This window comes from Impatiens glandulifera, chromosome 2 (genome assembly GCF_907164915.1).
Source record: "Impatiens glandulifera chromosome 2, dImpGla2.1, whole genome shotgun sequence".
Classification (NCBI taxonomy): Eukaryota; Viridiplantae; Streptophyta; class Magnoliopsida; order Ericales; family Balsaminaceae; genus Impatiens; species Impatiens glandulifera.
Window position 1 is genome coordinate 24,732,118 of NC_061863.1, and position 72,089 is coordinate 24,804,206.

A 72,089-nucleotide genomic window follows, 5' to 3' on the forward strand; every position below is an offset into this window, starting at 1 on the left:
ATTTGTTTTGAGAGTGCATATTCGAATCCAGCTGATGAGATGATTTATTTTGTAGGAATCAGATGTGATAAAATGACATTTCTTTTATAGAAATCGAACATGATAAAATGACCATTCAAATTTTGATATTTCTTTTGTAGAAATCGGACGTGATAAAATGACCATTCAAATTTCTTGTATAGAAATTATTAGATGAATGGAGCCAATGATTTCTTTCATAGAAATCTGATTGTTATAAAATGACACTAGTCATTTATGTTAAAACCATTCCAATTTCTAATGTAGAAATTATGAGATTAATGCGGATAGTTAATGATTTCTTTACAGAAATCAGACTTGTTAAAATGACTCTAATCATTGATATTAAAACATTTTCAATTTTTTATATAGAAATTATGAGATGAATGGGTAGTCAATGATTTCTTGGTAGAAATCAGACTCCTTAAAATGACTCTATCCATTGATGTTGGAGATGAATGATGTAGTTAATGATTTCTTTATAGAAATCAGACTTGAGTCATTGATGTAAAAATCATTATAATTTCTTGTGAAAAAAATTATGAAATTAATGGGGTCGATAATGATTTTTATAAATATATATATGATTTGTCTAAATGACATTAATCATGAATGTTGAAATCATTATAATCTCTTATGTAGAAATTATGAAATGAATTGGGTATCCTAACTATTTCTGATGTAGAAATTTAATTTGTCAAAATAATGTTGTCATTAATATTTTGAGGCATTTTAATTTCTTGAGATTAAATAAGTTGTTTGTGTTAGAACTTATTCTAATTATGCATTTAAAGAGACACGACTATGAAAATTAGTCTCGGTGATAATAATCTACTCATATTTGTTTTGAGAGTGCATATTCGCTTCACGTCGATTATTGGTCAAAACCTTGCAATTGTAAGCATGAAAATTTGACTTACCATATTTGAAAAATAATATTATTATGTTTAGTAATATTAAAATAGTATTTTGGATTTTTATATTCAAAATAACTTCAAAGAAGAAATTAAAATCTAATTAACGATTAATTTTTCTCATAATTAAACCTTAATCAAGGAAACTTTCCAAAATTCTAAAATAATTTGAGTATAAAATATTTGTATATATTTTACCCAAATTAGACCAAGGAATGGGTTAAAAATATTTAATTAGGATTTATTCATTATTTATGTTTAATTCATAACTTAAACCAATTAAATAAAATACCCCAAAATTTCCAAAAAAATAAAACATGATCATAATTGTTATTATGAATCTAGAAATAGTTTTTGTGAAATTTTTGTTGAAAAAATGGATTTAAAAGGAATAAAATTCGATTTTAAATAACTTTTTAAATACAATTTAAAATTGCATAATCCTGTACGGATGAATTTATGTTTAAACTTTGCAGCAGGATCCTAAACCATCAGATGAGCGCCCAGATCTCATCCAATATCCCAGAGCGCGCCAGACACCCAGCTGCAGTAGAACCACGTGCGCGCGCCTACGCTGAATCAACTAACGGGACAGACTAACCCCGTTAGTCAACCAGCCTGACCGCTGACGGAACTAGACAAAACTCAGTGTTCCGTTACTCAAAACGATGCCATTTTGTCTGTCATCTTCGGCGATCAAAATCAAGTCGATTTGGCTTTCTACAGCCAACTTATCCACCCTATAAATACTCCCCTACCATCCTAATACCAATCCATCAAACAATAACTGAAAATTACACATCAAATTGCCCCAATCGAAGACCTGCAATTTCCAGTCAAGAATAGTTTTCTGTAAAACTTTCTCTGGTGAGCCAAGCTTCGATCTAGGCTTCTAGATCACTTCCAATACTGCCTAGGAATGTTTTCCATCTGTTGGTATGATTCCAGAAGCCTTGATTTTCGATTTTTAATTAAAAATTTTGAATGTTTTCAAATTTTCTTGTTTGATCGGTTTGATCTTGTTATGAATGTTGATTATGGAATTTCTTTGTTAAGAATAGTTCTATATATCATATATATGCTTTCTGTTGCAAGAAGATAGATCAAATCTCCATGAATCAAAAATTTCAGAAAATTAGCTTGAAAACTAGATTTTTTGAAATCCTGTGTTCTTGGGTTAAACTCGATTTTTTTTATTTAATAAGTTGTTATACTTGTTTGTATACATGTTTTAATAATTTCCATACAACTGTAATCAAGTTTTGATCATGTTTGATCAAACTGAAAATTGAGAAAAAAAGCTTGAAAATTTGAATTTTAAAATTCTGTGTTCTTGCTTTTAATCTGATTTTGTTGGTTCAATTAGTTGTATTACATGTTTTTATACATGATTGGATGATTTCTAAGTAACTGTAATCATGTTTTGATCATGTTTGATTAAATTGAAATTTTGGAAAAAAAAAGGTTAAAAAACTAGATTTTTGAAATTTCATGTTCTTGAATTTAAGTTCGATTTGTTGATTCAAGAAGTTGCTATACATGTTTGTACACGTGTATGAATGCTTTCCAAACAACTGTAATCAAGTTTTGATCATGTTTCATCAAACTGAAATTTGAGAAAAAAACTTAAAATTTTGGATTTTGAAAATTTTGTGTTCTTGCTTTTAATCTGATTTTGTTGGTTTAATTAGCTGTATTACAAGTTTATAAACATGTTGGGATGATTTTTATGTAACTGTAATCATGTTTTGATCATGTTTGATCAAATTAAAATTTTGAAAAAAAGTTTAAAAATTGGATTTTTTGAAATTTATTGTTCTTGTTTCTATGTTGGATTTGTTGATTCAATTAGTATCTATACATGATTCTTAACATGTATGGATGAATTCCAAGTGACTGTTTCACCCTTTTGAACATGTTTGATCAAATTTGGTTTTTAAAAAAATTATATTTTGATTCAATCTTCAAAAACCATTTTAATGATATAATGATGTTTCTTGTTTTGATATGGATTAACTATATTCATCATTTCAAAGCTAATGGAACAAAAATCAGGCCTTGAAATGGCCTAATTTAAAAGATCCCAAAATTTGACCTAGAAATGGTGTTTTGAAATTGACCCTCTTATGATCTTCAAAATTGTGATTTATGTTAATACTTTTGTTCTTCATTATAATATGAACCTACTGCAACTTACGAATTGTAATTTGAACATCCCAATCAAAAGTTATGGCCTTCTGAAGTTTCGGACCAAAACAAGAACATCGGTCCTGAAATTTTTCCTTAGGGCCGAGGAAATTAACCTAGGACCGAGGGAAACTGCCCAAGACCGTGAGCTTAGAACCGACAAAACTAACCTAGACCAAATTAACTTAGGACTGACCTTGCCACTTGACCTAGGACCAACAAAGCCAGGCCCTAGCCTATAATCAAACCCCCACTTAGCCTAAGACCGTTACGCCTAACCCTAACCCTAGGCCTAAGTTCGAACCCTCACTCAAGATTGAACCTCTCAAACCCTACTAAGCCCAGATTGACAAGATCGGACTCGAACCTAGGATTTAATCCTTAGGCCAGTTTGGTTCCAACTTTCAAAAATCCAAAACTATTCTAGAACTAAACCCCATTTTCTAAAAAATGGTATTCTCAATGTTAGAAAATAACTCTCAAGAATCTCTGGGATGTTTTCCAAAATAAATGTTTTTGCTAATGTCATGTTTGATTATACTCTCTAATATCTTTTTTTTGATATTTTTAGGTTTTGTTAAATCTGAACCTCAACGCAATAGGTACACACCTTCTTTAAATAATTTTGTACAATTATTTAAAGTCTATCCTCATTTAGGACCACTGAACTACTAATTAAAGACAATGAATTTTATAATAAGATTTATAGAAGTCAGACTTTGTTTATTTTAGAAGGATTTTGAAAACCGTCCTTAGGTGGGCGTAAAGGACATAGCGCGAAAGCCCTTTTTCGAGCGTAAACAGACAACGAACCACTTTTTTTCAGGAACTCTGGTATAAATACTTTTGTACACGTATCATTTTATTGATTTTCATAAAATCTCTTGGCGACTCAGATTTTCAAATGAATAATCTTTCAATTGATTATGTTTAATTAATTTAAATCGGGTCAGGTTAAATTGTTATTTAGCCTCCTAGATTATTAATGTTTGAACAAAAGATTAATTATTTTACATAATTAATTTCTTACCGCTCCAAGTATTTTCAAAATCTTTTATAAAATTAAATGTTTTATTTTAAAAGATGTCTGGCACGCAAACCAAGGTTAAAATCACCAAACCTCAAGTTGCCTTGCGGTAGTCCTTCCATATTGCTACGTGTCTCACAAACACGTAATAAGCTATGGAACGGGACATAGACCGGGGGATCAGTTTACAACAATGTAATTGTTTCGATTAAGATATGAAATATATTTATAAATATATTATATTTGATTATGTTGCTAAGTGATTATATATATATATGTATATATCATGCATATTAGCTAATAATACGATGATTCATGTTCATTCATAATAAGTATGATTATTTACCAATTTGTGTACATATATGAAAAGTTAAAGTCATCTAATTAATTAAAAACAGACGAATTGATGACATGAACAATTATTTATAATAATTATTTATTTATATTTGATTAAAGATAAATTGTCAATTATTGATGTATTTTAGAAAGATATTTGTTTAATGATATATGAAGTAATTATAATATATATAACTGTTAGGATCTAGGTCGCCGCTAGAGGACCGGGGTTGGACCGGTTAACGGTTCTCACTCGAAGGGTGGTGGTTAATCCGGTTAGAGATTAACACCGGGGTTTCAATACTACACAAACTGTCACAAACCCTTGAACTAGGTTCAAGCGCGGAAGAAGTTTGTTTCAGGTTGAAGCAGCACACTAGTGATAGGCAGAACCGGTTTCGGATGATGAAGGTATAAAAATTGATGGGTCGGTTTTTGTAACCTGGCGGTCCGGTTTAGGTAGAGTTAGGTAGATTAGAGAGGTGTCGGTAAGTTAGTATGGGTCGGCTAGAAAATGGAACCGGCAGAAAGTAAGTGACAAGACAGATTTTATGGATGTTCGGAGATAAAACTCTTACGTCACCCCTTCCTCTCGAAACCGCGAGAAGGATATTCACTAAGGAATACAAGTACAATCCGATTGAGACTTATTTCCTGCTCGATAACACTCTTAAATTTTACACCGAAATTGTAAAATACACACACTTCAACTTTAGCACTTAGGCTTTCTCTAGAGATAGAACACACTATTTTCACTTGTAAATTAAATGCTCTTAGAATCTCTTGTTGTCTCACTTGTCCCACATTTACTCTTCTTCAACTGCCCCTTTTATAGATGAAATATGCCAACGGTCATATTTCACTTCCTTGAATCTGATTGGCTGAGCAGAGGTGCAGAGGTTCAGTGATTCAGTGATTCAGACCCTGCGGTCATCTTTTCAGACCTGACGGTCAACCTCAGACCTGGCGGTCAATCTCACAGACTTGGCAGTCTGTTCTTCCGATGTGTAAGACAAACCTGCTAGGTTTGTCTTTTACTCAATGTGGACACTGTCTGTTAAACAGTTGTCTGTACTTGGAAGATCTCCTTTCTAACTTATCCCGAAGTGGAAAGATCCTATAGGACTGTCTTCTGCAACCTGCAGGCTTTCCTCAGACTTGTATGGATATGGAAGTGTTCAGTCTGTTCCTTTGGTATCATCTTCAACAGATACCCGAATTGTCTTCTTGTACTGGTCGGTCATTCGACTTAACCGGATGGCTTCCGGTGTGAGTGGTTTAACCGGACATCTTCCGGTTATTCCTCTGCCTTGTCGTTGATCGGCTGTCTAATGTTTCCGGTTTTAAGCTTTGGCCGATCCTTTCTTTGTGCGGTCATGTTCCAAGTGTTCCTGGTCGGTTTAGTGACTTGACCGGCTAGTTCTCTTAGCCGGTTTATTTGTTTGTCCGGTCCGGTTCCTTGTTCCTGCATGGAAGGTTTATTTAAGTTAGGTTATGTGAACCGGTCTAATTTTATCTAACAATAACATATCATTTGATTATGTTATTCGATTATATATTTGATATACATGTTTAATATCATCATAAAGAATTGTTTAATTTGATGTTTTTGAAATCTTATAACTACAAGAAAATTTGTGTTTGATTTGAGAAATAATGTGGCAAATGTGCCGATATTATGGGATGCAAACGTGCAACCATTATAAATGTTTAAGTGGTTTCGGCGAAAGATGCTTAAATATTATGATTTCTTTTGTAGAAATAATGTGACACGGTGAATATTTATTTGATTAAATATTCTAATTTATTTTATAGAAATAATGTGATTGAAATAAATATTTTAATTAATTAAATATTATAATATCTTATGTAGATATTATGTGAAGAATGATTTATGTATGAATAAATATTCTAATCTCTTGTACATAAATTATGTTTTATTCAATTAAATATTTATAATACAGTTATCTTATTCATTGTGTGATAAGTATAACAAAATAAATTTGTAAAAGAATTGTGTGACAATTTCTTGATTAGAAAATCATTGATTTAAATCATATATATGTGTGTGATTTAAAAAAAATGGTACCAACACGAATGTGGGGACAAATATTTTTATTGATAATTACACAAAAAGAGTTGTGAGTATATTATGTAAAAAGATAATTTATTGTTAGAGAAATATGATCTCTATAAAAGATAAAGTTGCGCAACTTTATAAAAAGAAATAAAATAACAAGAAAATGGCTCAAATTGATATTTTAAATTTGGGGATTTTGAAATCAAGAAACATGTCATATTTTGACATTACTTTCATAAAAAAAGGATTTTATGAAAAAAAATGAAAATGAAAGTTTATAAAGTCTTGATATGACTTATAACAAATTTCATAATAATGATATGAAACATTGATCATACTTTTATTAAAAAGTGGATGTGACAATTATATATATTATGAAGACAATGAAAATTATTTCATTACGCGTCTTTTGTACGATATTTTTATCGTTGAAAATTACGATAAAAATAATTAAATCCATTAAGGATGTGAGTTTCACTGCACGAAATATCATGTTGTTATCAAATTATATTTTAATATTATTAAATGAAAGACTTTATGTCTAAAAATGAATATGTTTACACTTAGAAGTGCAATCTACGTATGGAAATCTTCTAAGAAAATTATAATGTATAGATTAAACGTTATAATCTATGTTTTTGACTTATGTCGAAAAATAAAATATTTTTATGTAAAAGATATAATCGTTTACACGAAGGCAGAATAGTTCAAAGACATTTTGTCTACTAGTTAGCCAAGTAAATAATATTTTCATAAAAAAAATATTTAAATGGTAAGCATGTACGAATGACTATGTTTTTATTAGAAGATGTTCCAAGATTATCAGAAATGTCTAATTATTGTAATAATAATTTGAAATTAGATAAGCTTAGAGTCAATGACGAGTCTAGACATATATGTCTTAGACATAATGTCATTAGACTACACTCTCTAACGGAGTTATCAAATTTGACTATGTAAGTCAAAGATAATATTGTGGATCCACTAATAAAATTATTGAATATAGAATTTATTTGAAAGTCTTTTAAGACATCAGCCTACTATAAGTTGGTATGAAGGAAACCCCAACCTATGTAGACTAGAGATCCCAAGAACTAGGTTCAATGGGACAACCTAATTGTACTAACTTGGAATGTTATTGTTGAGGATTAATCCTATAATAAAACAATAAATATTTTGTCGAGGATAAGCATATCGCTTTTAATGATTCTTTGTGACCAAAGAGATCACCTATGTGAGGGACAAGTCGGGCCGCTTCGAAGGAATTGCACGGCTCAATTCTAGACCCTCTCACAGAACCAGGCGCGTGTTCCATGGCCAAAACGGACGCAATCATGAGACCTTGATATGTATCAGGGAGAATTCTATATGAAAGTGTGTAATCGTTTACACAAAAGACAGAATAGTTCAAGGAAATCGAGTCTACTAATCGGCTAGTAAAGTTATATACTTTCATAAGGGAAGGTTTAAAGGGTTTCACCTATCTATCCTATGTAGAATTCAACTGTTGAACCTTTCACCGAGTTAATCTTTCAATTTCCATTAATGTGGGGGATTGTTGGAATTTTAAACTAATTCATAAATTCTATTAATGAATGAAAATGAGAATTTGGATATATAAAATTAAATGAAATTCAAACGAAATTCAAATGAAATTTAAACGTGAATTAAAGTGAAATTTGATCCAAATAATTAAATTGTTATAATTAATTTGTTAATTTTGTAATTAATATTTAATGGCTTGAAGAACAATTATCAAATTAAATATATTTAATTTTGTTAATTGTCATTGTAACCTTCATGATATTATTTTTATCAATTTATTAACAATTTAGAAAATCATGTAACGTGTATTTTCTAATGAAGAGAAAATGCAAAGGCCAATGAAGAGGCAATCAAGGTCAGCCGTTGGATCAAAGATTAATGGTTGATTTTATTTTTATGAAAGTTTAACTTTTCAAAAATATAAAACCCCTCATCTCTAATCTCAAACATTAAATCATTTTATATTTTCTCACTCTAGAATTACAAACCCTCTTCTTGTTTTGTGAGTGTTCTTCGAAACCCGGTGATAGTTCAGGTACGCTGGTCAAGTTTGATAAGTAGTGATTTCAGTGCAGAATCACTACTGGATTCATTGTACCCTAGGAGACATCCATCTACGATAAGCTCCAGCACAAACGGGAGACGATGAAACTGTTTTAAGGGAAATGTGTCTAACACATGCCTCGAATCAACATCTCTAACGGTGATTTCGTTCTTCGTATATTTAATTTATTTATAACATCATATGTATATATATTTTATGTTATTCAAGACAAGATTTCTAACAAAATTAAGACTCAACTTCAGCCTTGATAACACCTGGAAGATCACTCATTCCAAAGGCAGAAAACATTTCTTCTAGAATATTTTGAAGAAAAATTGCTTTCCAGTTAGCAATTGTTTTCGTTTGAGGAGAGATTTTGTTTGGGATAGTTAAAACTTATAATGCAATCCAGACAGAAGAAGTCATAGGTTCTTAGAAGGTGTGTTAAAGAGATTATTTTCTCTTATAGCCATCCCAAACTAGAAATGGAGGTTTTGAAACATATGAACCATTTATTGAAGGCATCTTTATGTGTACATCCCAAAACATGACGTGTGTTCTTATTTACCCCATAATTATGAAAATTTTGATCCAACAACAGCTCTCATGCTTTCTTAGCTATTGGGGAAACTCAATAATATTGGTCATGATTGCAGATTCTTCTAAAACATAGTACCTGCGCCTCTAACGCTCCTTCTTGGAGCTTCAACGAGAGACCTCTAACTAGTCCTCTTTGAATCCTCTTCATCAGGTGAGCCGTGAAACCAACAATCTCATTCCTTAAACGCTTCAAAGAGATTATGGAAACCTCTTCCAATATCTTCTTGTTCGTATATAAATTCAACATCGAATAGTACCTCTTAATGATATTTCTAGAGGACTTCTTCACTGTCTTGGTGCGAATGTGACTCATCTTGGTAGAAAAAGTAGGAAGCCACTGTCAGTGGTGGTGTTGTGCGAAATAATTCCGAGAATCTTGATGTAAATCTAACACAAATTAAGGTAAGGAGCTCGACTTTTATTGATGTAAATATTTTTCTTTAATAATAAAGAATAACTCCATGTCTATCAAACTTGAAGAATTGATACCATGTTAAAATCTTGAAAAAAATGTATACTGAAATTGTATTATTTGAGTTGTTATTCAAACAATTATATCTCCTTATTTGAGATGTTTGATAGCAGGAAGTGATCTTTAGAGTTGGCCTTATTCCGATCCTAATATCTATGCACACGCGTATCTTTCTATATTTCTTCCGTACGAGAACTACGTTAGCTATCCAGGTAGGATAATCCACTATCTCGAGAAATCCAACTTCGAGTTGCTTTCGAACTTCTTCTCGAATTTTGTTCACTACTTCCTCTTTCATTTGTTTGAAATTTTGCTTTACTAGCTTAGCGGAAGGATATAAAGGAATGTGATGTCGTGTGATATTTGGATCAATGTCTCGCACATCTTTGTATGACCAAGCGAAAACGTCTTTGTTGACTTTCAATAGCTCAAATAACTCTAAACGCTCTCATGGTTTTAAACTTTGGCCGATTAGTACGATCTGAGGATCGTCGGCCGCATTTAGATTGATCTTGATTGTCTTTTTTGCTGCGGAGATAATCTCGTCCTCAATTTCTAAGAAGTGTTTAGTTTCGAAGTTTAAGTCATAGTAAAAGGAAAGATCATTTATACTCATAAATTCAAAATCTACTTCTTGTGTTACATCGAGAGGTTTATGACATGTAAGAAAAGATTATCTAACAAGATCATTGTCCTTAGGTTTCTTACAATGTACAATATTTAACATTTTTCTACACATGAAATGAGAAAGAGTTCTACTTTCTTCGATCACAATATCGATGGATGAAAGTGATTTGGCTCATTGAAGACCAAGAGAGCTAGATTCTTGAGTTGGATCAACTATCTTAGGAATCCGAGCCAAATTTTCCAGGGCATCGCGCCAATAGTTCGTTCTTTTCCTAATCACGAAAACATAATGGTTGGGATTATGAGGACAATCAGAAAAGATTCTGAGACTTGAAAAACGCCTTTGTAAATTTAGATTGGTAAAGGGTTTGGGGAAGTCAAAGCATAGGGTGCTTTATCCCTCGCGGATGAACTTTTCATTCAAGGTTGGTGGATTAGTTATGCATTGTTTGGATATTCTTTCCTTGTGGACTTCTTTGAATCTTGTAAGGATGTATCCTATACCGTGGTGATCCATGTTACAACATGGTTACGGAAATGATGACATGTCATTGGCATTCGGGCCGAAACCCATGCTAGGGAAATATCTCATCATACGCATCATTTTGATGGAGGGAGGCTAAACATACTAAAAACAGGGTGTTTGAATGAGTCTTTACCTTCTGAGAGGATTGGACATATCTCGAACTCGCTTAGTTCAACCTAAGGGGTGTCAATATGGGTAAACCCAATGACTAATGCGGTGTAAGTTGTGACATTGACTGTAATAACTTGGTCGTTGGCGATCAACATAAGCTTTTGGTGCAGGGTAGAAGCTAAGGTCTTGGCTTGATGTATCCATGGTCTTCATAAGAACAAATTATAGGAAGGCTACATGTTGATGACACAAAAGTCAACATGGAAAGATATGTAGGACACTCAGACGGTGCACTTGAGGCAACCCATTATCTCGCGGCGAGAGCTATCAAAACCTTTAACACATAGGTTATACGGTATGATCTTGTCTTGGGATACTCCAATATTCTCAAGAGACTTCCAAGGACATATGTTGAGAGCAAATCCATTGTCTATCAAGACCATTGGAATAGTCTTTCCCTCTATTTGCATAGAAATATAGAGGTCCTTATCATGGTTTGATTTGGTTGGTGGAAGATCATTGTCTTCAAAGTCGATCATGTTATGTTGCAAACTAGCGGATATGATCCCTACTAGTTCTTCATGGGTAGTGTTGGTAGGGATATTGGCCTTGCTTAACTCATTGAGGATTGCTTCTTGCGCTCGATAGTGTACATCAATATTTTTTAGATGGAAATGTTGGCATTTTTCATTTTCAGTTGATTTGGGAGGGTGTCTCATGGGTTAAGAGCTCTAAGTTTATTTTCCCTTATAGTTCCTATAGGAAGTTGGGAGGTGGATGGCACATTGGCTGGTGTGGTTTTCTTGAAACTGAGTTACAAATCTATTCCACCACGTGGTGATGCGATGTCTATCGTGTGTAGATGTGGGCGGTCGTTTTTTATGTCCACAATTTAGAAGTCTTCCTAGAATAGGTTTTGGACTTCATTTTGGGCCAGGGATAAATCATTTTGATCTCTGGTTCAACATCATGGATCATTTCTAGTAATGTGTAAGTGTCAAGGGATGCTTCGTTAGTGGTGAGCATGTTGACTTGATGATCTGGTAGTGGATTCTTTTCTATTTCTAACTTAGCAATCACGTTCTGATCGATCAAGTCTTGGAACAGATGTTTGAGCATGCTATAGTTGTCGGTGGCATGGCCCTTTGCTTGGTGGTAATCGTACGGAGTGTTCTCATACTTTCCCAAGAATGGTCTGTATGTTCTTGGGGAGAGAGGTTTGATAAGATTCTTTTCCTAGAGAATCTTCATCAGTTGACTTAAAGGCATTCCTAGGTCATCAAAGACTTTAAAATGTCTAGGTGCCTTTGGAGGTGTGGTTTTAGTAGGAGTAGTTGTATATACCTTAGGCAGTGGAGGCTTACTTAGGCTCATCTTTTGAGGTGATTGCTCCTGCCAAGCATTGGTTACCTAGTGTTCTTCGATCTTTTCCTTTCTTGGAAACGACTTGGAGGTGGGGTAGCTTTGACTAATGTTCCCTCTCTCCACTCTTTCTCAATGGCATCATCGAGGTTATTATCGGTTTTCAACAATTTCTTCATATTTTGGAAGGTCTTGATGACAAATCCCACATAATATCGTCCGTTAACGCTTTCTAAAATCATATTGATTTGTCAATGTTCGCTCAGGAGGGAATCGATTTCCTCAACGACAACTTTTCATCTTTCAATAAACATTGAGAATTTCTCGTTTTCTCCTTGTTTGATGTTCTTCAACCTCTTTTCTGGTCGTTCGAGGTTGAGATGCATTGAGAAGTGTTCTATGAACGATGTAGTCAATTCCTTTGTGCTTTATATATAGACTATCTTTTGTTGGTGATACCATCGTAGAGCAGCGTCATTAAGGTACTAAGGAAATAAGTGAAGAGCAGTTTGTTCTCCAAGTCGCAATGGGGTCATTGTAGAAGTGTACATATTGAAAAAGTCTAACACGTTTCTTTTTCTGATGTGCTTGGATAAGGCTGGAAGCTTGACACCTAATGGAATGAATGCTCGTTCGGAAATTTCCATAGCGTCTTTCTAGTCAAAGTGTTCTTTAGAGCTTTTTCCCTTACCTGTCTTGTTTGTGTTGGGCTTGCATCTCTACCTGCATGGCTTGAGCCTGAGCCATCTAGCCTTCATATTCTCTTAGAGGTGGTTGATCAACTGTTGGAATTTGTTTTTCTTGTAATTTCAGGGGTTGGTTACCTCCTCATGTTGTACCTATGTGGTTAGGTCAATATCCTCTCAGTAGTCTTTATAGAGAGAGACTTTCTCTTAATCTTGTTGACTAGTAGGACGAGGGTTAATGGGGTGAACATAACTGGGATAACCTGATTAGGAAATCGAGAAGAAGAAGATATGTTTTGGGATGTAGACGGGATTTGTTGATTAGTTAAAAAAAAGTTGTGACAATGCGAGTTGCTCTGTCACATGTTGCAAAAATGCCTTTATTTCACTAAATTCGGTCATAGAGACCATTTTAGGTATTGGGAATTCTTCGGCCATCTGGTGGCATATAAAACGTCCGATTTTTGGGTCTCTCTTTCTAAGGGGCGTGTCGGTTGTCGCAGTCGTGGACTGTTACGAAAAGAAATAGGTGAGGGTTTTGCAATTGTAACAAAGTACAATGCATATGCATATAAAATGTATCCTAGAGAGTGAGCATTTCCTTTATAATTCAATAAGCAAACATGGAGATGTTATATAAACATACTCGTTAAGTTTGTTAGACAGAGTTCTATGAGTTGTTATATAAACATACTCGTTAAGTTTGTTACAGACAGAGTTCTCTTGTTAATATTTTACAAAGAGAGTCTAAAAGGGAAAAAAGTGTTGACGGAGGTTACAGGCTTTAGGTCCAATTATAGCATGTTCCCACACTAGCAACTTCCTCCTCTTCAGTTTCCTAGACCAACTTGTATTCTTGGAGAATGACATTTAGGTACTTCCTTTGCTTTGTAGGATATTCATTTGGAAAACGTTGTACCATTGTTCCAGATATCCTACATAGTCTTTATAATTGATTAGTCTGTCTACGGTAAAGGCGGATTCTATGTAACTATAGCTGAATTGATTGAACATGCTATGGGTGTAATAACATGTAACCCATTCCAAGCCTAAAAGCATAATCATGGGTTTTTTGTCCATCATGAATGTCATTTTTTTGATGGGATACCATGAGAGTATTTCTATAATTTTGCCATTGCTCTATACAAGAGGTCCATGCAAAGCTTCATTCATTCTTCGATACTGAAGAGAAGGGGACATGATGCCTTAAGGAAGTACTTGTGGAAAACGTTTAAGCTTGTCGAGCATCCAGGTGTAGAGAATTAAGGGTGAGCCTCACTTTATCAAAGTGGAAGATAGTCATGAGTTGTTCACACCCATCAACATTTTTGCCAAAATTATACTTGAGGGGTCTTTCCCCTTCTCATAGGGTATCCTACCTCGAAGATTCTTGAGGAGAGTTTACCATTTCCTGGTATTAAGAAGAAGTGAGCTAGTAGGATCATCATTGTTATCGTGGATAATCCTAAATTCAAAGGAATTTCCCCATTCCGTATTTTCATCATGGTTCATGTTTGGAAATCGATATATGTCCTTACAAGGATGGTATCAGATGTTACCTTAGAGTATTTGTATTCCTCTTGCAAGAGCTTCCTTAGGGAATTTGATTCCATATATGGCTTCAAATGCAGAACATTCTTGTTTCCATCATGAGGATAGCTTGAAATTCTACTATGGCTGGGCACATATGCCTTTCTCCCATGAAGTAAGCATATTTTACCGGGTTCCACCTTCGTTGAATTTCCATTATGAAGGTGGAATTTATCTCAAATTTTATGAACCTCGTGATGGGAATGAGGCTATAGGATCAATAGTTCCACTCATTTGCGTGAAAATTATCAATCCATGGAATCAACGCAATATCCTTCAACTTGGACATCGTCTAAGATTGGAAATTCAAAGCATTTTACAAAAATATGTTTGCTTTGAAAAGGAGGAACATGTCTGAGATGCTCACTTAGACTATACATGCATACACATAATATATATATAGTAGTCACATAAGGGATGTAATGATTAGGTTTTGGTTGTCTGGGCACGACAAACAACCGACTTGGTGATAGTAACTAGTCTTTTTTGTTCTAAGGAGAATTATAAGATAGTATCATTCTTTGATAGTAGAGGGGGTAAAACCTATGTCATAAACCAGGGAATATCAACTCAATTAGGAATTCCCCCCACCTCCACAATGACTACGCCCATTGGACGGCTCATCGTTAAAGGGTGGGGTCGATCCAGTGCATTCTAGTTTTTTCTCACGCAACATCACTCATTTTGTAACAAATCATTTCTCATTGACAATCTTTGCAAATAAGTGTAGAAGTACTGATCTCAACCGTGTACTTCTTTGTAAATAATAAGAGGGTGATGTACAATTTACACATAAAGGTTTTTAAATAGGGTAAAACATATGTGTCTTTTAGGTGGTAAACCTTTTAAGACAATCCTATTAAGTTGAAAACGTGATACAAATGTTTCAAATATCAAGTTTATGTTTTCGAGTTAAACATTTGATCCCAGCAGAGTCGCCAGAAAATTGTAACCCCTAGAAAAACCATTTGTTTTGGTTTTGCGGAGCTCGAAGTTAGAAAATTTCAACTTCGATTTGCATGTAAGGAATTTTATTTTAAAATAAAATATTATTTTTAAAAGATTTTTGATGATTCCTAACAGCTTTTGAAATTAATTAAAAATAAATAATTTGGGGTTTAATTTTAAATAATCCAAAGATTTACGGTAATCAAATCACATTTTATTTTTTAGAAATCCTTTAGTTTAAATTAATCAAACATAATTAATTTAAAATATTATTTATTTTAAAACAGAGTCTCCAATTGATTTTTGAAAATCAATAAAAGTTGACATACGTGTACAAACGAATTGGCCAAAGTTTCTTTTAGTTCGTAATTTAATGATACTCGAGAAAAGGCTTTTGTGCTCCATCCTCTGTACATGTTTTAAAAACGGTCTCTACTTATAAAGTTAGCTTTTGAAAATCGGTTGTATTACGTTTCATTTTTACCAATTATTTTTCTCGTCATAGTTATGCTTCTAAATGTTAGCGTTATTTAAAATATTAAAACAACAATATTTAAATATTTGTATATGTTATTGATGATAAATAGGGAGGAGTATACCTGAAGAACATCAATCATTTTAAGGGTGTTAGGGTTTAGAAATAATCACCAAATAGGCCTTAGTAAAGATATTTTTGTGGAAACTTCCCAAAAATATGTTGAAAACATTTCCTAATCACTTGAATTTGTAGAAAATGGGTTGGGGTTCCAAAATTACAAAAATAATTTTGTATTTTAAAAAGTGAACCAAACTGACCTTAAGAACGGAGTCCTAAGCCTTGGGTTCGTTTTTATCGGTCGGGGTCTAAAATCCCTTTGTTTATGTCGAGGCTTAGGATCTTTGGTCGGAGTGCCGAAGTCCATCGGTCTAGGTGCTAAGGACTCTTGGTCCTTGGCTGAGATCATCGGTTTGGGTGTATAAACCGACCAGTCTTGGGTTAGCTATGGGTTAAGTTTATTGGTCCTAGGTCAAGGAATTCTAGGTTGAGGTCGAGAATCCTTGGTCCTAGATTTAAACTCTCAGTCTAGGTGGAGATTGTCAGTCCTAAGTTCGGGAGTCCTCGGTCCTAGGTTTGAATTATCGGTTGGATATAAAATACACAGTCGGACCTCTCAGCCCTAGCTCAAGAACATCGGTCGGACCTCTCGATCATGGGTTCGAATTTCTCGGTCAGGACCGATGATTTTGAGTTGGACCTCTCAGTCCTCAAGAACACAAAATTATAGATTTTGTAATTTTAATTTAAATTGGATTCTTTGATCCAATGGCTTTGATAGCTTCAGAAAGCTCCCAAGAACATGTTGATCATCATCTCAAGGTATCAATCAATATGGATGATGATTAAATTGTTTAAAACAATTTATGGTAAAAAAATTGTTTTAAAACTGTTTTAAAGACAAAGGAGATATCCAATAGGTTCCTTATTTCTCATATACATGATTGGTACCAAAACAAGAACACTAGTTATTCATTTGACCAAATCAAGAACTCAAAATTTTAAATTATTTAAAAAAAATGATTTTGATCAAACATGATCGAGATGGATCAAACATGATCCAAACAATTGCCAACATGATTACAATCATGTTGGAAATCTTTATGGGTTATGATTCAAGAGAAAGAGCCCAAAAAGAGCATATACGTTTTTTATTTTTTAAATTCAAATTTGGGTTTTTCTTTTTAAGGTTGATTGATTGTCTCTAACATATTCATAAATTCTATAAATGATCTTATGATTGATTTCTAACCATAAAATACCATTAACAGCAAGCATACAAGCTTATGCAATTTGAAATTTTCAAATTCAAACTGTAAATATAAATTAGAGGGTGATTGGAACCTTACCAAGGATTGGAGAACACTCCTAGATCCTTAGGGAAGCTTAGATCCAAGCTTTAGAGCCTTAAAAAGAAAATTCGAAAAATTTGATAGTTTGAAGCGTTAATGGTGGATTTCTGATTTTCTTTGATTTAGGGTTTGAGATGTTATATATTGCCTTCAAAATGATTCAGGGGTGTATAACATCCCTGAGTCGGTGGAGGCTCCAAGTTCATTGAATCAGCCAAAAACCATTAATGGTGTTTTGGTTGTTCTTGAGTCAACTGACGGAATATAGGTGATTCATCCCTATTCATGTATGAGAAATTATTACCATGGTAAGGTGATCATTTCACCATTCGAATCAACTGTTTTTTGTTGAATAACGGTTGTGTTCCAATTTTGTAAAATCAAAAGTAGCAATTGTTCTTATCTTTCTAGCGTCGCGTTGGAGAAGATAGTCGTATGAGTAAACGACGTTGTTTCAAGGGAAAACACAGTCACGTCTAGGCGTCGTTGCGTTTGGGGATTTTTGGCTAACAGTGTTGAGACGTGCGCTAGTCGATCTTATGCGGTGAAGGGGCTCGCTTACTTCGTTGCAGCAGGATATGGCATGTTCCTGGGCATTAGATGAGATTATAGTATCCAATCGATAGACGCGATACTGGATTTTGAAATGAATCTGTTTTTCGGCTATACCTAATTACATATTTATTTTATTTTAAAATTTTAAGGGTTTGTTTGAATTGGATTTTTCTTTTATCTTTTTGGCTTTAATTTTGATCTTTTTAAATACACCAAATATTAAAATAAATATGACAAATATTTTACCAATTTATTTTATTATTTTTTTATATTTTAGGGTTAAATAAATAATTTTAGGGGATGAAATGGGTACCTCATTTCATCCTAAATTATTTATTTTAATCCCCTTGATTTTTCTTAAAATTATTTTAAGATAAATGAATACAACATTTATCCCAAATAATTTTATTTTTTTTGTTTTGGCCATTTCCTTTAATTAAATAGATTTTAATTATTAAAATAATTAGTCTAATTAATTTCTTTAGTTGGTTTTTAGCCTTAAAAAATAAATCAAAATAATTATTTTAATTTTAAAATTAGTGTGTAGATTTTTAGTGCTTACAAATTTGAATCTAAAATACTAATTCGGATTTTATTTGAATTCGAAATGGATTGAATCTGAAATACTAATTCGGATTTGATTGAGTTTGGATTGGATTAAATTCAGATTTGATTAAAAATGAATTGGATTAAATTTATCCTTATACCAAAAAAAAATATTTTCCATATTTTTTTACTAATTTCATCACTTTAACCCCCGAAAATTCCCTTTGTCCCATAAAAGTTTGAGATTTGAGAAATTTCAATATCAGTTTGTGTGTCGAGATTCTTTTAAAAAAATATTATTGTAAAATAAATTAATTATAAAACTAATTAATTTTTTTTATCAAATTTTAAACAATCTCTTATATTTAAGTTAATTAAACCATAATTTGATTAAAAGAAACCTATATTAAAATTAATTAAAAGATTATTTATTTAATGAAAGAGTCGCAAATTAATTTTTAATTTAAAATCAATAAAATTATACATCTACAAACATATATTTGACTAGAGGTTATTTTGAATTCAGTGTTTCGTGATACTCGGGAAAAAGATTTTTGTACTATATCCTCCATACCCATTAAAGAACAGTTTTGTACTTTATAAATTCTCGACTTTTGAAAATTAATTTTATTACATTTTATTTAACCAATTTTTCTTCAGGTCCTAGACATGCATATATTTTTCTTGCTTTTAAAATATTAAAATAGAATTTAAATGTTGGTATATGCGATTCATGTCGACGATTGTTGATGAAAGTGCCTAAAAATATTCGTTTAAGGCATTAGGATCTAAAAATAAATCAAAACATACCCTTATCAAAATATTTTTATGAAAATATTCTAAAAATATTTTGATTTTTTTTTGTTTTTTTAGATTTTTAGAAAATAGTTTGGGGCTCCAAATTAAAAAAAAATTAAAATCACAACTAAATAGGCCCTAGGACCGGTCATTTTGGTATAGGGTGTTGTTTCCTCAGTCTTGAGCTAAGGATCCTTAAGCGGGTGCGAAGAGCTCTCGGTCAAGGTGTAGGGAGCTCAAAGTCTTAGGCTAAAGATTCTTAGTCGGGGTGCGAGGAGCTCAAAGTCCTAGGCTAAAGATCCTTAGTCGGGGTACGAGGAGGTCTTAGTTGAGGTGTATGGAGCTCTCGATCTTGGGCAAGAGATCCTTGGTCGGGTGCGATGGGCTCTTAGTCGTGGGCTAGGAATCCTTGGTCGGATGCGAGGGGCTCTCGGTCGGGGAACAATGAACTCTCAGCCCTAGGCTAGGAATCCTGAGTCGGGTGCGAGGAGCTCTCGGTCGGGATGCGAATTTTCTCGGTCTGGTGTAGGGGAGGATTCGATTTTTCGGTCCCAAATTGAACCCCATGTGTTAATGGTGTTTTGTCTGTTCTTCATCGAGTTGTTTAATGTAGGCAATGATGAAGCTTAAGATTGTAGGTGACATGATCACGGTAGTAGGGTGATCATTTCAACCTTTAAATTAGCCGATTTGGTTGAGAATTGACCGAGTTCCACTTTAGAAATATCAAAAGTTTCGGCTGATGATGATTATTGTTCGTCGCGAGGAAGAAGACAAACTAGAGAGAAAACGACGTCGTTTCAGGATAAAATACAAACACTTAAGGTGTTTTATCTACGTTTTGCGTATGGGCGTTTCGTTAGCCTTAGCACTCGGGCTAACGGCGTTAAAGCGCACATTAATCATGTCGCTGCTTTGCGAACGCGTGCTTCCTCCGTTGTAGGGGAGATACGGCTATTTGCTGGGCGTTGAAATATATTATAGTACTCCATCGATGATTATGAGATCTGATGCACTGATTTCTTTTGATTTTGGCTATAACAGATTTCTGCCCTTTTCCAGCCTTAGATCTTGTTTAAAATTGATTTTTTTTTCAATCACGTTTGGATCCATTTTTAACCTACAAAATATTTTTAATAAATATGACATTTATTTTACCTATTTATTTTATTTTATTTATTTTATATATTTTGGGGGTTTAAGAAATAATTTATTTGAGATAAATTGGATACAATATTTTCCTAAATTTATTATTTTAATTTTTTTCTCTTTTAAATTATTTTGAGATAAAATGAATGCAACATTTATCTCAAATTATTTTACCTATTTTTCTCAATCATTATCTTCATGAATTTGTGTTTAATTATTACAATAATTAATCCATACAATTTATTAAATCATGTTTTGGCCTTAAATTTTAATTATTTTGATTTTATTTATTCAAAATATATATTTTAAAATTTATAAATTGGGTAAGCAAAATTATAGTGTTTACACACGCAATGATTAGTTCTTATTGATGACTTTGGTGTTTGGTTACGTGTGTGAAATGTTAAAAGTGTTATGTCCCACAACGCCCATCAAAATGATGGACTTTACTACTATAATTTTGGCATTTTTAGAATATATTTTTACACTTTACATGTTATTCATTTTCTCTTTTTAACATGTTTAACCTAATGCTAAGGGTGTGATTATCAACATTTGTGCAGATCTTTTGGTTTTTTGTTTACAAGTAATACATACATACAAAGTATGAATAATTCAAGAACAAAGTATACAAATACAAATATATAAAATAAATATAAATTCTACAAAAAGGGAAAGGTTAGATAAAAACAACGTACACATGCATCATACATCATACATATCTCAAAAATTAACATTCATGAAACTTCTTCGAAATTTTTTTTGACAAATTCAAAGTGTTTAGAAGATTATGGAAATTAATATTTGGTTAGGAAATATTTTTGTGATCATATATTTTTGAATAAGTAGTTTAAGAGATATGACCATGCATAGTTGAGGAAATATTTAATTTTTAGTCAAACAAACCCTTGACGAAATCTTTTTATCATGTTTTGGTTAGAAACATCATTTAATGCATTTTATATATTTTTTGCATTTTAAGCAATTAATTAAAGCATAAAAATAAATGAAACACAAAAATAAACCAAACACACACAAAATAAAATAAAAACAAACAAGGCTCAAACAAAAATAAATTGGTCGGACTGGTCTAGACCACATCTATGTCAAAGACCAGACCGTAGCTCCAATTCTCAATCGAATACCAAAGAAGACCATGTTTTATCTATGACTAAGTTTCTCGGTCAAAAACATAGCTAGGTTGAGAAACTCAATCGACTCATAGAAAACATGATCGGATGAGGAGCCTCGTTAGGTTCTCCGTTGGCTGGCTGAAAATTTAGTCAGCGACCGAGTTTTCTCGGACGCTACCTTGATTTCTTTGTTGGCTGGCTAATAAGTTAGCTACAAACTGAGTTTTCTCGATCGTATGCACGCTGAAAGAATTTCTCGTTCGACAAGCTCTAAAATTGGTCAAAAAATTAGTAAAATGCTAACTTTTTCGGTCGGATGTTTTAGCCAAGAACACCAACTACACCAAGAACATACATTAACCAAAAACAACCTAAAATCGAATTTATTTTTGGCTCAAGCGTTAATTTTTAATGTAGTAAGAATAAATCCACAATCACAATATCATTCAACCATGGAAATCAAAGAAAACTATCAAAAATTTCTTCAATAATCTTTTTTTATTTTTTAATTTAATGAAAAATGTTTCTAAAGGATGCAATTTAGTTAATATACAACATTAGGCATCTTATAAAGCATTTCCCTTATATTTAAATCTTTTAGATCAACTTGGACGTTTTTGAATAAGTGTTAATTTTGAAATTCCATTAGTGTAGTAATGTTCTAATATACTGGGTAGCCCCCTAATTCAGGGATTTCACACCACCCATAAGGAAAGAAAGTTAAGCCCTGGGAAGCTTCTCCCATGAATTAACATGTAAGTTCAATTTGACAATCTAAGCACAAATAATACATCAAAATAATGAAAAGACAAAGTTGTAAAATGACGGACTATTAGCTAATGAAAATACTAAATAAAATAGATGGAGAATAATATTCAAACACAAACGCAATGTAGAAAGATTAAGAGGGAAAGTTGAGAGATCTGTATATTATTCATCATAGAAATCCTATCTATAAGGATGAAGGATTGTATGCATATTGTCATATATATGTTCATGTATTAAGAAGAATGTTCATGTATTAAGAAGAATTAGCATCCTCTTGTTAATATGTTATTTCATAACAACATACATAATTACACATTAGTATACACTTGTAAGATACATTAATATATGTCATAATTAAATAATCACACTTGTAAATATTATTAACATCTACATGTTGTTCTATTTATTTTATAACACTCCCCCTTTATGTTAATTTACACAAAGAATATGCCTCATTAAAACCTTACTAGAAAAAAATTTGTGGGAAAATATCCTAATGAAGGAAAAAGAGTACAATATTCTTGTGTTTATATTTGCCCCTAATTTGGGTATTACTTTAAATTTCGAAGTATACGCATCCCTATTCTCTTTACTAATTTTTTAAATGTAGAAGTCAACAATGTTTTGGTTAATAGATTCGCTAAGTTTTCATCTAATCTAATTTGTTACACATCAATTTCACCATTCTTTTAAAGATCACGAGTAAAGAAGAATTTTGGTGAAATGTGATTCATTCTATCTCCTTTAATATAACCCCCTTTCAGTTGAGCTATACAAGCTAAATTATTTTCAAACAAAACAGTTGGGAGAATTTTCTCTTTAGTCGCTAAACCACAATTTTTTAGACAGTGTTGTAACATTGATCTCAACTAAACAAATTTTCGGCTAGCCTCATGTATTGCTAATATTTCAGCATGATTTTCTGAAGTAGCGGTTAGAGTTTGCTTCATAGATTTCCATAAGATAATTGTTCCACACATAAAAACATATTCAGTCTGAGATTTAGCTTTGTGTGGATTAGATAAATATCCGGAATTAGTCTAGTCAATTAAATCTAACCGGGAATCTTTTGAATAAAATAACTCGAGGGCAATTGTCCCTTAGAGATAACGAATAATATGTTTTATGATGTTCCAATGTTGTCGAGTAGGGCAATAACTAAATCTTGCTAATAAATTTATAGAGAATGCGATATTTGGTCGCGTGTTATTTTTAAGATACATTAGTGCATCAATAGCACTTAAATAAGGCACTTCAGGACCAAGTTCTTCTTCATCTTCTTCTTTTGGCTTAAATGGATCTTTTACGAGATCAAGTGCTCGGACGACCATTGGAGTACTTAGTGGATGAGCAAAATCCATCCAAAAATGCTTCATTGCCTTTTGGGTATAAGCTAATTGATGGATGAATATGCCATTTTCTAAATGCTCAAGTTGTAATCCAACGCAAATTTTAGTTTTCCCAAAATCTCTAATTTCGATTTTTTTAAATATTCAACAGTTGTATACAACTCTTTAGGAGTTCTAATCAAATTTAAATCATCAACATATACTGCAATGATTACAAATTCAGACACATTTTTCTTTATGAAAATACATTGACAAATTGGGTCATTCACATAACATTCTTTAATCAAAATTTTACTAATGCGATTGTACCACATTCGACTAGATTGCTTAAGCCCATACAATAATTTTTGTAATTTAATAGAGTAAACTCTTTGGATTTGATTTGCATTAATTAGACATCTTAAATCCTTCTAGGATTTTCATATAGATATCATTTTCTAAAGAGCCATAAAGATAAGAAGTTACAACATCCATTAATCTTATTTCGAGTTTTTCTCGTACTTCTAGGCTCACAAGATACATGAATTGTATCCCATCCATGAATGGGGAATATGTTTCCACAAAATTAATTCATGGTCTATAGGGAAAAACTTAGGCTACAAGTCATGCTTGGTATCTAAGAATTTCATTTGTTTTCATCGGTAAGGATCTTCTAAATCCAAAGAGGTCTATAAAAGTACTCAAAGTACCAGGGATAAGAGTCCTAAAGAACCGATCGGACTAGAGAGGTCAATTCAAGTCAATTCTCACCATGTTCAACCTATCCGAGCTATTCCTCTTGGATCCCATATGTCCACTCAATCCAATTCCGAAGAGGAGACACGAAAATCGGTGGTTATCCGACAAATCGTCATGGAGGTTATGGCTCCCTATCAAGAAATTCTCCACTCTTTCAAGACTCGTCTAGACAGAATAGAGGTCTCGCAAGCATCATCTTCAAACTCTCATAGACAAAAGCTAAATGAAATACGACAAGAGCTCAACAAGGTGGAACCTTTCTTCAACAAATCTTTCAATCTTCACAACAAATCATTCCACTTCCAGAATGAAACCAAGTCCTCCATTGAAGTTCTCACGTCACTAATAATGGAAATGACAAAGTCTCGCAATATTGTTGATGTTGAAAGACTGAGAGAACAAGAGGCAGTAGCTCAACGGTTTCAAGATGAAGAAAATGCGGCCCTTGAGGCTACTAAACTAACTGAGGCCGATGAAGACAACCCTAACATTAAACAGATGGAACAACAACTAGAAATTTCATGCAACGCTCGCTCCACACGTAGGCTACGTTGAGGCGATGGCTCTGCTATTGACGATGTCCCTACTACATCAACATCAGGAGGAAGGAGTCGCAGACGTAACATCGGAGGCCAACCTAGTGGTACTTTTATGGTCGGACTGAGAAAAGACATAATCAAGAGAACTTGAAGAGGAAGACGCTAAACATCTCTTCTCATTTATGTCTTTCAATTATGAACTCAATTACAATGCTTTTGCTGAACTCTTTATTTTTGACTAACTACATTCCATATTTCAGTTATCAAATAGGAAATTCAAATGATGAATGTTAACAACGCTTTGTTAAATTGCTAGTTTTTTATAGTTTAAGGTAGAACAATCAAAAAGGGAGAAATTGCTAAAAAAAATAGATAACCGACTTTGATAATTTATTCTAAACAATCAAAGAGGGATAAATTGTTAGATTAAAGTATCCAACGATTATAAAATTACCACGTTTTGAATATTTAGTTAAATAATTAAAAAGGGAGAAATTGTTAAGTTAAAATAGTTAAATTACTATTAATAATAATTAACTATTAGCATAAGAATTTAATTGTGTCAATTTAATTCATGCAAATTAAAGAAAACTGGAAAGAAAAAGATTTCCAACATTTTATCAAAATCAGTCTTTAATCAAAGTCCGATATTATGCAAAAAGACACTCTCGATTTTATTTGCAAATCGATATTTTACAAGATCGGCAATTTGAGATGACGTATCTAGTTATTTAGCACTTCGGTATTATATTGTACATGTAATCGATAGTTTATATAATCGGCTTTATATAAACACGCAGCCAGTATTCTACAAATCGGTATTTTTCAAATCGGTTATATGTGAAGACGCATATCCGGTATAATAAGAAGTCGGTATTCTATGAACACAACTAGTTGGTTCACTCTTTGGTACTTTACCAAAGCGTAACCGTTAGTTTGTATGATCGGTTTTTTACAAGACGCGTGTACGGCATTTTACAAGATCGGCATTTTGTGGGGACGCATCCGGTATTATATAATCGGTTTTATATAATAGATGCTTTCGGCAATTTGTGTACGTATCCGGTTTTATATCAGTTCGGCATTTTACAAAACTACCCGGTAGTTTGGATCTCGGTATTATACTAAAATGCGTCCGGTATTATCAAAAGACAAATTTACATGTCTCTAGTATTTGTTTCCATATTTGTGCAAAGACTGATGAAGATCTTTGGCAGTAGTAGAGACAGACCTAAAGAAGACTGCCACATAGCAAGATTATTCAAATCCTCTACAATGAACCTTCCTAGTAAAATAGGCTCCATTAATGAATTATTGGCTCATTATCATCCAAGTAAAGACAAGATCAAAGAGGATCCTCTCTGATGTACTCTCTTGGAACTCAATCAATCAAATCAGGATTGGCGTCCTATGAAGCAAATATATTTGTTATACGACTGTTGCTGTACCTTGGATATAAAAGAAGATCAAAGGAAAAAAAGAAGTAGACGGTGAAGATTTGAGCTCTCTTGCTAATTAAAAACTCTCTCTCTACAAATATATATTCAAGCTTTTGCCTTAGCAATTTTTCTGTGAGAGATTGTTCATACCGAAAATCATTGTATCACTTTTCTATATTGTGAATTCTTTGTAAGTTGATAGAGTGTTTATCAACAATTATTGTGTGTGCTAGGAGTTCGGAAACAAATAGTGTTTAAGACCTAGTTTCTGACTGGATTTGTGTAGAGGTGCTATTCAAATCAAATCTTCTAGTGGAATCCTTCTCAAGGTTGAGAAGAAGGAGTGACGTGTGAGCTTTATACTCCAAACATTCATAAAATCTCTTGTCTCGTGTGTTTATTTCTTTCAACCCCACTCATACACTACTTCAAGTCTAAACAAACTTTTCTGCACTTGAACGTTGTTCAAGATTTTGTGAAGGCTTGCATAGAATAGAAATGGATATTAACCTCTAACAGGGTTATTAACAAACGAAGTGTGTAAGTGTTCAACCTAAGTAGACCCTCGTCTCTATCGTTGATCCTGATCCTAACAAGTTGTATTAGAGCAATATTTTCTATTCTCAAGCATCAACAAGAATCTAAATCATGTTTAGGGCTGTCACTAACAAAGTTCCCATGTTCTCAAAGGAAAACTATGTCGCATGGAAGACGAGATTCCAAACTCATCTCGCTGCCATAGATGACGACATGTATTTTTTGACGAAAATACCCCATCGCGTAACGCGATGGGGAGGATCATCACATAATGGGAAAATGTTCTTTATATAAATACTCAAATTTTTTTCATTTCATTATTTTCCATTCTCTCTCTACTCTGTGTTCTCTCTTAGACGGCGACGGCGACAGTGGCGGAACCCTAAACGAACACATCATACAGATCGACGATTAAAACTCGTTCTAATATCAGTGATTGGATCGATTTATGTTCTTATTTCCATTATGTTCATCATCTTTAAACCCTAAACCATGAGATTGTTCTTATTGTTCATCTTGTTCATATTGGTTGTTCATCTTATCGATGATGATATTTTTAGATGATGCTCTGAATCGGTTCTATTTTAGAGAAGATTCATGTTCACGATGTGGCTTCTCGCGATGGGAATTCCCTTCTCATGATGAGACAAGATTTCTTATTTTTTATAATTAATCATGACTTTATTTGGGAATGTATCAACATCACTCATGGGTTTAAAGAGAATCTGTGTTAGCAAAATAAACCTTTATTAATCTTACATGGAAGGATCTTGAAGAATATTTAGATTCTTCAGATCGCTTGTTCAAAGGCCTTTTTTTGAAGAAACTAAATGTTCTTCAAGATCCTTCCATGTAAGATTAATAAGATTTATTTTGCTAAGACAGATTATCTTTAACTCATGACTTTGTTGTTGATACCTTGTCAAACCAGAGAGATTACCTAAAAATAATTTTAAAAAAAATTGTATTTCGCGATGGGAAGTCCCTTCTCGCGATGGGCCAAGATCGTTTCGTGATGGGTAAGATCGTTTCGCGATGGGCAAGATCATCTTGCGAAGGAAGTCGAAGAGGTGCGCATTTCTGCACTCACTATACTCTATTTATAATAATGACGCGATGAACAGTTCATTACTTCAATCCGTCGCAAAGACCTCGTCTCTCTCTAGCCTCTACTTAACTTCACTACTCCCTACTTCGACGATTCTTCTTGCTCGTCTTCTCTTTCCTTCATCATCGTCATTAATCAGGTTAGTTTAGTTTTTGGTTTAAACCGTTTAGGGTTTATGTTAAAGGTTTTATGTTTATGGTTTCGCGATGGGCCTTCCCTTATAGCTATGGGTTTAGGGTTTATTTTTATGGTTTCGCGATGAGTCGTCCCTTCTCTCTATGGGTTTAGGGTTTATGTTTAGGGTTTCGCAATGGGTCATCCCTTCTCGCTATGGGTTTAGAGTTTATGTTTAGGGTTTCGCGATGAATGGCCATCAAAGGATGTAGGGTATTTGTAGTTGTTCTTACATTTTTTTGTTATTCCTTTTGTAGATGGAAGAAACCACCGTTCATGAGTTTTCTGGTAGGATTTCATGAAAAAGTGCCCACTACCTCAAGAAGATAGCTAACAAGTTCGATACAATGGATCTTTTGGAGAGGGTTTTGAATACCCAATTCAAAATTTTATTCACAGCCCCAGGTTTGCTATTCTTAGGAACAATAGTCCATCAAATGTTGCTAAGGAGGGTAAGCTCAAACTCGAAGGAGATTACATTCATGGTGAATGGGCAGGAACTAGTATTTGGTATGAAGGAGTATGCCTTAGTTACAGCCTTAACTTCGACAGATTTCCTGTGGTGAACGAAGAAGAAGATGAATGTCGAGGTTGTCCACCTCTCTTGATGAAATATTTTAAAGGGAAATTAATTGTACGAATGAACGAGTTTGAGTCTCGTTTTATGTCATGCACTGATAAGGAAGATGCGTGGAAGATGGGACTGGTATGCCTAATTTGCCAGTACCTATTTGTATTTGACCCAAGGAGGATTGTATTTGTCAAAATCCTCCACATGGTGGAAGACGTGGAAACTTTCTTACGATTTCCATGGGGGAAGGTCTCCTTTAGAACCACCCTAAAGGGTCTGAACAAAAACATGAAACGTCTTAGTTCCAAGTATTTTAAGAAGAATGAGAAGAGATTTATTAGTGATCCTTTTGCTTATAACGTTTATGGGTTCGCACTAGCATTTCAAGTGTGGACATATGAGGTCATCAAAAACTTTGTCCCTAAATTTACCAGTAGGAAGGAGCTTAATGAGCCTCTACGCCCAAGGTTGTTAGTCTATCATTCCAACAAGAAGAATACCTTGTAGGAGATAAAGATTGTCCTTCACACCACGAATCTGAATGAGATGGAAGAGTTCTCCATAGAGAAGAGCTTATACAGTGGGGTGGACTTTGAACAAATAGACATTTTAGCTAATGATTTGTTTGAGGGATTTACAAATGGGAAAAGATCTAGCCGTGAAGATGAAGGTGAAGGTGAAGGTGAAGGTGAAGGTGAAGGTGAAGGTGAAGGTGAAGGTGAAGGTGAAGGTGAAGGTGAAGGTGAAGGTGAAGGTGAAGGTGAAGGTGAAGGTGAAGGTGAAGGTGAAGGTGAAGGTGAAGGTGAAGGTGAAGGTGAAGGTGAAGGTGAAGGTGAAGGTGAAGGTGAAGGTGAAGGTGAAGTTGAAGTTGAAGTTGAAGTTGAAGTTGAAGTTGAAGTTGAAGTTGAAGTTGAAATTGAAGGTGAAGGTGAAGTTGAAGTTGAAGTTGAAGGTGAAGTTGAAGTTGAAGTTGAAGTTGAAGGTGAAGGTGAAGGTGAAGGTGAAGGTGAAGGTGAAGGTGAAGGTGAAGGTGAAGGTGAAGGTGAAGGTGAAGGTGAAGGTGAAGTTAAAGTTGAAGTTGAAGTTGAAGTTGAAGTTGAAGTTGAAGTTGAAGTTGAAATTGAAGTTGAAGGTGAAGTTGAAGTTGAAGTTGAAGGTGAAGGTGAAGGTGAAGGTGAAGGTGAAGGTAAAGGTGAAGGTGAAGGTGAAGGTGAAGGTGAAGGTGAAGGTGAAGGTGAAGGTGAAGGTGAAGGTGAAGGTGAAGGTGAAGGTGAAGGTGAAGGTGAAGGTGAAGGTGAAGGTGAAGGTGAAGGTGAAGGTGAAGGTGAAGGTGAAGGTGAAGGTGAAGGTGAAGGTGAAGGTGAAGGTGAAGGTGAAGGTGAAGGTGAAGGTGAAGGTGAAGGTGAAGGTGAAGGTGAAGGTGAAGGTGAAGGTGAAGGTGAAGGTGAAGGTGAAGGTGAAGGTGAAGGTGAAGGTGAAGGTGAAGGTGAAGGTGAAGGTGAAGGTGAAGGTGAAGGTGAAGGTGAAGGTGAAGGTGAAGGTGAAGGTGAAGGTGAAGGTGAAGGTGAAGGTGAAGGTGAAGGTGAAGGTGAAGGTGAAGGTGAAGGTGAAGGTGAAGGTGAAGGTGAAGGTGAAGGTGAAGGTGAAGGTGAAGGTGAAGGTGAAGGTGAAGGTGAAGGTGAAGGTGAAGGTGAAGGTGAAGGTGAAGGTGAAGGTGAAGGTGAAGGTGAAGGTGAAGGTGAAGGTGAAGGTGAAGGTGAAGGTGAAGGTGAAGGTGAAGGTGAAGGTGAAGGTGAAGGTGAAGGTGAAGGTGAAGGTGAAGGTGAAGGTGAAGGTGAAGGTGAAGGTGAAGGTGAAGGTGAAGGTGAAGGTGAAGGTGAAGGTGAAGGTGAAGGTGAAGGTGAAGGTGAAGGTGAAGATGAAGATGAAGATGAAGATGAAGATGAAGAACCTAAATAACCTAAAGAACTTACTCCCAAACCTGCCACCAAGAAGAGAAAGGTTGAAAATGTAGATACTACTCTCAAAGAAGCCAACCTGAAGAGAAAGTTTGCTTATGATCTAAAATCTAGTCCCCCTAACATTCTTAGTCCCCCCACCACAACGTCAAGTCCTGCAACACCTCCAGCACCTATTGTTGGATGTAAATGTGATGAGTTGAAGGAGGAGCTAAAAGAGTTGAAAAACAAATCTGAAGGAGGAGTTCAAAGAGATGAAAATCACCATCAAAGAAACTCAAGAAAATCATTATGCTTATATGAAAAAGTTAGTTATTAGTATGTTCGAACAGTTATTAGCCAAATTCAATCAAAAATGGCCATATTATTAGCCAAATTAGATAATATGGAGGAGAAGAAGAAGAGAAAGGAGGAGAAGAAGAAGAAGGAGGATGAGGTAGATATTGAAATTTGACAAGTTGTCCTTCGCAAGGCGAAGATTTTACCCATCGCGAGATGATTATCTTCATGACATGTAAAATTGTCTATCAAAGGGTAATTGTCACGCGATGGGCAAGTCCCCTTCTTGAGATGTGCAAGTCCCCTTCTCGCGATGGGCAAGTCCCCTTCTTGAGATTGGCAAGTCCCCTTCTTGCGATGGGCAAGTCCCCTTCTCGCGATGGAACAATTATAGACTAACCAAAATGTTTTTCCATTTTGCAAGGGAGGAAGACGAATGAAGGTGAAGATGAGAAGAAAAAGATGATGAATGAGGAGATGGAGAATGAAGAGAAGGTGAATGAGGAGATGGAGATGGAGAAGGAGAATAAAGATGAAGTGAAGGGAATAAAGCGAAGCGAAGTGAAGAGAAGGTGAATGAGGAGATGGAGATGGAGATGGAGAAGGAGAATAAAGATGAAGCGAAGGGAATAAAGCGAAGCGAAGAGAAGGTGAATGAGGAGATGGAGATGGAGATGGAGAATGAAGAGAATGTGAATGTGAAGGAAAATGAGGTGAATGTGAAGGAGGATGAGGAGAATGTGAAAGAGGATGTGGACAAGAAGAAGAAAGATGAAATGGTGCTTAGCAAAATTATGCGACAAGAGATTGAGAAGAAGAAGAAGAAGGATGAAGATGATGATGATTTCAAAGTATACAATACTTCTCCAAAAGTAACATTTGGGCGAAATAAGAGAATGAGGAAGCCGAAGATAGATCACTCGTTCTCCAATCCTTCGGGAAAACTGTCAAAGACAAATGATTCAATAATAGTCAATCCCCTTCAAAAATTTGAAGATCATCTGCTGGATCAAATACAACAATGGATGAAAGATCCAGATACCGACAAAGAAAATAAAGATCTCAATACTTACGAAGTAGGAAAGGACATCTTTCGTAGAATTCTAACAAGGTTCACCTGGCTTCAAGATATGGTAAGTCGTGCAATTCATCAGTAATGTTATTCATCATTAAGGTTCTTTGATATAAATACTGAATGTTTTCCCATTGTGTAGGAAATTGACGCATGCTGTCACCTGTTGAGAAAAAGGATTGTAAAATATCCAAAGACTTATAAGAATAAAGTAGCAATAGGGGATTTCTTACTCGGAGATAAGCTCAGGCGAGAGTACGATACTTTTCGTAAAGATCCTGAATCTTATAACATCTTAGAATTTTTTGAGTATTACTAGGGTGTTGAACATAGATACATGCCTGAATGGAAATCAATAGACGATGTATATGTGCATGTGAACCTGATTAACAAGCACTGGATATTGTGCGTTGCTCATCTACAATAGTGGCGCATTGACGTATATGACTGCAATTCTTATCTTTTTAAGAATCTTGATCCATTCTTGAATCCATTATGTGAAATGATTCTGTATTTGCTTGTAAAGGGAACCTATCCTCCTGAGCAAAGAAGGTTTCCTAAGATAACCTTAAAGCCCATGACATACAGAAGACATCCACACCTGAAAGCAACCAATGCAGCTAAGAGTGGGAAGTCCCTAGAGCAAGCCAGAGTGTGGATTGTGGTGTCTTCATGTTAATGTATATGGAATACTTGACTACTAACAAAGGTGTATAGAATGTGACATCAAATAAAATGGATTTTTGGAGAAAGAAGTTGGCAGTCAAGTTATTCCTTTAAATTATAGAACTATAGTTATTGTATTTTGTAAAGTTAATGTAATGTTAATATTTTGTACTATCTGAATGTTTGGAGAGAACTTGAAGTAGATTTTGTATATTTTGTATTTTGGCTTATTTTGTATTCATTACATAGGATAATTGTTCTAATGAAGGGACTTAACGTCTAGCTAAGGGACTTAACGTCTAGCGAAGGGACTTAACGTCTAGAGAAGGGTCTTAACGTCTAACAAAGGGACTTAACGTCTCGCGAATGGACTAATCATCTAGCGAAGGTACATAACGTCTCGTGAAGAGACTAAACAAAGGGAATTAGCATCTTGCGATGGGACTGATCGTCTCGCGATGGGACTGATCGTCTCGCGAAGGGACTAATCGTCTCACGATCGGAAGTCCTTTCTCGCGAATTGAGCCTATATTTTCTTTAGATCTAAAACATACCAAGATTCAGACAGGATAACATACCAAAGAAATGAACATGAACTTTACATCTAAAACATACCCAAAAAATGGTTAATTGGAAGATACTTTAAAGTGAAAACCTTCATTTCGTGTATGCGTAAGTGAAACTTCAAGACTGAAGTGCAGTAAGGAAGGATACTAAATTGAGTATTCTTCATTGCATGCACTTCAGACTTGAAGATAACCTTCAATGTAAAACTATTGCGTGTAAAGAAACTTCAAGTCTGAATTGCAATAAGGAAGGATACTAAATTGAGTATCATTCCTTGCCTGTTATTCATACATGAAGATAACTTTCAATATAAATTCATTGTGTGTATGTGTAATAAAAACTTTACCTCTATTTATAAAGAAAAGAAACATAAAAAGAAGTGTAACATTAACATTAATTTTAAACTTTAACTTTATACTTTAACTTTAGTTTGAACATTGGCGTTTAAGAAATGCACTAGTTTGTTAATGAATAAACTTGTGTATAATTTTAGTCTATTCAATTATCAACGTAAGAACACCAACATAAGAACATTACAACTTATCACAAACCACCACAATCTTAAAAATATAGTACACTATAATGAGTTACAATAAATGGTTCAAGCTAAAGGCTCATACTGCAGAGATGATGGCTCGTGCTGCTAAGATGATGACTCATGCTGCTGAGATAATGATACTCTTGTAGTATATGGTGCAAGTATCACTACTTTGCATGTTTCTCAATTATGTCCTAGACCAGCATATGAGCTGCATTGTCTTGGGACTTTACGGACCTCACCTTGGGATGACATACGTGTTTTGTTTTTGGTTGCCCTTTCTTAACCTTAACAAGTGGTTTTATGCACACGCGTTGTTTGATAATTTCGGGAACATCCCAATTGTCTTCATCACTAACAGGATAACATGTCTCCGCATATGCATTCAACCAAGATTCAGTTGTGTAATACCTGTGAGAAAGAAAAATGGAATGATTAAATAATTGGTTAAATAGATTGAACATGTGAGTTGAATAATACTTAGAGCAGAAGTCATAAGAAACCAAATTCCAGTCACAAGCAGTAGTCAGTGCATGCGTACACGGAAGACCAGATACTTCAAATACCCTACAAGTGCAGTGCATGTCTTTCAAATTGACTTTAAAATGGGATTCATTTAATGCACATAAAACTCGAATCGGTTAAGCGGGGATACGGTATAGAATCTGGCCTTCTCAAATTCCTCATGTAATAACTTTTCATAAGTTGGAGATAAACGTTCTTGGTGGTTGAACGTTTTTTCTCTTCTATCATTAAACCAATGTTGCATTATGAATCTTAAATAGTTAGGCATTGTCCAAATAGGCAGTAATCCTTTGATCCTTAACCCTGATCTTGTCAAAAAAGCGATTAAAGTTGGAGACTGTGTATGCACGAAAAGCCAAATCAAACTCCGAGTGACAGTTATTAGTTTTGAATTTGGCCATGATATTCATCTTTATGTGATATGTGCACGCACCGTGGTCTGCTTCGGAAAAACCTACACACAAGGCATTGGCGATGCTTGGGTATTTATCAGATACGAAGACGAGATCATCAAATAATTCAATTGCATCTCTCAGTTTTTGCATTAAATAATTTCAGGAGTTATTATTCTCTGAATCAACAACGCCGAATACAATAGGATATAATTGCTCATTCGCATCCAATGCAATAGCCACCAATAGTTAACCTCCCACCTTGCGTGCTTAAGAAAACTGGCATCAACGCACAACACATGACGGAAAAAAGCTTTGAAACCCCTTATTGATAGGCCTAGGGACATGAACATATACCTGAAGTGGTTGAGCTCGTATGTCTGGATGTCTGTTATGGTACTCGGATTCTTCTTCTCCAACATGTAAAGGTATGATGACAATTTTCTATAATAATCTTCTACCGTTCCTCGCACCGCCATTAAAGCCCTTTCCCTTGACCTCCAAGCTTATTATAACTCAAATGTATCCCATAACTTGTCTGCATGTCTTCAATTATTTTCTTAGGCAAGTGGTCATGGTGATGGTCCATGTACTAACTCTTCATTCACTGCCCAATAACCCATGCTGGTGTTTGCATTATTTTCTCTAGCCTCGACAAAACTAAGCATTAGTGTTGTTGGTCAAATTTTTGAATCTCAAACATCTTAGATAATTTATCTTTCACAGCCCGCAATCTCCACTTGCATGTCTCATCCAAACATTTCACATACCAAAGATGTTTTCTTGACTTCTCCACTTTGAATTCAAAATAATTAGTCATCGCATATTTATATAACCTTAGTTGAAGTTCTTTTTTATTATCAAACAACGCATCAACTTCCAATACAGTTTCACTACTTAATGCCATCCCAAATGAGCGGTCTGTCGGTGATGGGTCTGTCGGGTTTGTCGATAGTGTATCCATTGATACTCTTGCACTAAATGGTGTAGGTATTGATGATCGGTTTGTCGATAGAAATGAGGCCCTTGGAGTATATGGTGTAGGTATTGGTGTTCATTGAGGCGTGGGTGCAGTTGTTTGTGTGGCACTAGATAACATTCAAGTCCTGAGTAAATATCTCATAATGAGGCAAAAAGTTTTCTTCTCCTGCTTCATTTTGACTTTCAAAGACATCATGCGAGGGTACAACTCCTGGTATACTTTTTTGAGTAAATGGTAGATTTTTTTGAGTAAATGGTAGTGGTAGTATACTTTCTTGAGTTGAGTATGTAAGTAGTGGTATCTTTTCTTGAGTAAGCGGTGTCTTCTCTACTCAGAGACACACAGTGGTGACATAGTGTGACCTGAAATCAATCTTGATAAATATGTGCTCACATCCTGATCTCAATCAATAACAAGAAGGGGGTGATTTGTGATACGCGGAACATCATACTTGACTTGAAGCACTAAATCATATGTAGATTTTTGCACGTTAAGTCCATCATAGAGGATATCAACCAATTCGACAAACGTAGTATTTTGGGGTAAATCCAAAGTTTTGATTGAAGTTGCATGAAAATACATTATACCATCAGCAGCAAATTTTCACTCTCCATTATAGAAAACGGATACTTCAGTTGCAATAGAAAATATGAATGGATAAATAATATTATTGAAGTCATGCAATTATTCATTAAGATGAGTTTTGATTGAGTTTGCTTCTTCGCGAAACGATCGTGCCCTTCGCGAGACGATCGTGCCCTTCGCGAGACGATTGTTCCCTTCACGAGATGATTGTGCCCTTCACGAGACGGCCCATTGCGAAAAGGGAAGTTCCTTCACGAGAAGCCCCATTACGAAGGGATGTCCCTTCGCGAGAAACCCCATCGCGAGAATCACATAAATCTTCCTTGAAACGGAACCGAATTAGAACATCGTCATCTGCAAACATCATCATCGACAAGATAAACTCATATGCATGCATTTAAATAAACAATAAAACCAACGAACAGATCGAGAGTACCAGTTGCCACAGTGCTCGTGCTCGTCATGCTCATGGTGGTGTCCGTCGAAATTCGCCGCCGTTTAGATAGAAGAATGAGAAGAGCAGGAAGAGAGAGAAGGAGGAGAAGAGAAATGAAAAAAATGCCGAAGTTATATTAAATAGTAAGGGTATTCTAGACTTTTCACACATTTTTTCATCGCGTGACGATCTTTCCCATCGCGTAACGCGATTGAGTATTTTCGTAAAAAAATATAAAATGATCACCGACGCAATTAAAATTATGCGTCGGTCATTAGGGCATTTACCCATTTTTAGTCATTGGTCAAATTTCCCATGAAATGAGGTTTGATTTTTTTTTTAATTATTTAAATAATTCAGAAATCGAACATTGCCTTAAAAATAAGGATATATTATTTTATGTGAAATAAAATAAATAATAATAATCCCAACAACCTATCCGCTTTGTTGGACAGCCTACCCGTGTTACGGTGCATCCGCAAGCAGTAAATACGGTCAAGTAAGGTTCTTAAGATTAGGGTTAAGCTTATTTTTTCGTCTTTGCCACTCCTCCGGCTAGGGTTTTCAGTGCTCACAGTTCTTTGTCTCTCACTTCATATCGATTATAAGTTATTTTTCTCAATCTAACCATGGAGTTAACTGGGCAATAGTCTTCTACGGTTGTCTCTATAACTTAACCTCTTTAGCTTTGCATCCTTTTACATATCTACCCATAAAAAATGGCCACCGTAAACCCCTTTGATCTTCTTGCTTATGATGACAACGAGGATCCAACCCTTCTAATCGCCGCTCTGCAGAAGGTTGCTCCCACCTTGAAGAAGGCTCCAGCTCCAGCCCCGCTCCAGCCGGCGAAGCTTCCCTCAAAGCCCCTTCCTCCTGCCGAAGCCGGTAAATAGATCTTTCTGAATCGAATCGAGTGAATTATACTTATCTGGGTGTTTGTTTTATAAATCAATAATGCTCTTCCGGCTGAGAAAAGATTGTAAATTATGTTCCCTAATTTCAATTTTGTGTTCTATTATTGTTTTTTAGATATGATTTTTATCAAGGTAGTTGTTAATAATTTGTGGAGAATATGAACAAAGAGCTTCTTCTATCCATAGTCAATGATATAATGTTCTACCTGTTGTTTGGGATTGTGGCATTCATAGTTTCTTACTTACATATTGTGTCTTTTCTTGTTTCTATCCATAGTATACACTTTTTTCTTGTAATGAGTCATTTAAAATTTTCAGTTACTTGATTCACTTGATGATTAATTTGAAAATTTCTCATTTGGATTTGAATAGTAAGAGGTGCCAGAAACGAAGCTTCACGTGGTGGAGGTCGTGGATTTGGGCGTCGTGGGGGACGTGAAGGTGGATTCAGTAGAGAACCAGTCAACAATGGGAACTCCTTAAGTGGCAATAATGTGGCTACTGGAGGATATAACAGACGTGCAGAAGATGGAGATGGTGGAAAGACCTTTGAAAGGCGTGGTGGTTATGGAGGGCCTCGTGCAGATAACCGTGGTGGTTATGGTGGACGCCGTGGTGGCTTTAACGATAATGATGCTCCAGAGGGTGAAAGGCCTCGACGAACTTATGACCGCCGCAGTGGCACTGGACATGGGTATGTTCTTTTTCAATTTTAAATTATTCTGTTATTTGTGTTTTAGTTTGCTGATCTTTGTTATTGCAAATATATTGGAAGTATTTATAATTTACATGCTTTACAGAAATGAAACTAAACGTGATGGTGGTGGCCGTGGAAATTGGGGAACTCAAACAGATGAAGTTGTTCAGTGAGCACTTGTGCCTTTAATATTTATAACAGTCTTTAATTTCAATATTATCGTAGAGATAACAAGGCCTTGTTTGATGTGGGTAATTTGAGATTATTTCAAATTAACTCAATGTACAATCAACAATCTACTCTTCAATCATATTATTCAAATCATCAACCGGAATACCAAACTACCCTCTTTTTAGAAAAGAATTTCAATATATATGTATTATCCTTAATGTTTTTTTACCCAATTAACCTTCATCAAACAAAATTATTTGGAAATAACTAAGATACAACAATGCCCAAGTGTGCTGGTCTGTCATCATTGGAGCTTCTAATTGATATCTAAGAGCATAATCATATCATGAATCCAGGGAGGTTCAAGAGCCTGTCAATGAAAATGAGAAGACTGTGGAAACTGATAAACAAGTAGAACAGGAAGTGTCTGGGGATGCTAAGAAAGAGAATACTGAAAAAGAGTCGGAAGAAAAGGAGCCCGAGCCTGAGGATAAGGTATTCTTAGTTGAATCATCATTATTGAAAATACCTGCATAAGTATGCTGTAAGCTTATGGGGGTAATTTTTACCAATTTTCTATCTGCTACTACTATACATAAAAATATTCCCATCATTTTCCTTTATCAATTTTTTATGATATTTTTAACTTTAGAACACATATTAACTCATATATCTGCTACTGGATCATTGAGCCATCTCTAGGATTTCATAACTGTACTATATATTCTGTGAAAATTTGACGGATGGTTTCATCTGGAAATTTCTGTCAGATTTCTTATCGGGGTGTGGATCCAGATGGGATCACATTTGAAACAAGATGTGTCTGCACTTATAGTTACAGATAAAGAACTTTTTTTTTTCAAAGTGTTCTAACAAGCTGTGTTGTTAATCACCAACTCAGAGTAGCTCAAATGATAAGAGTGGACCAAGAGGCTAAGGTCTCATGTTTAATTCGTACTTAAAGCACCTTATTTGAAGTGGTGATCATGACTCTGTTGGGATGGGATGTTGGGTTAGTCCTCCTCAAGGAAAAAAATCCCTCATATGTGAAAAAAACAAACTCTTAGTTTATCTGAGAATTGTGACGAGTATCTTATTCTTGTGAATGATATTGTCAGTTATTCTTCTACAGATTTTACTCTTATTTTTGCTAAAAAACTTAAGTTTGACTCTCATAGCCAATCATATCTATTGTCGCATTAGGTTCTTGTCAGCTGATGCTTGGACGTTGCATTTTTTTATAGGAGATGACTCTTGAAGAGTATGAAAAGGTACTTGAAGAAAAGAGGAAGGCTTTGCAGGCATCAAAGACTGAGGAAAGGAAGGTTCCAATTGACAAAGAGTTTGAATCCATGCAGCTATTGTCAAGCAAGAAAACTGATGCAGAGATTTTTGTGAAATTGGTGAATTATCTCTTTTTCTGTTTAAATATAGAGTTCTATTTTATAACATATTCTCTCTAATTTGTGGTTTATCTTTCTAATTTATAGGGTTCTGAAAAGGATAAGCGTAAAGATGTTACTGAAAAGGAGGAAAGAGCCAAAAAAGTATGACAATATTATACATATTTCTTTTGTTATCACTTAATTGTTATCCTAGCTGATTATCATGTTTACCTTCTTCTTACATTCAATAATGTTATCCAATTTTATCAAATTTCTTTTCTGTTCTACAAATTTTCATGGAAAAAATGTCCCTTCTTGAATAATTTTCTTTCTTCATATGTTTTCATAACTTTTCCAGTATTTCCTTGATCAGTGATGTTTATCACACAACATTGGCTAGTATTTCCTTGATTCAGTATCTCATGGTATGAAACACATTAAAAAAATGACTATTTGGGGTTATTTAGGTTAAATGACTAAAATATCCTTTATCTTACCTAATTGTAAACATTAAATTACCTTATTAAGGGAAGGGTCAGCTAAACTCCTCTTAGCAGAGGCCACATGTCAATCTTCTGATTAGCCCTAAATTGTATATCATTTTTTTTTGTTTGAAATATCCCTTGTTTACCTAATGCAGTCTGTTAGCATAAATGAGTTTCTGAAGCCTGCTGAAGGGGAAGCATATTATGGTCGTGGTCGTGGCAGAGGAGGTCGTGGGCGTGGTGGCTCGAGACCTGGTTATGGTGGAGGAGGGTACAATGTGGAAACTTTTGCTGCTGCTCCTTCCATTAATGAGGCTAATTTCCCATCGCTAGGTGGAAAATAAATCGGTTGTTGGGTTCTCAATTTTTTCTCCAGTCACATTTGCAATTTTTTCTCTTCTTTCCTATTTGGAATATTATGATTATAACCATAGGAGGACTAATAATGGCGTCTTGTGTATCAAAGTTAGTCAGTCTGGAGAGAAAATTATGTGCTCCCCCCTACTACTACCCTAAGATTATTTATGTTTTATTATTATGTTACTTTGGTATATTTTAACAATGATTGTTAGGTTTCACTCAATTATGACTTTCAAGTTTGATCAATAACATTTTTGGATTCTCCATAAATTTAATGTTGTTTCTTAGGCTATACTTGTTTATCTCCGGTGGTGGGATTTGAAATGCTCATTGATTCATAGGTAACAATTATTCATTAAGATGAGTTTTGATTGATCTTGGTTAATAATGCTTTTGGGTATTCAAAAAGAAAGTTGTTAGGACTTGATTTTTTTGAATTACAAAGAAACATTTAGTGAAAAGTTTTGTGTAGATAATGGTGGTTTCTTTTTGATAGTTTACATTTCAACTATAATCTTGCATTTGAGTGAGGTGTTTCAACTCAGAGATATGGGTCAACTTGAATATTTTCCCAGTGCCATGCATTACCAACTATTTGTTATTGGGATCGATATCTTCACTCAACTCGGTCAAACACATACTACATTATGTTTTTGTTCTCGTCTTATTTCATGAAATCAAAATAAACATTTTTTTTTTGTGGTAACTCTGTTTGAATATTATGTATTAGTTCATTTTTAAGTGAAAAGTTTTCATTGAATTATAATAAACATGTAATACCTTAACATTATGCTTGGATATGATGCAACTTATACAATAAATAGGTTATAGGTTGGATATGGCGTAAAATCACTCTTAATTTTTTTCTTTATTAACAATCAAATTAGCAATACTCACCAAAAAGACTGTCTTCTCTATTGTGCCACAAGCTCAAACTAATATTGAACAAATACTTATTTTTAGGTGAATAGTTTTCTGCATCTTTCTTTCTCCATCAACACAACCAACATCATCTAATCATAATTTCTTATTATTCTTCTAATAAGTATGTTTTAAGGTCGAAAAGAAAGCCTCGGGTTGGATACAATACAACCCGAATTCATGGTCTTATCTCTTATGACAAGATCATAGGTCTTTCGCACACCACAGGATTCAAACTAGTTTACAAAAGGATAGAGAAAGTTATGAAAGTGTTCAAAGGTAGATTCACCAAGAGCTCAGCCCTAAAGCAAGCCCTAACTTGTGTACCCGGAAAGAACAGGGATGCCAGCCGGGGCCGAGCCTTGAATGCCGGGAAGTACACCCGTTATCACAGTTAGGAAAGTTGGAAAAGCTAGTCTCTTTTAGTAGTATCCGTGGTAGGGTGCATAAGCAGGAGCAGTGGTTGGTCCAGCAATATAAATTTTGTATATAAGCAAACGGACGGGGCTGGTTGAGAAGGGGTGATTAGCGAGAAAAGAATGACTGAGAGATAGATAATACTATTTGGTCAGGACGAATAAGTGACCATGAAGCATACTTCGAAAGAGATTGTCCCTTCCCTAAGTCAGTTCAGTCATCAAGGGGCCCCGAGAGGTGGTTCAGGGGTAGGTGCTCTTCCTCCCTAGTATGAGAATAGAGGACGGACTATGTGAAGGGTGATAAAAAGTGGGGAAGACAAAGAATTTCAAGCTTCACTCGCTCTAAGCTCGTTTAGTAAATGAAATTGGTTCTATTCTTATCCTTACATAAATAACCATAACCATTTTACCTTTTCAAAATAGAAGTCATCCTAAGTTATCATTCAGAAAGTATCTAGTGTTTCAAAACAAAATCCCAACACAAAATGATAGAAAACACTAGATACGAGCAACACAAAAAGGACAAGAAAATAAAATGACAAGCTGCCGATGATTGAAGATGGGTAGAAAATCCAGCCGGGGTGAACTAATCATCAAATCCCTCTCCCTCCAGTGGCGACCACCTGGGGCGGGGAAAGGTCATGCCTAGTTTCTTAGCAGTCTCCAAGAGATCAACTTCTTCATCAGAATCAGAAGCACCATCATCCTCACCATCATACATTTGTAAAGTATCCAGAAGGGCCTTCATGCTCTTATTTTCTGGGTTCACCGGAGTACCCTTTTCCTTTCTCCCTTTCACATTCACTTTCCGACCAATAGATGCCACCGGTAATTTCTCTAGTCCCAGACATACTTCCTTACTCTTCTGGCTAACAACGCTAGAAACCTCTGTTTCGTCCATATCGACATACTCATAGCCATCTCCGCCTTCGACTCTCCGAGCTGGTGCCGGTTCCTTCTCCTGCGAACTGTCGTCAATAGAACCCTCGGGAGGGGTCTGGAAAACCTCATTATCTTTAGGGCTTTCTGGAGGAGAGACCATTAGAATTCTTTCTAGCCGCGTATCATCGTCTGTATCATCGTCTGTCGGATACGGTGTAAGATCGAAGCCATCATCGTATTCGGAGATTACCTCAGATTCGCCAGCGAAAGGGCAAGTCTGGAGGTACAATTCCTGAGAGGAACTGATTCTACATTCATCAAGCATATACCCATAAGGATCTTCTTCTACTTCTACTTTTTCGTTGTTCATCTCGAGAGTATACCTGTAACAGCCAAGATTAAGAGAGAGAGAGGGAGAGAAATATTGTAATAAGTCTGAAGTCGGTCAAATCCCTTCTTCGTTTAAATCATGATAAAAAAATATGTTAAATGTTTAAAAAGAAACTTGAACTTTCACGAAACTTTCAAATTATAATTTAATTTTTATGGCTATTTAATTCTTAGTTTGATTATCGGAAAATTTGACGAAATGACCCTAAACATGGAGGTATCTGCCTCCGTGGTCACGGGCTAATTTATATTGATTTTGTGACCACTTTAATTTTTTTGGACGAAATTACCTTTTTCGCGTAACGCAAAGGGACTTCGCGTTACGCGGAGTATAATAGTGTGAAAAGACCAGAATACCCTTACTATTTAATATAACCTCGCACTTTTTTCATTTCTTTTATTCTCCTTCTCTCTCTTCCCGCTCTTCTCCTCCTTCTCTCTAAACTGGCCGGTTGCGGCGACGACGATCGGCGGCGATACAGACAATGAGCTCCACGACGAGCACGAACACTGTTCCACTTGGTACGTTTATCATATGATACTTCAAGTTTATTGTTGTTTGTTTATGCATCTTCGAATCACTGTGTTGTTTAGGGTTTTATCCGATGACATTTCCCGTTTCGCGAAGGCCTTCCTGTTTCGCGAAGGCCTTCCCGTTTTACGAAGGCCTTCCCATTTCGAGAAGTCCTTCCTGTTTTGCGAAGGCCTTCCCGTTTCGCGAAGGCCTTCCCGTTTCGAAAAGTCCTTCCCGTTTCGCGAAGGCCTTCCCGTTTCGATAAGTCCTTCCCGTTTCGTGAAGGCCTTCCCGTTTCGCGAAGGCCTTCCATTTCACAGTATTAATTATTCCGTTTCTAAATCATGTTTTTTATTGTAGCCGGAGTTTTCGTTTTCTATAATGGAGAGTGAAAATTTGATGCTGATGGAATATTGTATTTTAATGTCTCTTCAATCAAAACATTGGATTTACCCCCAAAGTACCCAGTATGCCGAATTAGTTGATAAACTCTATGATAGACTTAACGTGCAGAAATCTACATATGATTTAGTACTGCAAGTCAAGTATGATATTCCGAATATCACAAATCCTAAACCTGTTTTTATTGATGAAGATGAGGATTTGAACACATATTTATCACGCTTGATTTTGGGTCGAACTGTGTCACCATTGTGTGTCTCTATAGTAGAGAAGTCATCATTTATTAAAGAAAAGATACCACTACTTACATACCCAACTCAAGAAAGTATACTACCACCACTTACTCAAAAAATTGTACCAAAAGTTGTACCCTTGGATGTCTTTGTTGAAAGTAATGAAGCCGGAGATAACTCTTTACCTCACACCCCACTTACTCAGGACTTACATGCTACTACTAGTGCAAGAGCATCAATATTTACATCAATACATACACCAACTAGTGCAAGAAGATCATCAATGGGTACACCAACTAGTGTAAGAAGAGCATCAATTGGTACACCAACTAGTGCAAGAAGATCATCAATGGGTACACCATCTAGTGCAAGAAGATCATCATTGGGTACACCTCCGACAGACCCGACAGACATATCACCGACATACCCCTTATTTGCGATGACATTAACTACTGAAACCGTATTGGAAGTCAGTGCGTTGTTTGAAAATAAAAAAGAACTATAACTAATGCTATATAAATATGCGATGACTAATCATTTTGAATTCAAAGTGGAGAAGTCAAGAAAACATCTTTGGTATGTGAAATATTTGGATGAGACATGCAAGTGGAGATTGCGTGCTGTGAAAGGTAAATTATCTGAGATGTTTGAGATCCGGAAATTCGACCAACAACACTCATGCTCAGTTTTGTCGAGGCCAGAGAAAAAAATGCAAACACTAGCATGGGTTATTGGGCAGTGCATGAAGAATAAGTACATGGACCATCACCGTAACCACTTGCCTAAGAAAATAATTGAAGACATGAAGTCAACTTATGGGATATATTTGACTTATAATAAGGCTTGGAGGGCAAGGCAAATGGTTTTAATGGCGGCGCGAGAAACGGTAGAGGATTCCTATGAAAAATTACTATCATACCTTTACATGTTGGAGAAGAATAATCCGGGTACCATAACGGACATCCAGATAGACGAGCTCGGCCACTTCAAGTATATGTTCATGTCCTTAGGCCTCTCAATTAGGGGTTTCAAAGCCTTTTGACGTACTGTATTGTGCGTTGATGTCAGTTTTCTTAAGCACTAGGTGGGAGATCAACTATTCGTGGTTATTGCATTGGATGCGAATGAGCAACTATATCTTGTCGCATTCGGCGTTGTTGATTCAGAGAATAATAACTCTTGGACTTATTTTATGCAAAAACTAAGATAAGCAATTGAGTTAGTTGATAATCTCGTCTTCGTATCCGATAGACACCCAAGCATCGCCAATGCCTTGTGTGCTGTTTTTCTAGAAGCAGACCACGGTGCGTGCACATAACACATAAAGATGAATATTATGGCCAAATTAAAAACTGATAATTGTCATGTGGAGTTTGATATGGCTTCTCTTGCGTACAATATCCCTCACTTTAATCGGTTTTTTGACAAGATCAGGGTTAAAGATCATAAGATTGCTGCCTATTTGGAAGAAGTTGGGTTTCAAAGATGGAGTAGAGCATTTCCCCCCGGTAAGCGATACAATCAACTCACAAGCAATTATGCTGAGAGTTTTAATAGTCAGAGCAGGGAAGCCAGAAAGTATTCCATTTCCGCAATGGCTGAGTATTTAAGATTGACAATATAACATTGGTTTAATGATAGAAGAGAAAAAGCGTCCAATCACCAAGAAGTTTTATCTCCAACTTATGAGAAGTTATTACGTGAGGGATTCAATAAGGCCAGATTCTATACAGTATCATCGCTTAACTAATTTGAGTTTTATGTGCATGACAATGAGTCCCATTTTAAAGTCAATTTGAAAGACATGAACTACACTTGTAGGGTATTTGAAGTTTTCGGTATTCCTTGTACGCATGCAATGGCTGCTGCTCGTCACCGCAATTTGGTTTGTTATGACTTCTGTTCAAGGTATTAAGGGTTGGTGTAGTCTTCATCTTTTTTCTGCTTCCACACTCCCTTTTTTTTCACAACTCCTTTAGGTGGAGTGTTGTATAATTGGAAATCATCATCATCGTCCACCTTCCCATCCTTCTCAACCTTGACCTTATCCTTCTTCTTATTCTCAATTATTTGTTGCATCATATCGGTGAGCTTCAGATCCTCACTCTCCTCAACATCCACCTTCACATCATTCTCAATCTCCTTATCAACCGCCCCACCATCCACCTTCACATCATTCTCAACCTTCACATCCACTATCTCCTCAACCTTCGCATCCACACACTCCTCCACCTTGCCATCCTTCAACTCCATCTCATTCGTCTTCATCTCCTGCAAAAATAGAACAACATTGTGGTCAGCATTTACTTCCCGAAACAACATTTGACTTCGCTAAGTATAAATTACCTCAATTTTATCCTTCACATCCACTATCTCCTCCACCTTACCATCCTTCAACTTCATCTCATTCGTCTTCATCTCCTATAAAAATATAACAACATTGTGGTCAACGTTTACTTCCCGAAACAACATTTGACTTCGCTAAGTATAAATTACCTCAATTTTATCCTTCACAACCACTATCTCCTCAACCTTTGCATCCACACTCTCCTCCACCTTTCCATCCTTCAACTCCATCTCATTCGTCTTCATCTCCTACAAAAATAGAACAACATTGTGGTCAGCGTTTACTTCCTGAAACAACATTTGATTTCGCTAAGTATAAATTACCTTAGTTTTATCCTTCACATCTACTATCTCTTCAACCTTTGTATCCACACTCTCCTCCACCTTCCCATCCTTCAAATCCATCTTATTCGTCTTCATCTCTTGCAAAAATAGAATAACATTGTGGTCATTGTTTACTTCCCGAAACAACATTTGACTTTGCTAAGTATAAATTACCTCAGTTTTATCCTTCACATCCACACTCTCCTCAACATTTGCATCCACACTCTCCTTCACCTTCCCATCCTTCAACTCCATCTCATTCGTCTTCATCTCCAGCAAAAATAGAACAACATTGTGGTCAGCGTTAATTCCCGAAACAACATTTGACTTTTCTAAGTATAAATTACCACTGTTTATCCTTCATATTCACACTCTCATCAACCTCCCCACCATCCACACTTTCCTCCACCTTCCCATCCTTCAACTCCATCTCATTCGTCTTCATCTCCTGCAAAAATAGAACAATATTGTGGTCAAATATGAACAATAATCGACTAAGTACTTCGCGTTTCGCTAAGTACTTTGCGTAACACGAAGTACTTAGTGAAACGCAAAGTACTTAGTAAATAGCGAAGTACTTAGCGAAACGTGAAGTACTTCGCGAAACGCGAAGTTTTATTATCTTACCTCAGTCTTGTCCTTCTTGTCCACTTTACTCTTCTTCTTCTTCTCCTCTATATTATCTATTCTGGCTATTAAAATGGTCATCCTTTGGTTGAATTTGGCTAATAACTGTTCGGACATACTAACAACCAACTTTTTCATAAAAGCATGGTGATGTGCTTGAGTTTCTTCGTAAGTGGTTTTCATTTCTTTGAGGAGCTCTATTTTCATCTCTTTGAGATCCTCCTTCACCTCTTTGATGAGCTCCTCCTTTAGCGCTTTTACCTACTCCTTCAACTATTCACATATACATTCAACAGAAGATGTTGGAGGTAATGCATGACTTGACGTCGCGGTGGGGGGACTACGAATGTTGGCATTGGGAGTACTCGATTCATAAACAAGCTTCCTCTTTAGATTTACTACTTATTTGAGAGTAGCTTCAGTCTTTCTCTTCTTGGTGACAGGTTTGGGAGTAGGTTCTTCATATTCATCGTCATGTTCACTTTCCTCTTCATCAAAATCCTCTTTGACTATCTTCCCTTCTGTAAATCCCTCAAAAAATTCATTAGTTGACTCGTCTATTTGTTCAAAGTCCACACCACTGTATAACCTCTTCTCCATGGAGGACTCTTCCATTTCAATTAGATCTGTGGTCTCAAGGGCAGACTTTATCTCGATCAAGGTGTTCTTCCTGTTGAAATGATAGACTAACAACCTTGGGCGTAGAGGATCATTAAGCTGATTCTTTTTGGAAAATTTAGGGACAAAGCCTTTGATGACCTCATATGTCCACACTTGAAATGCTAGTGCAAACCCATAAATGTTATAAGCAAAAGGAGCATAAGGATCATCACTCTTTTTCTTCTTCTCATAATATTGGTGACTGAGATGTTTCATGTTCTTGTTCAAACCCTTGAGGGTGGCTCTAAAGGTGACCTTCCCCCATGGAAATCGGAGGAAAGTTTCCTCGTCTTCCACCATGTGGAGGATTTTTGGAAATACCACCCTCCTTGGGTCAAATGAAAATAGGTACTGGAAAATCAAGCATACCAGCCCCATCTTCCATGCATCTTCTTTATCTTTGCATTTCAAAAAAGCATTCTCCAACTCTTGTATTCGTACACTCGTCTTCCCTTTAAAATATTTTACCGAGAGAGGTGGACAACCTCGACATTTTTCTTCGTTTACCTCAGGAAACCTTTCGAAGTTTAGGCCCGTGACCAAGGCGTACTCCTTCATACCAAATACAAGTTGCTGCCCATTGACATTGAAAGTTATCTCCTTGGAGTTTGAGCTTACCCTCCTAAGCAACATGTGATGTACAATAGTTCTTGAGAACTACAACACTAGGGCTGTGAATATATATCTGAATTTGGTATTATAAACCTTCTCCACAAGATCCATTTCCTCAAACTTCATAACAATCTTCTTCATGCAGAGGGCGCTTTTCCAAGAAATCCGACTAGGAAACTCAGTAACTATGGTTTCTGCCATCTACAAAAGGAACAACAACAAAAATGTAAGAACAAATACATAAACCATCGCAAACCATAAGTACTTAACGAAACGTGAGGTACTTAACGAAACACGAGGTACTTAGCGAAACGCGAGGTACTTAGCGAAACGCGAGGTACTTAGCGAATTGGGAAGTACTTAGCGAATCGGGAAGTACTTCGCGAAACCCTAATATGGGATATTCCCATTGAGAAATCATGAACATTAAACTTAACATAAGATGAGAAAAAACCATAAACCTAAACCAAAACTAGAAACATAACAAGCAAAAACCTTAAAACTTAACATGCAAAACCAAAACCCATAAACAAAAAAACATAAAAAGACAAGCAACAACCGAAAAACTAAACAAACCTAAGATTAATGACTGACGAGAAGACGAGCAGAAAGGATTGGCCTTGGCAGGGAAGAGTTCAGTGAAGAGAGGTTAGAGAGAGATGACTCGAAGGATAGAAGAAATGAAATGTTCACATGCAGAAATGATTTTTTTTTTAAATATAAGGTATAGCGCGTGCAGAAACACGCGCCTCTTCGACTTCCTTAGCGAGAAGCGAAGTGCTTAGCGAAACGCGAAGTGCCTAGCGAAACGCGAAGTGCCTAGCGAAACACGAAGTCCCTATCGAAACGCGAGGTGCCTAGCGAAACGCAAAGTCCCTAGCGAAACGTGAAGTCCTTAGCGAAACGTGAAGTACAAAATTTTTAATTTGATTCATAGGTAATCTATCTCGTTTGACAAGGTATCAACAACAAAGTCATGGTTTTGAAGAGAAGCTGTGTTAGTAAAATAAATCTTATTAATTTTACATGGAAACATTTAGATTCTTTAGAAAAGGCCTTTGAAGAAGCAATCATTGAGCTCCAAGTAAGAGAAGATTGTTTGAAATTTATTTCTTTAGCTTAATGACTAACGAAATCAAAGTCAAACGATCTCCTCTTACCTGGAGGTTAATGATGGCTTCTTCAAGGGTCTTTTCTGAAGAATCTAAATGTTTCCATTAATGTAAAATCTATTAAGGTTTGTTTTGTTAACACAACTTCTCTTCAAAACCATGAGTGATGTAGATACCTTGTCAAATAAAGTTCATGATTTTATAAAAAACAAAAAATCTTGACCCTTAACGAAACACGAAGTACTTAGCGAAACGCGAAGTACTTAGCAAAACGCGAAGTACTTAGCGAAACGCGAAGTACTTAGCGAATCGCAAAGTACATAGCGAAACACAAGGTAGTTAGCAAAACGCGAGGTATCTTCCCTGAAACGGAACCCATATGATCTACAAATATCATCATCGACGTATGAACAATAAAATGAATAAAAATATGAACCAATATGAACCAATAAGAACCAATATGAACTAATAAGAACAGATTAAATTGATTTAGGGTTAGGGTTTGATTAAAAACAACATAAATCGTTTGAAATGAAGATAATAGACAATAAGAACATAAATTGATTTAGGGTTTTCAAATGAAGATACTAGAAATATGAACATAAATCAATTTAGGGTTAGGGTTAGGGTTTGAAATGAAGATATGGAAATAAGAACATAAATTTGTATTATAAACATCGATTCAGGGTTAGGATTTTCTTATCTTTGTTTTCCACTGTCGCCGACGTCGCCCTAGTTGTAGCCGTCGTCGCCGTCGAACAAGAACAGAAAGAAGAGAGAGAAAGGAAATGAAAGAAATGAAAAAATTTGAGTGTTTATATAAAACCCTAATCCACTTCGCGAAACGCGAAGTCACTTCGTGTTACGCGAAAATGATAATTTCGTCTAAAAAAATAAAGTGGTCACCAGATCAATTTTAATTATCGGGTGACCACGGAGGCAAATATCTCTGTCAATAGGATTATTTCGTCAAATTTTATTTAATTGGTGATGATAAATTTGATATTGCTTATTTAAAAGCTAATTTAGGTAAGTTTTTTTTTTCAGTTTATATACGTACGTACAGTTCATTTATTTTTTATATTTATAGTATTATTTAATAATTAATAATATATACTTTTAATTAATTTAATTTAAATATTAATAAAATATTTAAATTAAAAATTATATATTTTATATTTTAAAATAAATAATATAAATATATTAATTTTTATAAGTGATGATTAATATATAATTTTAAATTATAGAATAGTATAGTTTGAAATAATGAATATATAAATATATAAATATATTTAGTATAAATATGTTTTTATTTAAAAAAATTATAACACATATTTGTTGGATTTTGATATCAATTTGTCTAAAATATTAACTCATATAAATTAATATATATATATATATTTAAATTTATGTTTTATTATTATTTTAATAATTTTATATAAATATATTAAAATTAGAAAGAAAAAAAATAAATAAATAAAAATATTAAAAATATTAGAAAAAGATTGAATAAATTAAAGTGAATGAATAAAAAATTAGACAGTTATGAAATAGATAAAAAAAATATTAAGTATTGCGTTTACGGCATGAACTGTTTGGGTATCTAATCTCATTCGCTCTCCATGTTTTCGCACATCAGCGTCGTTAGGGACCAGATGTATAGGAGTGTAAACCTATAGACACGAAAGAGTGCGGCAAATACCGAACCAAGCTAACCGACGATTAATGACAAGTCTTTTCATCTTCTAGTTTCAAGGGTGCAGACAAAGAAGGAACAAGAAAACTGAAATCTTCCTACTTAAATAAAAAGTCCTATTATCTGTATAATGGAGTTCGTCATTTTCTGGCAATTTTTTCGATTATTTTTTTTTCTTGTATTTTAATAAAACTATTTAAATTAATGTTTTATTTTATTTCATCAAGAGAAATGAGACAGACTCGTAAGAAGACCGACCACATAGGAGAGTGAACCAATCTTCCACTACTCTACAACTCTAAAAGAAAATAACTCAGAAATATCTCGTGCTGAACACAGAGAGAGACAAAAACGCAGGTAAAATTAGTTGGTGCCTTAATTCTCCTAACTTGAAAGGCAGCTTTATTGTGTTGGTTCTTTCATATTTTGAGATTACAAACATAAACGGTAAAAATTGGAAGTAAAAAGCGTTAAAACAAGATGTCTTTAATTATAATTTTACTTACAAAATCACTATAACAAATTATTAGACAAACGTGAAATCAATCGTGAGCTATAATCTCAAATATATATATAATTAATGATGCTTAATTTTTAAAGTGTCCAGACTGCTGGGTCGAAAGTTGCGTTTAATTTGGATATATATGAGAGAGTAAATTAATACTTGAGTCAGATTGTTGGTTGACCCGCCTATAAACTTAAAACGGTTAAAAATAAAATTAAAAATGATATAGGTATGGTTCGAACTTGCAACATAACAAAATAAGTACAACACTTTAACCAATTAGACTAATAACACTTTATATTTTAAATTCAACACCAAATTTGATGAACGCGGTGGTTCATCAATGGTTTTTAATCAGTCATAATTCTCTTTTGACTCTGTGCTATAGATTTCACTATTATTAGTGAGCAATAATAGAATAATTCTGTCATATTTATAGAGATAGGGGACATAATTCATATGGATATAGTAAGTCTCGCATGATCTATTTTAATTGTAGTCTTTATATTTTTCCTTTCACACGTAGTATAGGGAAGAAGTGGACTCTAGAGGTCAAACTAATTGAGTTGAGAAATCAAATTGTATCAATTGTTTTAGAGATCGTTTTATAATGTGAGAGTAAATGGATACTTGAGTCGGATTTTTGGTTGATCCGCCCATAAACTTAAAACGATTAAAAATAAAATTAAAAATGTTATTATATTTTTACCGTAATATTTTTTTCACAATTTTTTATATTATTACTCGTGCAAATACACGTGATACATGCTAATTATCCATAATAACATAGTATATTTTAACTGATAATCTAACCCAACAAAATATAATAACACACTTTTTTTATGTCGATCAAATTATTCAAACTTATAATTTCAAAGTTTTTCCTCTCTCGTAAATAATTTTAATATTCTTTTTATTCATTTTTATATTCTTTATAAAATTTTATTTTTAATATTTCATTCTATTTATTTTATATAATTTTCTTTAATTATTAAATAATTATTTATATAACATTATTATAATAAAAAAAATATATAAAAATTTAAACATTTACATATTTTCTTCTTCTTTTACACACAAAAACATATGATAAATTAGATTTATATATTTTCACCTTTTTATTTATTATTTAAAAATAAATAATTATATATTTTTTAAATAACACACAAACAAAATATTAACAAATAAATAACCTACTCTTAAATTAATAAAAAAATATAAAAAAATAAAAAATTAAGTTAAATATTAAGTTATAACTTTAAAGTTAAGTTAATAAAAAAAATTAAATATATATAATATTAATTATTATTACAAATAAAGAAAATATAAATATACTACACATATAAGCTGGTTAAAATAAATATGTTTGTAACTGAAAATAAGCTAGAATCAATAATCTGAGGATAACTGAATCCAACCCATCTTTAAAATTTTCAAATAAAACTAAGCCGGTTTAGAAACACTTAGAATTAAAAATTAAGACTAGTTGGATTTAAATATATATATATTATTAAATTTACTAATATATATGTATAGTTAATATATATTTTAAAATATTATTTCATCCTCATCTCTATTATCATGAAATATTTGAATTTTTCTCAAAAGAATTAATTGGTTCAAAACCAAATCCAGATTTTTTAAATATAGATTCAGACTAACGGCTAAAATTTGTTGGATGATTTTCATTTCAAATTCAACCAAATCATATTTTATAATCATTTCCATTGATCAAAATATCACTCAATTTAATTATTAAACGTTAAATTATTTATTTAATTTGTTTTATTATATATTAATATATTTACGTCTTTCTAATCAAATAAATATTAATTATTCAAAATTAAGGCATTAAATTATTTCACTAAAATGATTATTTTTTTAAAATGAGTTATTAAAAAAATAATCATTGGTAGTAATTTGAAAGAGGTATAAAATTGTCTCTTAAAATATTTATTAATAAATAATAATAAATAAAATTTTAAATAAATAATATTTTAATATTTTGATAATTAATTGAATAATTGAGGAGAGATAATAAAATATTTGAGTTATTAAGTAGTAATTTGAAAGAGGTATAAAATTGTCTCTTAAAATATTTATTAATAAATAATAATAAATAAAATTTTAAATAAATAAAATTTTAATATTTTGATAATTAATTGAATAATTGAGAAGAGATAATAAAATATATTCGTTGGATTTAAATTATTAAAATAATTCAAATCATGTTTAATATTTTTTAAATAAACTAAATTTATTTTCCATAAAACCAACCAAAATCAATTCATATTTTTCATAGACAACTTGGGCTAGTTATTTTTTATTTTATCTATACAAAATTAATTTTACATTAATTATATCACTCATTTTATTAATGGAAGATGATAAATTTAAGATTGTAGTTAAAAGATTTTGTCAAATTTAGGCCTCTCCTATTTTGTTGTCGTTTGAAGAACTTTAGTTACAATATTTTGTTAAATATAATACTCATACTAACCCATTAACACCGTTAATTAATTTTTATTTTTTAATTTGTTTTGTCATCTTATTTTTTATTACTTATCAATTAATTTTTTCTGAATTTCAAACTCTCTCTCTCTCTCAACACATCAGGCTCAAACTGATATCACCGTCACCGTCGCATGTATATAATTCATGCTCACTTGCTTTACAAAATGAAGTAAACAGATTGTATTCGACTTACTGGCCGAGATTGATGGGTTTCCACCTCCATTTTCATTGTATTCAACTTACTGACCGAGATTGATGAGTTTTCCCCGCCATTTTCTCCTTCGAGCATCCGTGCTAGTGACGAATGAAGAAGACAAAGACGCAACAACAACTTTCCCTATTTGTTGATTCTCCGCCATGCAGAAGCCTTGTATGCTCTTTTTTGCTTCCCAACTAAGGATGGCAATTTGAAATCGCACCACACAAACCGAATCGAATTGCCCCGTTTGGGACGGTTTTTTCTCGAAACCGAACGGGGATGGGATGGAGATGGTATTTATGTCTCCCGCCCCGATTTCATCCCGATTCTGCCCCGAACACCATAAACATAATTAAATATATTAAATCACCAATATATTTATTTATTCATTATATTTTATAAGAATAGTAAGGGTTTTTTCTTTATAATAATATAAAATTTTAATATATTATAATATATATTATATTAAAAAAATCGTTTATATAATATTTTTTCTATATTTTTTTATTTATTTTAAAAAATATATATTAATGGTGCCCCGCGGGATTCCCCGAAACTGAAAAAAATTGAACGGGGCGGGGATGGTATTAAAAAAATTCCTGAAATTAAAACGGTGCGGGGAAGGTAAATGCATTCCCCACCCCGAACCGCCCCATTGTCATCCCTATTCTCAACTGATCCCACTAGTATAAATTAGCCTCAGAATCAATATAGAGTTGAGTGCCATTGCCATAGATATCATCAGCATATGCTTCATTGGTAAGAGTTATTTGAATAAAGAAAGAGTAGATGTTGAAAAATATATATTATAGAAAGATTCAAGTAAAGTAGTGGTTGAGATTGGTGAATTCATCAACGCCTGAACGGTTCAGAGCGTTTTGGCGGGATTCAATGGGATATCTGTTTTGAGATTCTTCTTAAAAGAGAAAAACAAATAACGAAAAGAGAGTGAGTGTGTGTGGTTAGAAATGGTTAACAAGAGAATATAACACAGCAGAACACATTGTATTCTATAGTTAGAGCTTTGATATGTAAAAGCTTTAGACCTAACGATTACTCGAATGAGACAACATTTGTAAAGATAACTTGGAACTAGAACATTTTGTGGCTGGAATCAAATATACAGAAAGATATACATATATGTGTGGTCGAGAAAATTGAAATTGCAGTGATCCGTTAATGGATTAGAGAGAGGTCCGCACTTGGTATTTTGTGGAGAAACTTAACAGAAGGATTCTCGAAAGAATTAATAAATTATTTTTATGTCTATGAGAGAAATACGGCTAGAGGTCTTCCTAGAGAAATACGGCTAGAGGTTGGAAGAGGGAAGTTATTGGCGGAGATAGGTGAAGAAGCCTATGTGGTGGTTGGTGGTGGTAGTGATCGTGGAGGAAAGCGATAGAAATGAGAGGGAGTTGAAGTAGTTGTAAGAAAAAAATAATTTGGGTTTATACTATTAGACTATTATTGATGGCGTATATAAAAATAATAAATAAAGTAAATAACAACTTAAATAATTTAACAGACATTTAACGGTGTTAGTGTGAAGTATTAGATATGACAAAATATGGTAACTAAAGTTCTTAAACCGACAAGAAAATAGGAGAGACCTAAATTTGACAAAATCCTTCAACTACAATCCTAAATTTATCATTTATTCCTTTTATTAATCAAAATACTAAAATGTCTTTTATTTTAAATTGTTATTTTTAGGCAAATTACCTGGGCGACCCTCTAATTAGTAATTACTCCGATTAATTTTAGCTTCAAATTAATTTTTAAAACAAATCGTCCCTTCAATTTTTAAAATGGTCACCAATAGTCATTCCGTTAACTTTTGAATTAAACATAACGGGTTAAACTTAAAATATTATTTTTTTTACATAGAGGACTCATTGCCCATCAAATCAAATTTTTTTTACTTTATTTGATTTTCTTTGGACTAAATATTATAAAGAATAAAGTAATGTTATAATTATTTTGATATTTTACTTATGAACCTTAATTTATTTTAGATAAATGATAGGTAGAAGAAATTTGTGAGAAAGCATGAGAAAAGAAATGACGAAAAAATTATATAATTTAGGGATAAATATTATAGATAAAAATCAATAATATATATATATATATATATATGAGTGATTTAATAATTATATATATAAATATAAAAAGTAATGATTAAAGATAATATATATATATAATATATATATTAAGTTTAAACCGTTATATTTAACCAAAAATGAAACGGAAGGCCGATGAGCTTTCAAGTTGATAGGGCGATTTGTTTTAAAAAATAATTTAAGAGCTAAAAGTGAGCGATCGAAATAATTAAAAGGACAGGTAATTTGCCCTTATTTTTATTTTATTTATATATATTAATACAAATAAATCTTTATACGAAAAATAATCAACAATTCCTCAAAATTATCAACCATATTATTTTTTCTCTATTATTCAAATTAAGACATTGAATTATTTCAATGACCTGAGTTATTAAAAAAATTATTAGTGGTGATTTTAAGGATTATAAATAATATTCTCATATTTTGATTTATAATTTGAATAATTGAAGAATTTTTTTTTATAATTTTTATTAAAATTATTAAAATAATTTAAATAATGTAAACCATGTTTAAAATAAAATATTTTCTTATTAATCTAAATTTATTTTCATAAAACAAACCAAATCTAAATCATATGTTCAATTCATATTTCCAACCCAAAGAACAAATGATTATAGTCTTTCCATACTATATTCTCATTATAACTATATCTATGGGCCTTTTCGGATTGGGGTTTTTTAAAAACCTAGAGGGAGAAAAAAATAATGATTGTTGGTGATTTTGAGAAAGTGATGATTATTTTAGATAAAAAGACTTAAAGGGTATTGATATATGTGAATAAACTAAAAAATAATAATTTAAAATAGAGGGTATTTTAGTATTTTGATTAATGAAATGAGTGATGTAATTGTTGAGAAGTGATTAATTGGAAAATTGGTTTTAGTTGGATTTTTTTAAAAACCCAAATAGAACAAGGTCTATGATGTCTATGCGTAATCATTCATTTATTTATATATATATATATATATATATATATATATATATATATATATATAGATATATATATATATATATATATATATATATATATATATATATATATATATATATATAATAAACATTATTATTGTCTCTTTTATTAACTTAATTTTAAATATTAATAATTTTTGTTATGTATTACATTTATGGTGTAATTTTTATCTATGGTTTAATTTGTTTATTATAAATAAATAAATTTTTTTATTCTTATTAAATAAAAAATATAATAATAAGTGAAAAAGAGAAAAAAAAAGTTATAAATTTGAACAAATAAGTTTATTGGGTAGAAAATTTTAAAAGATATTATATTTAATAAAAAAATATATATTTTAATTAAAATAATATGTTGTTGATAAATTAAAAAATTAACCATGTAATATTAAAGAATAATTTGAAGATAAATTTTGAAATTAAATTTAGAAAACCAACAATGAGGACGAGTATTTTTTGGGGTGTGACTCATATACTGCTCGTTTGATTAATCTAGGACAAAAACAATTCAATTAAAATCAATTTTTAATTAATTATTTTTTAATTATTAATATCTAAAATATTAAAATAATTTTTATTAACCAAAATATTAAAATACTTTGTAATTTAAATTAATATTTTTTATTATATTTATATATATAAATATTTATTAAGTCTTTTTTATTAAAAATAAATATCACGTGTAAAAAACATCTAACACTCATTTTTTTTTCCTCTAAATTTTTAAAAAATTTCAATCCAAACATAACCCTAGTGTTAGTTTTAGAAATTATAATCAAAACTCAATCTTTTAATTATATATTTTCAACTATTAAATATTAAAAAATATTTAATTTATTTAAAACAATTAATTTAAATACAAAAATATAATATAATTATTATAACAATTTAAAATTCAAATAACATTAAATATATTATTTATTTTTCCTCCAAATTTTTATAGATATTAAAAATCTCAGATAATCAAACATGAATCCAACCGTTATCTGTAAAAATTAATCTTATTTTTTCTTCGTTGATTTTATTTTAAAATAATTTTTATTTTTATTTATGATTTTTCTTATCATGTGAAAGTTTTAACTAAAAGAGAAGTTATGATAGCTTATAGGTCCTTAGGTAGATAAGCTCAATCAGCTTAATTCATTCCAATAAAATTAAGGCATTATTCTCTTTGATTTTTTAAAAAATATTCAAAATCAAATTTTCAAACATCAGTCGTAAACAATAACATCAATCATTTTATAAACTAAAATACTAAAACACCATATATTTTAAATTATTATTTTTTATTTTATTTATATATATCAATACTCTTTTTACTAAAAAAAAAATTATCATCTCCTCAAAATTATCACCAATCATTACTATTTTTCCTTTTTAAGTTTTTTCAAAAACCCAATCCAACTAGAGTATAATTAAATTTTAATCTAAAAAGAATATTGTTATTAAATTTATTAATATATATATATAACTAAGATATATTTCCAAATATATTTTATCTTAATTAATATTAGAATGAAATATTAAAAAAAAATCTTAATAAAAATTAGTTCAAACCCATATCCAATTTTTTAAAATAGAGATTCCAAACTAATGTTTGTTGGTTGATTTTCTTTTTCAAATTCAATCAAATATTATTTTATCAATTAAATATTAATTAATTAAACGTTAAAAAATTGTTTTGAAAACATATTTTTTAATTTAAAAAATTATTTATTATACACTAATATATGTAAAAGACTATTCAAACTTTCTAAATTTATTTTCCATAAATAAAACGAAATAATGTAAATCAAAAGTCCAATTGATATTTCTAAAATAAAAAGAAATAATGATTATAAATGAATAGTCTTTTCAAACTCTTAAATTCATTATAACTATATTTATGTTGTCCTTAAATAATCATTAATTTTCAACTATGACAAATCTATATATAATTATTATCATTTTAATTATCTGTCTAAAGTCTCTAAAATGTGATATATATTTTTAATATTAAAATTTTAATTTCTTTTAATAAACTTTTATAAATTATTAATAATATATAATTCACTATTTAATTATAAATTTAATATTTTTTTAAAATAATTTGAATTTTATATTAAGTTAATTTTAAATATTAATAAAAAAAATTAAATTAAAAATATTTTATTTTAAAATAAATTAATCAACATATTAGTTTTTATAAATTTTATATTACTTTGTTACTTTTGCTCGTATATTATTTTTGAATGTACAATTTTTTTTTTTTTTGTTATTTATGACGTTTATGAAACAAATTAAATTAAATTTGTTAGTTCTTTTTAAATAATCAAACATGATAATTGAAAAACATGAAAAATAATCAATATTAAAAATAATGTGACGATGAAAGAAATGTTAAGATTAGATGTTTAAATTATAAGACTTTTTTCATTTTAAATTAGTTAAATAACTTAATCTAATCATAATCATTTTATTTTTCTTATCATCTGTGACATTATTTTATTTATTTAAAATATTAAAATATTTTAAAAATTACATTATTTTATTATTATATATTAATATTTTTTTTAAATCTTATTATTAAATATATTAATATATTTTATTTTAATATTTATATAATTAACCCACTAATTACATATTTCTCTCCATAAACTAGATAATTACTTAATTTTATAAATAATTTATATAATTAAAACTAATAATACTTTATTAAATATATTAAAATAAAATACATTATATAAATATTAAAATAAAATATATTAACATATTTTTATCTTTATTTTTATTTAATTTTATAAATATAATATGTATAACTAAAATTAAACATATTAAATTAAATAATTCAAATATATATTATAAATTAAAATAAAATATATTACAATTTTATTTTATTTTATTTTATATTTATATATCTTATTTATTTTTACAGCTTTATTTTAACTTTATATAATATATTTTTAATTTTTTTATTTTGATATTTATTTTAATTTAATTTTACAAATATGATGGGTCAAATTATTTTTACTAAAATAAACTAAGGAATAAGTTTATTTAATGATAACACTATTTTGATGATCTATGTTAAACTTAGTTGTGAATCAAGCTGAGTTGTCTATTTGTTTTGTGTATGAACAAATGTAAAAGACAGTGCTTCTTTAGACGCTGTCTAAAGCAGGCTAACTTAGACGTCTTACGTAGTTAGACGAGGTCTAACTCCTTCAGACGGAGTTTGAAGGGAAACGTAGTAAGACGAGGTCTAACTCCTTCAGACGCGGTTTGAAGGGAAACGTAGTTATACGAGGTCTAACTTCTTCAGACACGGTCTGAAGGGAAGCGTAGTTAGACGAGGTCTAACTCCTTTAGACGCGGTCTGAAGGGAAGCGTAGTTAGACAATGTCTAACTCCTTAAACGCGGTCTAAAGGGAAGCGTAGTTAGACGATGTCTAACTCCTTCAGACGTGGTTTGAAGAAGAACGTTTGATGCCTTGCTTTAACAGTTGTTTAAAGGAAGCATCCGTCTACCCACAATCAATTAGTTGCCTTCTCCACTTCCTTCTACTTCACTTCTTTCAGCAGTCTGACAAGTCAGCTAATTCCATCAATGAATGAACGCCACATACGCGAATATTCCTCAACTGTATTTCTAGTAAAAGACAAGATCAAAGGATATTTGGCGCACTACTCGTTCAATACGACCACAATCAAATTATTCAGAGCCTGCTGTACTCTCATATTATAGGCGGCGGACAATGGTTGAATTGCCAGTCTTTTTACACAAGTGCAAAAAACACACTCTACTCAACACATATTGTCTAGTTGTGAATACATTGTAATTACATACTGTCATTTTTGTGAGAAATTTCATTGCTGTAATTTAAACAAAAGGTTGTTTTTTTTAACAGAGAGTTAGCTAGATTAGTAATTTATATTTGATTCAAAGTATTTACTAGATATCCTTTCGGTTGTGGAAGAAGGGGTGACGTAGGAGTTTTATCTCTGAACATTCATAAAACTCCTGGTGTTCTTACTTTTTGCCATTGTTTTGGGGGAATAACGACTTAGAGTCATTTCATTAAAAATTCCCAAAAAACGGGAAAAAAATCACGAGTTTATGAGATCATTCTAGACAGGCCTATAATGATTTTGAAGTCGTAACATTATGAATAAAAGCTAAAATCTAAAAACGTAAATGAATTATCTAATTACAATGCTTTCAATTCTAATGAGTTCAAAAAACGGTAAATTCCAATTTCTGCAGATATTTCAGTTCTGCTCTGTGCTTGGATTTCTTATCCACGTTCCTGCGAGGGCGCTGCAATCCGATACAATATCTTTTCATAACTCTTCAACGCTCCTGCGGGTTCTGCCATATACCCTTGCATTCCGTTCTTGTCAAATGTTATACACCACTACTCCAAAGCCGCACTTGAACACGCTTATTGCAAATCTATTTCCCTTGGCTTTGAGTAATGTCGCTTCTTTGATTTCATTCCATTCGCTCAAGAAACTGATCAGCTCCATACTTTTATAGAATCTATCACAAAGCTCTGAAGCAATACAACAACTCCCGAATATGTGATATATGGTTTCTTTATTTCCTCTACATAGAAGACAACTCGCATCAGGGATGCTCATATATTTGCTGATACGATCACGAGTGCTAAGTCTTTCCTAGAAGACGAGCCATAGGATGAACTTGTGTCGAAGGATAATCTTCGTTGACCATACAAGAGGAGCCCATTCTATTTTCTGCGCTTTTTCCCGGGTTACCTCTTATATTTTTTTCGATACCAGCTTCCCATTGTCCTCAACTTTCCATTCATGAATATCCGGTCTGTCGTGTAGTTGTATGTTACTTATATGATCAAGTATTCTCTGTCCTTTTGAATTTCTTCTCAGGAGTGAGTCTCAATTTCTATCTTTAATGTCTCTGATTTTCACTTCTACGCAGTCCCTTCTGATACGGGTATTTTGAAACTCCTCCTTATGGATGATCGGCTAGTTTTCGAACTAGGGGTCATGTCAGAATAGATTGTTATTCCCATCCCTTAGCCGAATGTCATAAAGATCTGCAATATCGCTTCTTAGTTTAAGAATATTTTTCAGAGACCAACTCATACCTTCATGAATTTTACATGTCCAAATGCTAGTTTTGTATTTCATAAACCTCGTATGCACCCATTTGATCCATAGTGACTCCTGATTGTGCTCTAAGACCCATATATGCTTGAAGGTGAGAGCTTTGTTCCACTCGATACAGTTCTTCAAGCTGATGCCTCCTTTGTCCTTCGGTTTGCAGAGAGCGGTCCATTTAACTTTCTTTCCTCATCTTCCGCTACTGCCCCAAATAAAGTTCATCATCAGCGTGTCGAACTCCTTCATTACCTTCTTCGAAATGACCATCTGCTGCGCCTAATAGCCAACTATGCCCATGACCACGGTTTTTATAAGTTTTATCCACTCTGCATAAGAAAGTTTTTTCGCTGCCCAACCAAATATCGTGTTTTTTACCTTTTCAATCAGTGACTTGTAGTGTGAGATCTCGATCTTCTTCGCGGTTAACAGAATTCCCAAGTACCTTACAAGAAATCTACGTTACTTTCTGCCATTTTACTTTCAGTTGTCTAAAACTTCAATCCGATGAAAACTTCCGCACTTGAATATATTTCAAGAGTTTGGAGGATTTGTGAAGAATAGAAAAATATACTAATCCCTCACAGAATTATTATCGAAGAGTTTATCATAAGCTGTTAATAATAGTAAGACTCCAGTCTCTATTGGTAACACCGATCCTATCAAAATATAATTAATATAATTAAAATTAAAAATATAGTTATCAAATTTTAATAAATTAAGAACGATAGATGTAATTTAAATTAAATAATTTAAATAAATATTATAAACTAAAATAAAATACATTACTTAAACATTAAAATAAAATGTATATTTTATCTATATAGTTTAATTTTATTTATATAACTTTATTTTAAGGTGTATGTTTATTTAAATTATTTAATTTAATATGTTTAATTTTATTTATAAATTATAATTATAAAATTAAGTAAAAGATAAAATATATGTGTAATTTTAATATTTATGTAATATATATTTTATTTTAATATATAAAATACAATATTTAAATTTATTTTATTTTTATTATTTAAGTATTATAAATTTAATTATATACATAAAAAGAAAAAATTACATCACGTATATAATTGTATAACAAGCTCAGTTAAATGGGTAAATTCCCAATATAACCTTGTTTGTCGTTCAACTTTTCAAACTAACATAGTGTGTTCGTTCATTCTCAAACTAACCTAGTTACTATTCAAACTTTTCAAACTCAGTTTTTTTTATAATTTATTTATTTTTTATTAATCAATTTATTTATTTACATTTAAACTCATTATTATATATATATATATATATATATATATATATATATATATATATATATATATATATTTAAATTATTGTTTGTATAAATTAAATTATTTATATTTTGATATATATTTTAAATTATTATTTTTATAATTTTTTTTATTTATATTTAAATATATATTTTAAATTATTATTTTATAAAAGAAGTTAGACTAAATACTAATAAAAATTTGCTATAAAGAGATAAGACAATGAAAAATTAACTAGAATACTCATACTAAATTTATTGTGAATAAATAACACAATAAAAAAGTTAAATTAGACTCCTCATAATAAAAATTATATTCAGTAAATATTTATAAAAAATAATAATTTAAATATATTGTTATAGCTAGGGATGACAATGAGGCGGTTTGGGCGGAGAATGCATTTACCATCCTCGCTCCGTTTTTATTTTGGAGATTTTTTTAATACCATCTTCACCCGTTTGGTTTTGGGAATCTCCGCGGATCATTTTTTATAAAATATTAAAAAAACATTTTTTATAAAAACATTTTTTTAATAAAATATATATTGTAATATATTAAAATTTTATATTATTATAAATAAATAAACTTACCACTTTTAAAAATTATAATTAATAAATAAATATAATAGTCATTTTAAATATTTAATGGTGTTTATAGTATTCATGGTAGAATCGATGTGAAATTGGGGCGGGGCGAGGGACACAAATATCATTTCCGTCCCATCCTCATTCGGTTTCGGGAGAAAATCACCCCAAACGGGGCAATTTGGTTTGGTTACCGCATGACGGTTTCAAATTGTCAACCTTAGTTATGGTAATAGATAATATCTTTTCTAAAAAATCGGTGGAAGTGTTTGGTGAACTTATTGATTTTCTTATGAAAAAAGTTATATAAATTAATAATTGATATATATATATATATATATTAAAATATAAATAATAAAATTAATAAAAATAATATTTTAAAATATATATCAAAATATAAATAATAAAATTTATAAAAATAATAATTAAATATATATCAAAATATAAATAATTTAATTTATAAAAATAATAATTTAAATATATCACATTTATAAAAATAATAATTTAAATATATATAGTAATGAGTTTAAATATAAATTAATTAATTAATTTAAAAAAGTAAAAAATAAATAAAATTGAGTATAAATAGTAAACTAGATTAGTTTGAGAATGAATAAACAAACTAGTTTAGTTTGGAAAGTTAAACAAGAAACAAAGTTATATTGAAAATTAGTTCTAATTAAATCGTATGAACTAGTAAAAGTTTATTTAAACGTACCTACTATTAAAAATTGGCTCATCTAACCTATATTAAAATTAGCTCATCTAGCATATATTATTAACCATGGTTAATATTTTTTAAATTATTTTTAATATTTATTAATTTAATATTTATTTTTTCTTTTTAATTTTTTTTATTAATTAATTAATTCATTTATCTCTTTTTATTAATTTTTTCTTTGGTCTATTATTTTTTATATTAATTAATTAAATTATTTATCTCTTTTTACTATTTCTTCTTTTGTTATTTGATTATTTTATTTTTATTTTTATTTTTATTTATTTTTTCTAATATTTTATTTTTTTATTATATCAACATAGATTATTTTAAAATTATATAGACACTTTTAGAGACTAATATTTAAATATTATAGTGTATAGTAGTTCAATATTTATTATAATATTTAATTAGCTAATTTATAGAACAATATATTCATTTGTCCTTCTTAGTGATTTTTACTCCAATTTGCATAAATATGACGAATACATAATATATGTTTATGTTCAACTTGTGAAAAAATAGTTTACATTGCAAATAATTTTTTTTTAAAAAAAATTTATAAAAGTAATTATTTAATAAAAATACTTGAGCAAAATATAAAAATATTAGAGTATCAAAACGTTGAACTAATATTGAAGTATTAGTCCTATAAGAAACCAACTAATTTTAAAATAAATTATGTTGATATAAAAAGAAACAAAATAATAGAAAAAAATCAAATAACAAAAGAAGAAATAATAAAGAGAGATAGATGGACTAATTAATTAATAAAAAAAGAATAGACAAAAGAAATGAAGATATAATGAAAAAAGATAAATGAATTAATGAATTAATAAAAAAAATAAGGTGAGAGAAAAAATAAATATTTAATTAATAAATATTAAATTTAAAAAAAATAATTAACCATTTTTACTAAAACAAGCTAGATGATAAAAAAATAAATATAAAAAAATAAAAGAGACTAAATGAACCAATTTTTAATAGTTCGTACTTTAAATGATCTTTTATTAATTTATATGTCTAACTTAGTGGTACATGTATATACTCTAAAAGTTTTTATCATAGATAAAAATGTAGTAATATTTATTTGAGAATTTTTAATTATTAGAAAATGTGTAATTAATGAGTTAATTATGAGTTTAAAGAGAAAGAGTTGATATTTTGAAAGAATTAATAGAAATGTGAGTATATTGAGAAAAAGTGAATGAAAGATTGGTAAATAGGGAAATGATCCCCAATTCATATTTGACACAGATGATTTGTATGTAACCACCTTCTCTTGTTTATTTATTTATTTGGTGCTTTTGTTTATTTATTTTGTGCTTGGCTTAGAAGGATCAATACACAACTCAACTACACTTCACATTGCACAACATATTCTTAAATATCTATTTTTAATTTCTCATTATACATTTTATTAATATTATATATAACTTATTAGTATTCTATAATATATTTCATATATTTTATTTAGTTTTAATATTATTATTATTATTATAAATTATCATTTTTAATATATATTTTAAAATAGTTTAATGTTTTAATTAAAAAATATTTATTTATTTTTATAACGATAATTAAGTTTATGGTGGTGGCCCATAAAATTGGAGAACTCAAACAGATGAAGTTGTTCAGACCATTTTCAACCGACAAACTCATTCTCAAACCCAAAATGCAGTAAATGTCACATCAAATAACAATTCATCTCCAACCCAAAAACTCATTTTTAAACTCAAATAATATTATTAGAATATTCATTTCTTACACTAATTTTTTAACATTATTAATATTATCTATATATTTATTAACTTTACATATTTAATCTCAATCTTTTTTATTCATTTAATAAAATTAAAATAAAAATAATTAAATATCCATACTTGTTTTATTTTACTTCTTTATAGATTGTCAAAGTAACATCAAATATATAGATCAATCAATCTCACTCCTCCTTCTCACCAACGAAAATGAAAAAACTCCTATAAATTTTGTAGCTTCAAATTACATGGAATATAATCAAACTAATGTTTGAGAATCATGGATCTTGACTTTAGGAAGTTATTGAGTTCTTCAAATAATGTTAATTATAATCATATCAAAAATTATATAAAAAAATATAGTTTAAGGGCCATAAAATGGCCAAAATGGTGAGATGGACAGTGACAACGCATATTTGTGTTTGGTCAGAGGAGAGAAGATCAAAACGCATTATGCGTTCTGATTGGAAGGCCGATTAGAGAAAGAAAGGCACGCAAAACCATTATGCGTGTCCATTGGAGATGCTCTTAGTGAGCACTTGTGCCTTTAATATTTATAACAATCTTTAATTTCAATATTATCATAGAGATAACAAGACCTTGTTTGATGTGGGTAATTTGATATTATTTCAAATTAACTCAATGTACAATCAACAATCTACTCTTCAATCATATTATTCAAATCATCAACCGAAATAACAAACTACCCTCTTTTTAGAAAACAATTTCAATATATATGTATTATACTTAATGTTTTTTTACCCAGTTAACCTTCATCAAACAAAATTATTTGAAAATAACTAAGTTACAACAATGCCCAAGTGTGCTGGTCTGTCATCATTGGAGCTTCTAATTTTGATATCTAAGAGCATACTCATATGGTTAGATAAAAAAAAATAGATTAAGTTAAAGAATTATTAAGGGGGAATTGAGATTAAAAGGAAATTAATTAATTAAGAGAAACGTTTTAATTGAACTGAGAATAATTAATTAAGACATAGTTTTGATGATGCATCATAACTTTGATGATGTGATTAAATAAAACTAAGTCCTATAAATCTTTAATGCACAAGTAAAACTAAGGAAGCGCGGGAAGACGTCTCAAGATGAGCAAACATCTCAAGATATGCAGATGTCTCAAGAGGAGCAGACGTCTCAAGATGAACAGACGTCTCAAGATGAGCAGACGTCTCAAGATGAGCAGATGTCTCAAGATGAGCAGACATCTTAAATTTGAAGGAAGCGAGCAGACATCTTACTAGTTGAAGCGCTAACAACCGTCTGTCTTCAGTAGTAGTCTGAAAAAGCGCTAACCAGAAGTGTTGCGCCAACAACTGTTCTATGATATCAGCGGCGCACGCTAACAACTAACTGCCACATCATCTTAAACTACATCCAATAGAAAGACGACACGTTTTCAAGAAACAGAGTCGATCGTTGCTAGACATCAGAGCTCAACGACGACTTTCTTGTTTACTTAATCCTCTAGATTACCCAAGCATTACTTATCGAGCATTAATTTCCGAAACTTTTAAGTCAATCCAAGATCAGAATGCCACATCAGATCAAAGTTGACAAGAAGGGTAACCAACAGAAAGATGACACGTATTCAAAGATTAGAGTCTACTATTGCACAACGACGGTTTCCTTGGTTACCTAATCCCCTAAATTATAGAAGCATTAAATGGGAGCATTTAATGTTGAATCCTCATCAGTCAATTCAAGATCTCTAGATTTCCGGCTAAATTTGACTGTTGCCATGCATCTTATTTAAAGAGCTTCAAAACACAACGAAAAAGGTGGTAACACATAAAACATATACACACAATGAATACCATATCAACCGAGCATTCAAACGATTCAACAATCTACGAATACTTAATCTACTTACTCTCTCTAACTCATACTTCATAAGTGTATTATATAAGTTGAGAGATATCATACTGTAATATCTGAGAGCATATTAAGTATGTAAGTTGAACAGAAGTTGTTTGTTCAACAGAGAGTGATAAACTAGGAGTTTAGAATAGATAGTTGTTAAATCCTGGGTTTCAAACTAGGTTTGTGTAGAAGCTAAACAAACCAAAGCCTTCTAATGAAATCCTTCTAGAAACAGAAGAAGGGGTGACGTAGAAGTTTTATCTACGATCATCCATAAAACTCTTTGTGTCATTTACTTACCGTCTTGTTATCTTGCATTCATAAGTTTAAATCCAACAAGCCTTTCCGCACTTGAATCTATTTCAAAAGATTGCGAAGATTTGTCAAGAGAATAGAAACATCTTTTAATCTCTAACATGATTAAAACCGAATTGAAAGTCAAGGTTTAACATAACAATATTTAACCCCCCTTCTATTGATGTATCCGATCCTAACAAGTGGTATCAGAGCAGTCTTTCTATTCTCAAAACATCAAGATCATGTATATTCTCAACAAGATCCCAATGTTCTCAAAAGAAGACTATGATGACTAGAAGATTAGAATGCAAGCCCAACTGACAACTCAAGACGATGACATGTGGTACATCATTACTGACGGACCAATGAAGATCAGCATAGCCACAAATACAAATGATGGGGCTCCTAAAATGACGGAGAAGCCCAAATATGAGTGGACGACTAAAGATAAGAGAAAGACCAATTTTCACAATGTGGCCAAATACATTATCTACAAGACACTAGACAAGACCATATTCAGCAAGATCAAGTCATGCTTGTCTGCCAATGAGATTTGGGAGAAGTTGACTCAAATCTATGAAATCTCCTCAAGTGATAGTGAGGAAGAAATTTTCAATTGTTTCTTGGCAGACGACATCGAGGTATTTGACTTCAGCTTTGACGAATTTACGAGAGAATATCTAACTTCTACACTCAATGATATGGTCATTGAGTATAAAAACTGTTAGACTCTTTTAATGAAATAAATTTGAAAAATATATCTGACATTACAAGATCATCATCTTAAAACAATGTACTTGAAATTTTGAAATTAAATGAGCTCTCATCGGAGAATGAGAATCTCAAAGAAACAATCAAAACTCTTTCTACTGAAAACGAAAGATTAAACTATGTGATTAATTCTTGGACTAAATCTGGAAAAATTGTTCAACATCTAATTATTCAGCAAAGACCTGTCGGATTCAAATCCGGTCTAGGATTTGATAACAACTGTCTAGATGAATCCAAGAAAAAGTTGAACTCAATTAAAGACGAGCTTAAACCAATAAGCTTTGTCAAGGGTAACTTAACTGACAATGAAACTAATCACAATTGTGGTGACTTAACGTTAAAAGAAGAGATTAAATATGTTAAGCCAATTGACAGTCGGCTCAAGCCCAAGAACCGGGCATCCAATTGGTCTGGAAAACAAAACATTGACAGAAAGTCAAAAAGTTTTTATCAAAAATCATCTTTTAAAGTTAAGGGATTATCAACTGGTAGGAAGACGTCTGCCAAGACTAAATCATACGCACTTTAACAACTCAAAGTGGCAAATCCATTAAAATAATTAAAGTATGGACTCCCAAAGGGACTGATAAACCACGAACTCAAAGAAAAATGTGTACCTAACTTGTCATTATCTACAAGTGCAGGAAAAACAGGACAAAGGCTGAAATATGTGCCCAACAGAGCAACAAGTGACAAATATCTTCACTAAGTTACTCCCCGAGATTAAGTTTTCATAATTTATCTATTATTATTAGATTAATTATTGCATAAACTTAGGAGGAATAACAGGCAGGGGAAGCCTAATAGAGGAGGAAGGGAAGGTTGGGAAAGACTTCTCTTCCTATTAGAGAGCTAAATAGAGGGATATATACTTAGATTAGATATATTATTGTGTATATACAAATATATAATTTATCTTTTAAATTTTCCTGATAATCCCATCATCCTATAATTTATCTATTAAATTTTCCTCAAGAATATACTTGAATAATTTTAAACTTAGCCTTAAGTATTTCTGAAATCCCTACTTTCATGACATAGATTTAACATCATCAAAAAAAATTGTTAGATTAAGTTAAGAATTAATAAGGGAGAACTAGGATTAGAAGGAAATCAATTAATTGAAAGAAACGTTTTAATTGAACTTAGAATAATTAATTAAGACATAGTTTTGATGATGTGATTAAATAAAACTAAGTCCTATAAATGTTTAATGCGCATGTAAAACTAAGAAAGCACGGGCATACGTCTCAAGATGAGCAGACGTCTCAAGATGTGCAGACGTCTCAAGATGAGAAGACATCTCAAAATGAGAAGACGTCTTAAGATGAGCAGACGTCTCAAGATGAAAAG

General features: G+C 32.4%; 1 protein-coding gene across 1 annotated transcript; it reads left to right on the top strand.

Moving 5' to 3' along the window:
- Positions 1–37,396: 37,396 nt before the first annotated feature.
- Positions 37,397–41,125, top strand: LOC124926435 (RGG repeats nuclear RNA binding protein A-like). Its single transcript, XM_047466662.1, has 7 exons — positions 37,397–37,752; positions 38,154–38,475; positions 38,582–38,647; positions 39,006–39,144; positions 39,894–40,052; positions 40,140–40,196; positions 40,675–41,125. The coding sequence occupies exons 1-7, from the start codon at positions 37,584–37,586 to the stop codon at positions 40,861–40,863; spliced, it is 1,101 nt and encodes a 366-aa protein (XP_047322618.1). The 5' UTR covers positions 37,397–37,583; the 3' UTR covers positions 40,864–41,125.
- The last annotated feature ends 30,964 nt before the right edge of the window (positions 41,126–72,089 follow it).

Bases quoted from the DNA above. Each gene is read 5' to 3' on its own strand.
- LOC124926435 (XM_047466662.1), top strand. From the start codon at position 37,584: ATGGCCACCGTAAACCCCTTTGATCTTCTTGCTTATGATGACAACGAG. The intron at 37,753-38,153 runs GTAAATAGATCT...GGATTTGAATAG, and splicing joins CCTTCCTCCTGCCGAAGCCG to TAAGAGGTGCCAGAAACGAA. The intron at 38,648-39,005 runs GTGAGCACTTGT...TCATGAATCCAG, and splicing joins CAAACAGATGAAGTTGTTCA to GGAGGTTCAAGAGCCTGTCA.